General features: G+C 48.5%; 1 protein-coding gene across 1 annotated transcript; it reads right to left on the reverse strand.

The window, feature by feature from the left end:
* Positions 1–22823: 22823 nt before the first annotated feature.
* RERGL (RERG like) lies at positions 22824–38390 on the reverse strand. The gene is made up of 5 exons (XM_029058253.2): positions 38232–38390; positions 34821–34877; positions 31200–31273; positions 25288–25436; positions 22824–23254 (listed from the first exon to the last, which is right to left on the reverse strand). The coding sequence occupies exons 1-5, from the start codon at positions 38281–38283 to the stop codon at positions 22972–22974; spliced, it is 615 nt and encodes a 204-aa protein (XP_028914086.1). The 5' UTR covers positions 38284–38390; the 3' UTR covers positions 22824–22971.
* Between the last annotated feature and the right edge of the window lie 33699 nt (positions 38391–72089).

Here is a 72089-nt window from a genome sequence, read left to right on the forward strand (position 1 = left end):
AACAGGCATCAATATAAATAAATAGAATTATAGATATGTACAATTCTTCATCACACATCTGTTTCCTGGGAACAGTTCAATGGTCCTGACCCTAGGGTATAACAAGACATCTGTCTATGTCTGCCCTAAATTGTTAATGGTATTTGTTGATTATCGTAGTCGTCAAGTGCTTACTAAGTGCCAAGCACTGCACTAGGCGCTGGGATGGATACATCCCAATAGGGTTGGACACAGTCCTTGTCCCGCATAGGGCTCACAGTCTTAATCCCCATTTTACGGAGGCGGTAACTGAGGCATGGAGAACTGAAGTGACTTGCCCAAGGTCACACAGCAGACAAGTGGCTGAGCCGAGATTAGAACGCGTGACCTTCTGACTCCCAGACCCAGGCTCTATCCGCTACACCAAGCCACTTCGCTCAATTAGTAAGACTACTGCCTGTAAGCCCGTCAAACGGCAGGGACCGTCTCTATCTGTTGCCGACTTGTTCATCCCAAGCGCTTAGTACAGTGCTCTGCACATAGTAAGCGCTCAATAAATACTATTGAATACTGCCAATGATTCAATAGTTGCACTTCAGTCGATCGATCAATCCGATTGATTAAGCACTTACTGTGTGCAGAGCACTGTACTAAGCACTTGGGTAGCAAGATTTTAATTAGAATCTTTGAAATTTGGTTTCTAATGTGTTGACACGGCTACAGCCTGAAAGAGCTGGAGACCCTTTGGTTCACAAGTAATAATGATAATAATAATAAGGTTTAAGTATCTACTACGTGTGAAGCGCTCTACTAAGTGCCAGGGTAGGTACAGGATAATCAGGTCGGGTTCAGTCCCTGTCCCACATAGGACTCACAGACTAAGGGAGAGAGAAAACAGGTTTTTCATCCCCATTTTGCAAGTGAGGAAATTGAGGCCCACAGAACTTTAGTGACTTGCCCAAAGTCACACAGCAGGCAGGTGGCAGAGCTGGGAATAATAATGATAAATAATAATGATAATCGAAGCATTTGTTAAGAGGTTACTATGTCACAGGAGAGGCAGCGTGGCTCAGTGGAAAGAGTCCAGGCTTGAGAGCCAGAGGTCATGGGTCGAATCCCCGCTCTGCCACTTGGCAGCTGTGTGACTGTGGGCAAGTTACTTCACTTCTCTGTGCCTCAGTTACCTCATCTGGAAAATGGGGATTAAGACTGTGAGCCTCACGTGGGACAACCTGATGGCCCTGTATCTCCCCCAGCGCTTAGAACAGCGCTCTGCACATAGTAAGCGTTTAACAAATACCAACATCATTATTAATATTACTAAGCGCTGAGGTGGATACAAGCAAATCGGGTTGCACAGAGTCCCTGTCCCACATGGGGCTCACAGACTCAATCCCCATTTTACAAATGAGGCACCTGAATCACAGAGAAGTGAAGTGACTTGACCAAGGTCACACAGCAGCCAAGGGGTGGATCCAGGGATTAGAACTCAGAGCCTCTGCCTCCCATTTACTGAGCTCTTTCTACTAGGCCATGCTGCTTCTCACAGACATTGGCATTTGAGATCAGTCACGTCCAACACTAAGCTAGGACCTCACCCTCCGGCAGCTGAACATTTTGGAAGTTCAGCACCAAGTTACATTTTTCCGAGTGAAACGGGCTCAGCATTTAAGGCATAGAATCACTCTTATGCCACCATCATTAAAACCTCACCCCAGTCTTCTGTAGAATCGAAATTTACGATTTCCCCTCCACGACGATCTCATAGGTGGGTTGATTAACCAGTTTCTCTCTCCCGGAACCATAAATAACTCAAGAGCCAAGAATGGGGATGATTTTAATGGGCTTTCTGGGAAAGGTCGTGACGGGTTCTTTTTTTTTTTCCCTTTTGGATGGGTCTATCCAGGTAGTTGAGAAAACCTTGAGGAAATGTTGCCTTGGCCAGCAAAATGCAACTTGGCTTCAGATACGGGACTCAGAAATTGAAAAACCTATAGATCACACGACGCAAACCTGCAAGCCGATTCGTAAGTTATTTAGCTCAGGTAGGTTTTGAGGGCGTCTTAATTGAAACAGCTGGAGCTAGAGAATGATGTCGGGCCCTCGTGGGGATCTGAAAGGCATTCGGGAAGTATTTTGGGGGTTTTATGGTATTGGGCGCTTATTGCGTATGAAGCGCTGTACTCAGCGTGAAGTACGAGAAGCAGCGTGGATCAGTGGAAAAAACACGGGTTTAGGAGTCAGAGGTCACGGGTTCTAATCCCGGCTCTGCCGCCTGTCAGCTGTGTGACTTTGGGCAAGTCACTTCACTTCTCAGTGCCTCAGTTCCCTCATCTGGAAAATGGGGATTAAGACTGTGAGCCTCGCGTGGGTCAACCTGATTACCCTGTATCTACCCCAGAACTTAGAACAGTGCTCGGCACAAAGTAAGCACTTAACCAATACCACCATTATTCTTCTTATTATATTGTTACTCAGCTCTGGGGTAGGTAGAAGTTGATCATGTTGGACACAGTCTCTGTCCCACGTGGGCTCGCCGTCTAAGTAGGAGGGAGGGGGACTGAACCCCCATTTTACAGATGAGAAAACGGAGGCACAAAGAAATTAAGTGACCTGCCCAAGGTCACACAGCAAACAATTGGCAGAACTGGGATTAGAACCCAGGTCCTCTCAGCATGGAGAATGTGAACTATACAACCAGTCTCAGAATCCCCTTCATGGGGAGGTTTCATTTTCTAGGGCCCAAAGGAGAATAAAATATAGCTGAGGCATGTGATAAAAATAGATCTTAAAATCAATCAATAAGTAGTACTTATTGAACACTTACTGCATGCAGAGAACTATACTAAGCGCTTGAGAAAGTACAAAAAAGTAGGACTGAAAATCTGATCCCTGGCCACAAGGAGCGGACAGTCTAATCTCTCATCCTTCTCAGCAAGCTCTCAATCAATCAATCTTGTCTTGTCCTACGCCGTCGAGTGGGGTCCGACCCGGAATACGTTGGTATTTGTTAAGCGCTTACTCTGTGCCGAGCACTGTTCTAAGCGCTGGGGTAGATACAGGGTAATCAGGTTGCCCCGCGTGAGGCTCACAGTCGTCATCCCCATTTTACAGATGAGGGAACTGAGGCCCAGAGAAGTGAAGTGACTCGCCCAGAGTCACACAGCTGACAGGCGGCAGAGCCGGGATTAGAACCCGTGACCTCTGACTCCCAAGCCCGGGCTCTTTCCACTGACCCACGCTGCTTCTCTAACCCACAGCATAGGTGACCCATAGCGACACCCCGGACACGTCCCGCTCTCCATCTGCCATCGTTCCGGTAGTGGATCCACAGGGTTTTCTTGGGAAGAATCCAGAAATGGTGGACCATGGCTGCCTTCCGCACAGTCAGCTCGAGTCTCCTCCCTGGACTCTCTCCCGGGCCGCCGCTGCCCAGGACGGGGGAGTTTCGACTTGTAGCCTCTGGCCTGCCCCTCGCTAGCCACTGGGCAAGCTAGGAATGGAACGGACAGATTTCTGCTTCACTCTCCCTCCTGTAGTCGAGACGGGTAGAAGCCTGGAAGCTCTGCAGGTGCCACCCTGAGAGGGGCAATCAATCTATCGACGGTATTTATTAAGCATTTATTGTGTGCAGAGAACTGTACAAAGCACTTGGCAGAATAAAATGAAATAGAGTAGGTATTCCTTCATTTATTCATCCATTAAATCGTATTTAATAATAATAATAATAATAATGTTGGTATTTGTTAAACGCTTACTATGTGCAGAACACTGTTCTAAGCACTAGGGTAAACACAGGGGAATCAGGTTGTCCCACGTGGGGCTCACAGTCTTAATCCCCATTTTACAGATGAGGGAAATGAGGCACAGAGAAGTGAAGTGACTTGCCCACAGTCACACAGCTGACAAGTGGCAGAGGTGGGATTCGAACTCATGAGCCCTTTCCACTGCACCACGCTGCTTCTCTATTGAGCGCTTACTGTGTGCAGGGCACTGTACTAAGCACTTGGAAAGTACAATTTGGCAACAAATAGAGACAATCCCTTCCCAACAACGGGATCACAGTCTAGAAGGAGGGAGACATGATCCCTGCCCACAACAATGGCGCAGTGTCTGGAGACCAGGCCTGGGAGTCAGAAGGTCATGGGTTCTAATTCCGGATCCGCCACTTGACTGCTGTGTGACCCTGGGCAAGTCGCTTAAATTCTCTGTGCCTCAGTGACCTCGTCTGGAAAATGGGGATTAAGACTGTGAGCCCCAGGTGGGACAGGGACTGTGTCCATCCTGATTACCTTGTATCTTCCCCAGAGCTTAGAACAGTGCCTGGCACATAGTAAGCGCTTACCAAATACCATCATTATTGTTATTATCATTAAGAAGCTTACAGCTTAATCTCCCAACCTTCCCAGCAGTCTTCCATCAATCAGTGGTATTTCTGGAGTGTTTACGTGGCTCGGTGGAAAGAGCCCGGGCTTCGGAGTCAGAGGTCATGAGTTTGACTCCCGGCTCTGCCACTTGTCAGCTGTGTGACTGTGGGTAAGTCGCTTCACTTCTCTGTGCCTCAGTTCCCTCATCTGTAAAATGGGGATTAACTGTGAGCCTCACGTGGGACGACCTGATGACCCTGTATCTCCCCTAGCGCTAGGAACAGTGCTCTGCACATAGTAAGCGCTTAACAAATACCAACATTATTATTATTATTACTGTGTGCAGAGCACCGTACTAAACACTTGGGAAAATGCGATACGATGGAGTTGGTAGACAAGATCCCTAACCACAAGGAGCTTATTGAAGACTTTTAATAATAATTATTATTATGGTATTTATTCAGAGCTTACTATGTGCCAAGCGCTGTTCTAAGCACTGGTGTAAATACAAAGTAATCATGTTGTCCCACGTGGGGCTCACAGTCTTAATCTCCATTTTACTGATGAGGTAACTGAGGCACAGAGACACTAAGTGACTTGCCCAAGGTCACACAGCAGACAAGTGGCAGAGGCTGAATTAGAACTCACGTCCTCTGAGTCCCAAACTCGTGCTCTTTTCACTAAGCCACACTGCTTCTCGCAGTGTTTATTCTTCCTTTGTAGTGGAACAGTGTGAAAGAACGGTTTGTAGTAAAAAAGAGATGAGTAATTGCCAAAGAAGGTTTTGTAAGTGTTACAGTAGGTTTTGGTTAATACTATATCGTTAATATTTCTATTATTATTATTAATAATAATTGTGGTACTTCTTAAGTGCTTACTACATATCAAGCACTGTACTAAGATCTGAAGAAGTACAAGATGATCAGGTCCCACAAGAAGCTGACAAAGTAGGAGGGAGAACAGACATTGAATCCCCATTTTTCAGATAAGGGAACTATGGCACAGAGATGTGAAGTGACTTGCCTAAGGTCACACAGCAGGGAAGTAACCAAGCCACAATTAGAACCCAGGTCCTCCCACCCCCAGCCCCGGGGTCTTTCCACAAAGCCGCTCTGCTTTTTTATACACTTTTCAATTGAAAGGGGGCTCTTTCATTCGAAACAGTAACTGCTTAGAACAGGGTTTGGCCCACAGTAAGCGCTTAACAAATGCCATCATTATCATTTGGATTCTCCCACGGGCGCCGTAAGTATCGATGATTACTTGATTGATCGACTGGCTGACTGAAATAAAAATAGTTGTCAGGCCTCTTCACTGAAGCGAGGATCTGCTTTGGAGATGCGGAGCCGAGTGTCCGCGTTTGACCATTAACGGGCTGGGAACGGAGTGTACTTTGTTATGAACCTTGTGTGTCTCGTGGGTTCTTACCCTAAATTCTTCATTTTCTCTCTGGTCGGGACCTTTCAGAAACTGCAGGCTCCTAGTGTCCAGAAACAACATTTTCTGGTTTTCAAAATGCAGTCAAGCCTCCCCCGCCCCTCCCGGCTATTTGGGAGACAGTGCGGCGTAAAGGGATGACCAGTGGATCTGTTTATTCGAGGGCCCAAGATCTGGGCCCAGGCCTGCCGCTGGCCTCCGGAAGCAGCGTGGCTCAGTGGCAAGAGCCCGGGCTTCGGAGTCAGAGGTCATGGGTTCGACTCCCGGCTCTGCCGCTTGTCAGCTGTGTGACTGTGGGCGAGTCACTTCACTTCTCTGTACCTCAGTTACCTCATCTGGAAAATTGGGATTAACTGGGAGCCTCACGTGGGACAACCTGATTACCCCGTATCTACCCCAGCGGTTAGAACGGTGCTCTGCACATAGTAAGCGCTTAACAAATACCAACGTTCTTATTATTAACTAGGGAAAGTTACTTGACCTCCGTGTCTGTTTCCTTATCTGTGAACTGTGGATAAGGCAATATGTGAGGCTAAAAATGAGTTCAAAAATGAGATTCCCTCACGTAAGTGCCTTATTGAAGGCCCATCTCCTCCAAGAAGCCTTCCCTGACTAAGCCCTCCTCTCTTCTCCCACTCCCATTTTTATTTATTTTTCTATTTATTCATTTATGTTAATGCCTGACTCTCCCTCTAGACTGTGAGCTCGCTGTGGGCAGGGATGTGACTGTTTGTTGTTATATCATACTCTCCCAAGTGTTTAGTCCAGGGCTTCGCACACAGTAAGCCCTCAATAAATTCGATTGAATGAATGAATGACTGAATGAAAACAGGTAGGAGACCTTTGGGGATGAAAACGGAATACAGAATCAAGGTGATGCCTTCGTTATTATCATTACTTGATATCTGTAAAGTGCTCACAGCGTGCTTAGTCAATCAGTCGATCGTATTTATTGAGAGCTGACTGTGTGCAGAACACTGTTCTAAGCACTTGGGAGGGGACAATACAAGAATGAACTGACACATTCCCTGCCCACAGTGGGCTCACAGTCTAGAAGCGCTAGATACTAACCAATCAGGTTGGACACAGTCCATGTCGAAAGTTGGGCTCACACTCTTAGTCCCCATTTTACAAATGAGATAATCGAGGCACAGACAAGTTAAGAGACTTACCCAAGGTCACAAGGCAGAAATGTTGTGGAGCCGAGGATTACAACCCCGGTCCTTGTGGTTCCCAGGCTCGGGTTCTAGTCTACTAATCCACTCTGCTTCCACATTTCTATTATCCTCAGTTTCATTTTCATTATTATTATCATTATCATTATTATTTCACTGAGCCTGGTGTGTCTTCCGATTAAGGTAAGTGTTTAGGATCTGGAATGGTGGTTGGTGCTCAGGATTTTCCTTGTTGCACACACTCCACTCTACTGTTCCACATCCTAACAGGAATGCTGGAAATTCGAACAACGAGCATCATTTTTGCTTAATTCCCAATGGGAGCTATTCGATCAATCAGTCAATCAATCAAAAGTATTTCCTGAGCACCTCCAGAGCGCAGAACACCATACTAAGTGCTGGGTAGAATTCAATAGATTTAGGCAAGATCCCTGGAGTGAAGGAGGTTGTAATCTAGATTCATTCATTCATTCATTCAATAGTATTTATTGAGCGCTTACTATGTGCAGAGCACTGTACTAAGCACTTGGAATATACAAATCGGTAACAGATACAGTCCCTGCCCTTTGACGGGCTTACGGTCTAGTCGGGGGAGACGGACAGACGAGAACAATGGCAATAAAAAGAATCTAGGACACGAAATTATAAACTGCAAGAAGAAGATAGAAAAAGGGATATGTAGTGATTTAAGCAACGAAGTGATCGAGTGCTACCAGAGAGTCTATCAATCAATCAGTCACAGGTCTTGATTTTAATGATGGTATTTGTTAAGCGTTTACTCTGTACCAAGCACTGTTCTGAGAGCTGAGATGGATACTGCGTTACCAGGTTATCCCATGTGGGGCTCACAGTCTTAATCCCCATTTTACAGATGAGGTCACTGAGGCACAGAGAAGTTCAGAATTGATTGAGCGCTTACTGAGGGCAGAGCACTGTTCTTTAAGTGCTTGGGAGATATAAAATATGACAGTTGGTAGACAAGAAGAGCAACATGGCGTAGTGGAAAGAGCTCGGGGCTGGGAGTCAGAGGTTGTGAATTCTAGTTCCAGCTCTGCCACTCGTCTGCTGGGTGACCTTGCGCCAGTCACTTCAGTTCTCTGTGCCTCAGTTACCTCATCTGTAAAATGGAGATGGAGACTGTGAGCCCCCTGTGGGACAGGGATTGGGTCCTACCTGATTTGCTTGTATCCGCCCCAGCACCCGGTAGAGTGCCTGGCACGCAGTAAGTGCTTAAACAATACCACAACTATTATGATTATTAAGTTCCCTGCCCACAACAGGCTTAAGGTCTAGAGGAAGAGACAGAAATTACCTTTGCCCTTGAGCCCTCACCTCCTCTTCTCCCCTCCCAGACCGATGGACGTAATTCTATATTCTGTTGCCTCCCAGAAGCAGAGTGAGAAGCAATATGGCCTAATGGAAAGGGCCCAGGTTCGAATCCCGTCTCTAATAATGTTGGTATTTGTTAAGCGCTTACTATGTGCCGAGCACCGTTCTAAGCGCTGGGGTAGACATAGGGGAATCAGGTCGTCCCACGTGGGGCTCACGGTCTTAATCCCCATTTTACAGATGAGGGAACTGAGGCCCAGAGAAGTGAAGTGACTCGCCCACAGTCACACAGCCGACAAGTGGCAGAGCTGGGATTCGAACTCATGAGCCCTGACTCCAAAGCCCGTGCTCTTTCCACTGAGCCACGCTGCTTCTCTGCCACTTACTTAGTGAGGGACCTTAGGCAAGTCATTTAACTTCTCTGTGCCTCGGTTCTTTCATCTGTAAAACTGTTGAAGTGCTCGTTAGTGGGGGGTGGGGAGGAATAGATGTTGGGAAGATGGGAAGATGAAATAGTAACCAGGGAAGGCTTACTGGAGGAGGAGGAGGAGGCTTTATTTGTAGATGAGGGGCGTGGCAGGCTGCCAAGCGTGAAGAGGAAGGGAGGAGGTGAGTAAGGGCTCGACGGTTGGAGAGATGACGCGCAGTGAGTGGGTTCGCTGGAGAGGAACAAAGCTTGGGCGCTATTAGAAGTGCACGAACCTTATTTCTAATCAACGCTCAAGAGTCATTTTGCCTCGTTAGGTAGAGCGGCAGACAAATAGAAAGCGCTTTTTCAAGCTGATTGTTGTAGCTGTGCCATAAAGCTTCATTATACACAGGAACAGCAAGAAAATGGGCTGTTAATAATAATTATTGCAAATGTCTCCAATTTAAGATTGTAAAATTTAATAGACTATCACTATTAAAACATGTGCTCCCTGCAATTATAATGGAATGGACCTTTGTTTGATTTTTTTTTCCCTTTCTCTCTGTCTCTCAAACCCTTCCTTCCCTTTCCTCTGATAGGACCCTCCTACCTCTAAATAACGATGATAGTTATGATATGTATTTTACTTCGATCCCAGCAGTTAACAGAGTGCTTGGCACATAGCAAGTACTTAACAAATACCACAGTCATAATTATTATTGTAATCATCATCATCATCCCAAGAACAACAATCTGTTCTCTATATAGTGTCTCTAAAGGAGGAAGAGCAGGTTTTCAATCATCATTTTAAGGAAAAGGAAAGTGAGACCCAGAGTAGTTAAGGAACTTGCCCAAGGTCATTTAGCAGCCAGTGGTAAAGCCGGGATTAAGAGACGGCATGATTCAGTGGACAGAGCACAGGCCTGGGAGTCAGAAGGACCTGGGTTCAAATCCCGGTTCCGCCGCTTGTCTGCTGTGTGATCTTGGGCAATTCGCTTCACTTCTCTGGGCCTCAGTTCCCTCATCTGGAAAATGGGGATTAAGACTGGCGCCCTTTGTGGGGCAGGGACCGTGTCCAACCCACCTACCTTGTATCTACCCCCAGTGCTTGGTTCAGTGCCTGGCACATAGTAAGCGCTTAGCAAATACCACAATTATTATTGTTATCATTATGGATAGAGCACGGGCCTGGGAGTGAGGAGGACCTGGGTTCTAATCCCAGCTCCGCCGTTTGTCAGCTGTGTAACCTCGGGCATGTCGCTTACATTCTCTGTGCCTCAGTTAAGACCGTGTGCGACACGTTGGATTGTGTCCTACCTGATAAGCTTGTATCTACCACAGTGCCTGGCACATAGCAAGAAAACACAGAGAAGCAGCGTGGCTCAGTGGAAAGAGCACGGGCTTGGGAGTCAGAGGGCATGGGTTCGAATTCCGGCTCTGCCACTTGGCAGCTGTGCGACTTTGGGCAAGTCACTTCACTTCTCTGTGCCTCAGTTACCTCATCTGGAAAATGGGGATGAAGACTGTGAGCCTCACGTGGGACAACCTGATTACCCTGTATCTCCTCCAGTGCTTAGAACAGTGCTCTGCACATAGTAAGTGCTTAACAAATACTTAACAAATAAAATTAAAAAATGAAAAAACCTGGTCTCCTTACTCTCAGTTTCGTGGTCTTTCCTCTATACCAAGCTGCCTCCCACTTTTTCTTGGTTTTTTTGTGACAATTAGTCCTCTCTCTGGCGTGGAACTTCCTCCCTTTTCACATATGAGAGGTCAACACTCTCAAAATCAATATCTCAATAGTATTTATTGAGTACTTAGTGTGTGCAGAGCACTGTATTAGCCACTTGGGAGAGTACAATATAACTGAGTAGGTAGTGAATCGGTTGTGTTTATTGAATGCTTACTGTGTTCAGAGCACTGTACCCCAGTGCTTGGGAGTGCGCTTGGGAGATTACAATGTAACAATATAACGGACATATTCCCTGCCCACAGTGAGCTGACAGTCTGGAGAGGGAAACAGACATTAATAGAAATAAATAAATGACAGATATGGACATAAGTGCTGTGGGGCTGGGAGCGGGGAAGAACAGAGGGAGCAAGTCAGGGCGATGCAGAAGGGAGTGGGAGAAGAGGAAAAGAGGGCTTAGTTAAGGAAGGCTTCTTGGAGGAGGTGGGCCTTCAGTAAGACTTTGAAGGGGGGGAGAGTACTTGTCTGCGGGATTTGAGGAGGGAGGGCGTTCCGGGCCAGAGGCAGGACGTGGGCAATAGGTTGGGAGAGATGGGATCTAAGTACAATGAAAAAGTTGCCATTAGAGGAGCAATGTGTGCAGGCCGGGTTGTAGTAGGTAGACACAATCCCTGCCCACAGGGGGCTTACAGTCTAGATGGGAAGGCAGGTATTAATATCCTACCTCCCCAAGGGTGGTCGACTACCAAGAGATGGGACTTGAGGGGCCTTTAGGCCTGGACTCCATTTTGTCCGGCCAAGCCGCCATTTGCTCAAAGCAGACACGTCACACCTCCTCCGCTCCTTTGTATTGTCCCGTCCGGTTGTCTGTCTTATTGGGGAGCTTGGTATTTATCTCAAGGTCTTGAGACAGGGTGGAGTTGTTCCTTTCTACCAAGGTCAGTAATATTTGCTCACCGGCCTCTGACTAAGCCCTCCTTTCTTCTTCTCCCACTCCCTTCTGCCTCGCCCTGAGTTGCTCTTTCTGCTCTTCCCCCCTCCCAGCCCCACACCACTTATGTCCATATCCATCATTTATTTATTTCTACTTATGTCTCACTCCCCCTCTAGACTGTAAGCTCACTGTGGGCAGGGAATGTGTCTTTTCATTTTTGTACTGTATTCTGCCAAATGCTCATTACAGTGCTCTGCACACGGTAAGCACTCGATAAATACGGCTGAGTGAATGAATGAGTCAATAGAATGGGGGAGAGCCAAGCAGGACCCAGCAGTGACTCCTGAGGAGAAATTTACTGAGGCCTATTTTCAAGTACGCATCTTTTACCGTGCTCTTTCATCACGTGTAAAGCCAAAAAGCTGAACCAACTATATAGAAAGAACTTCTGCAGTGCTTGGAGCTGACCTGGTCTTGACTATGGCAGAAAATTCTACCAGTCAACCACCACATCCTACTAGAGCTAGTAGAAATCCACTTAATATTACGAATGATGATAGTGGTATTTAATGATAATCATCATTATTATTACTATGGTCCTTGTCAAGCACTTAGTATGTGTCAAACACTGTTCTAAACCACGAGGTAGATACAAATTAATCAGGTTGGACACAGTTCCTGTCCCCCATGGGACTCAGACTCTTAATCCCCATTCTCCAGATGAGGTAACTGAGGCCCAGAGAAGTGAAGTGATTTGCCGAAGGTCACACGGCAGACACGTGACGAGGGCAGGATTAGAACCCAGGTCCCTCTGACTCCCAAGCCCTTGCGCTATCCACTATCATGCTCTTCGATCAAATGGGAGGCTCAGAAGCCTTGCCAGCTGTATATAAAGAACCTCTGAAGTGCCTGGAGCTGAGCTGACCTTGATTAGGAGAGGAAATTCTCCCTTTCAACCACCACTGTCTATTTGAACTAGTTGAAATAAACTTGTCTCCGGCATAGCCGCTTGAACACAGTGCAGAATCCATGAAGTTTTCTGCCACAGGGCCAAGGAGGGGGTGGCAATGGGGAGAAATTGGGAAAGCCACTAGTCTCCCTCTGCCCATCAACCTCAACCACGGTGTAAGTTTTATGTATTTATTAATTTCTATCAATATCTGTCTCCCGCTCTAGGCTGCGAACTCTTTGTGGGCAGGGAATATGTCAGTTTGTTATTATACCATAATAATGATAATTATGGTGATTGTTAAGGGCTTATTATGTGCCAGCCACTGTACTAAGCGCTGGGGTGGATGCAAGCAACTCAGTTTGGACACAGTCACTGTCTCATGTGGGGCTCACAGTCTCAATCTCCATTTTTCAGATGAGGTAACTGAGGCACAGAGAAATGAAGTAACTTGCCCAAGGTCACACAGCAGATAAACCAAGGGCTTAATATAGTGATTTGGACACAGTAAGAGCTAAATAACCGTGATCGAATGAATAAATGAATTGTGTCAGTCAGTCAATCATATTTATTGAGCGCCTTCTGTGTGCAGAGCACCGTACTAAGCACTTGGGAGAGTCCAATAGAACAATAAACAGACACATTTCCTGCCTGCAACGAGATACAAGAGGGGGAGACAGACATTAAGACAAATAAATACATGATGGATATAGACATAAGTGGTGTGGAGCTGGGAGAGGGGATGAATAAAGGGAGCAAGTCAGGGTGATGCAGAAGGGAGTGGGAGAAAGAGGAAAGGGAGGCCTTAGGGGAGGGGAAGCAGCGGCTTGGGAGCCGGGATGAGGTCTCTGGCTTCAGTAGAGCTGCCCTATGATGTCATTTCATTACATTTGTCCAAGGAATTGCATCATGATGTCATAGAGCATGGAAAGAGCCAGCTGCTTCCTAGGCAGTAAGCTTGTTGTTGGCAGAGAATGTACATGTGTATCGTTGTACGCTCCCAAGAGCTTAGTACAGTACTCTGTACACAGTAAGCATGTAATAAATACCACTGATAATAATAATAACAACTAAGGTGTTTGTTAAGGGCTTACTATGTGTCAGGCACTGGCCTAAGCACTGGGGTGGCTACAGCAAATAGGGTCGGTCATAGTCCCTGTCCCTTAGAGGGCTCACAGTCTTAAGCCCCATTTCAGGTAACTGAGATCCAGAGAAGTCAAATGACTTGCCCAAGAGCACACAGCAGACAAGTGGCGGAGTCGGGATTAGAACCCATGACCCTCTGACTTCCAGGCCCGGGCTCTAGCCAGTCCTCAGTGAAGGTCTGACTGGCTGACTCTAGAGAAAGGGATCTTCGTCACCATCCCTCAATCAATCGGTAGCATTACCGAGCACCCACAACATTCAGAATGTGTTGATCTGCACTGAGGAGAACAAAGTAGATTTTCACTCAATCAATCAATCAATCAGCGGTATCCATTCATTCAGTCGTATTTATTGAGCGCTTACCATGTGCAGAGCACTGTACTAACCGCTTGAACCCTTACTCTGTGGAGACTGTCTCCCTCTCTAGACCGGGCAGGGAAGATAGCCGGTCAATCGTATTCATTGAGCACTTACTGGGCGCAGAGCACTGTACTATGCACTTGGGAGAGTGCGGTATAATAATAATAATGGCATTGTTAAGGACTTACTATGTGGAAAACACTGTTCTAAGCGCTGGGGTTGATGCAAGGTGATCAGGTTGTCCCATATGGGCTCACAGTCTTAATCCTCATTTTACAGATGAGGTAACTGAGGCACAGAGAAGTGACTTGCCCAAAGTCACACAGTTGACAAGCGGCGGAGCCAGGATTAGAACCCATGACCTCTGACACCCAAGCCCGGCCTCTTGCCAGTGAGCCACGCTGCTTCCCCTATGATTCTATAGCACACATTCCCAAACCAAACAAGCTTACAGTCTAATTCTATTGTGTTGTACACGCCCAAACACTTAGTACAGTGCTCTGCACATAGTAAGCGCTCAATAAATAGTATTGATTGATTGATTGCAGAGCACTGGACTGAGTGCTTGGAAGAGTATAGTTCAAGGGAGTTGGTAGACAAATTTTCTGCCCACAAGACCTTATAGTCTACAAAGGGAGACAGAAAGTAAGGCAATTTGCGGCTAGGAGGGTGGAGGAAGAGTGGATGTTTTTTAGAAGTTGGAAGTTTCCAATTTTTAAAATAATTTGCATCTTTCTTGATTCCTCCCTATTGTAGCATACGACTGATAAATGTCTTCAGAATCCCTAATATCTAAATTACAATTATTATGCAGAGGACTACAACAGACAGTTATATGGATTGTTAAATGACTTGGCCTTTTTTGGCAAATGGTAATCATTTTCCTTTATTAGCTGAAGGATTTCATAATTTAAGGAAGATGAGAAACCCATAAGTCACGCTTTCAAATAAGGAACATGGATATTGCAAACATTAAATTCTCCCATAAAAATGTTAAGGCGTCATTAAACCGGGCTCAGATTAATACAATTCCGTCAAGTGTAGATAGATTTCCCCAGTAATAGGCTGAAACAATACCTAGTGAGCTAAGATCTATAAGATTTTACTGCTGCCAATTTATAAACCTGTAAAACTGACAGGTATCTCTCAAAGCATTTTTATTAGCACCCGCCTCAGAGGAAATCAAGGCAAGATTTTTTTTTTTAACTTCTTCTGCTTCCCTGAACTGACGCTAAGCTGGTTGAAATGCGACTGACAGACTTTCTCTTAGAGAGAGGAGTAAGAACCCTGGTTCTGGCGCTAATGGGCTTTTCCGTTTGGAATTGGAATGAGCCGCGTACATCTTCTTCGTAGCATCGACTGCCAAAATCGTAATTATAATGACGATGGTATTTGTTAAGCGCTTACTATGTGCCAAGCCCCGTTCTAAGTGCTGGGGGAGATACAAGCTCATGACGTTGTCCCATGTGGGGTTCACGGTCTTCATCCCCATTTTACAGATAATGTTGGTATTCGTTAAGCGCTTACTATGTGCAGAGGACCGTTCTAAGCGCTGGGGTAGATACAGGGTAGTCAGGTTGTCCCACGTGAGGCTCACAGTTAATCCCCATTTTACAGATGAGGTAACTGAGGCCCAGAGAAGTGAAGCGACTCGCCCACAGTCACCCAGCTGCCAAGCGGCAGAGCCGGGAGTCCAACTCATGATCTCCGACTCCGAAGCCCGGGCTCTTTCCACTGAGGTCACCGAGGCACTGAGAAGTGAAATGACTGGCCCGAAGTCGCACGGCAGACAAGTCGAGGAACCCCCGACCTCTGGGTTCCCAAATCTGTGCTCTGTCCACTAAGCCAGCTGCTTAATAATTTTGGTATTTGTTAAATGCACTACTCCTATCATTATGTGCCAGGCACTGTTCTAAGCTCTGGGGTGGATAAAAGCCACTTGGATTGGACACAGTCCCCATCCCACGTGGGCTCACAGTCTCAATCCCCATTTGATGGTACTGATGCCTGTCTACTTGTTTCGTTTTGTTGTCTGTCTCCCCACCTTCTGGACTGTGAGCCTGTCTTTGGGTAGGGATTGTCTCTATCTGTTCCCAGATTGTACTTTCTAAGCACTTAGTACAGGTGCTCTGCACCCAGCGAACGATCAATAAACATGAATGCATCAATGAATCAATTAATGAATTAATTCATTTTACAGTTGCCCCTAGAAGTGAGGTGACTTGCCCAAGATCACACAGCAGACAAGCGGCGGAGCCGGGATTAGCACCCCTGACCTTAATGTTGGTATTTGTTAAGCGCTTACTATGTGCAGAGTACTGTTCTAAGCGCTGGGGTAGACACAGGGGAATCAGGTCGTCCCACGTGGGGCTCACAGTCTTAATCCCCATTTTACAGATGAGGGAACTGAGGCACAGAGAAGTGAAGTGACTTGCCCACAGTCACACAGCTGACAAATGGCAGAGCTGGGATTCGAACTCATGAGCCCTGAGTCCAAAGCCCGTGCTCTTTCCACTGCGCCACGCTGACCTTCTGACATCCGGGTCTGGGCTCTAGCCACTTCACCACGTTGCTTCCCAGGGGTACTGCTGTTTGAATTCCCCCCTTCAGCGTGGCTCAGTGGAAAGAGCACAGGCTTGGGAGTCAGAGGTCGTGGGTTCTAATCCCGGCTCCGCCACTTGTTGGTATTTGTGAAGCGCTTACTATGTGCAGAGCACTGTTCTAAGCTCTGGGGCAGATACAGGGTAATCACTCTGTCCCACATGAGGCCCACAGATAATCCCCATTTTACAGACGAGGTAAATGAGGCACAGAGAAGTGAAGTGACTCGCCCACAGTCACACAGCTGACAAGCGGCAGAGCCGGGAGTCGAACCCATGACCTCTGGTTCCGAAGCCCACGCCCTTTTCACTGAGCCACACTACTTGTCGGCTGTGAGACCGTGGACAACCCACTTAGCTTCTCTGTGCCTCAGTTCCCTCATTTGTAAAATGGGGATGAAGACTGGGAGCCCCACATGGGACAACCTGATTCCCCTGTGTCTACTCCAGCGCTTAGAACAGTGCCCTGCACGTAGTAAGTGCTTAACAAATACCACCATTATTATTATCTATTCCACCTGGACAGGGAATGTGTCCATTTATGAATCTCTACTTTCCAAGGGCTCCAGGGAGAGGGCACTGAACTCTGTGACTGTGCAATAAATGCAACTGCTTCTTCTATTACTCCTACCGCTACTAGACAAGCAGTGTGGCTTAGTGGAAAGAGCCTGGGCTTGGGAGTCGGAGGACCTGGGTTCTAATCCCAGCTCCCCCAGTTGTCTGCTGTGTGACCTTGGACAACCCACTTGACTTCTCTGGGCCTCAGTTCCCTCATCTGGAAAATATAAAATGCAAAAAATCCGTAAAATGTAATCCCTCGGCTGTAAAATGGGGATGAAGAGTGTGAGCCCCATGTGGGACAACCTGCCTACCTTGTATCTACCCCAGAGCTTGGAAGAGTGCTTGGCACATAGTAAGCGCTTAACAAGTACCATCATTACTATTATTATTCATTCATTCATTCAATCGTAATTATTGAGGCTTTATTGTGTGCAGAGCGCTGTACTTAGGCTTGGAAAGTACAATTAAGTAACAGAGACATCCCTACCCCTCATAGTCTAGAAGTGGGGGGGAGATGACAAAACAAGTAAATAGGCATCATGCATTCATTCAGTAGTATTTATTGAGCGCTTACCATGTGCAGAGCACTGTACTAAGCGCTTGGAATGGACAATTCGGCAAGAGATAGAGACAATCCCTGCTCAACGACGGGCTCACGGTCTAAACGGGGGAGGCAGACAGCCGAACGAAACAGAACAAAACGCATCAATAGCTCTAGATTGTAAACTCATTGTGGGCAGGGAATGTGTCCATTTACTGTGGGATGGTACTCACCACAGGGATTAGTACAGTGCTCTGTACATAGTGAGCACTCAATAGATACATCTGACTGGCTGATACCACTAATAATACTAACTGCCACATGGTAGAGTGGAGAGAGCCCGCCATTCTGCAGGGATCGTCTCTATCTGTTGCCGAATTGTCCATTCCAAGGGCTTAGTACAGCGCTCTGCACATAGTAAGCGCTCAATAAATACGATTGAATCAATGAATGAATGAGAGAACAGGCCTGGGAGTCAGAAGGTCAAAGGTTCCAATCCGGCTCTGGCCCTTCCCTACTCCGTGACCTTGGGCAAGTCACTTCACTTCTCTGGGCCTCAGTGATCTCATCTATAAAATGGGGGCAGAGACTGTGAGTCCCACCTGGGACAGGGACTGTGTCCAACCCGATTTGCTTGTATCCACCCCAGCCCTTAGTACAGTTCCTGGCAGGCAGTAAACGTTTAACAGATACCATCATTATCCAGTGCTTAGAGCAGTGCCAATCATCATTATTATTACTATTGCTACTAATGGTATCGTTGCTTCTATTATTTCTGCTATTATAATTCTATTTATTTATAATGATGCTGCTGGTGCCTGTTCACTTGTTTTGCTGTCTGTCCTTCCCCCCGACCCACGCCTTCTAGACTGCGAGCCCGGTGTGGGCAGGGACTGTCTCTATTTGTTGCTGAATTGTACTTCCCGAGTGTTTAGTACAGTGCTCTGCACACAATAAGTGCTCAATAAATACGATTGAATAAATTGAATGAATGAATGAATCAATGAATGAATCAATGAATGAATACTACTGCTACTATGGCAGAGGGGATAGAGCACAGGCCTGGGAGTCAAAAGATCATGGGTTCTAATCCTGGCTCTGCCACTTTTCTGCTCTGTGACCTTGGGCAACTCACTTCATTCGTTCAATAGTATTTATTGAGCGCTTACTATGTGCAGAGCACTGTACTAAGCACTTGGAATGGACAATTTGGGAACAGATAGAGACAATCCCTGCCCAAAGACGGGCTCACAGTCTAAATGGGGGAGGCAGACGGCAAAGCAAAACAGAACAAAACTCACTTCTCTGGGCCTCCGTTTCCTCATCTGTAAAATGGGGATTAAGATTGTAAACTCTATGTGGGACAGAGACTGTGTCCATCCCAATTTGCTTGTATCCACCCAGCTCTTAATACAGTGCCTGGCACATAGAGCTTAAGAAATATCACCATTATTGTTATTATTACTATTATTTTGAGCATAGACCAGGGAGTCCAAAGACCTAGATTCTAATCCTGACTGTGTCTCTTTTTTATGATAATTATTATTCATTCATTCAATCATATTTATTAAGCGCTTACTGAGTGCAGAGCGCTGTACTAAGCGCTTGGAATGCACATTCAATGTGTCAAACACTTTTCTAAGCCCAGGGATAGGTACAAGGTTAAATTCACCAAGTTAGTGGAATACATAAAGGCATTTTAGACCTTACATAGTACGCGCGTATGGGAATGAAACTGGAATTTCATCCGGAGAGATAGATCCACTGGGCAAGCTTATCTTCATTCACTAATCAAACTCTGAAAAAAAAGGTCAGTCGGTCTAGAGGTAATGGGTCAGGGAGTCAATAGTGTTTATTGAGGGTAATTTACAAAGAGCATGAGCGAGAGGAAGCCTGATCTTGAAGACCACAGAAGAACAAATATAGCAGCTTGAAATAATCAGAATAAATACGCGAATATACGATCGCATGTACACTATATACAAAAGTGCAGAATTTCTCAATACAAAAGTACAAGGAGAGGCAGCTGGATTGTTATGACTTGAAGTGTTGGGAGTTGATCCGGGAAGGCTTCTTGGAGGAGGTGGAATTTCAAGAGTTCTTTAAAGATGGGGAGAACTGTAGTCTGACAGATACGGGCCAACTTTCCAACCAGCCTTTACATGTCAAAAAAAACGCAACTCTGTTTTCCTGCTTAATGCAGTGAGACTGCAGCAAGCCGTTTTACGAGTAGCTGTTTTTGATCCCACGAACAACAGCAGCCAAGAACGAATTCGCGAAGGAACTGCTCTACTCCAGGACAGATGGTTGCGGGGCTGGCCCGCAGGGTGGAGGATGGAGGGAGAAGTGGCCTAAATACTAATGATGATGATAATAATTATGGTATTTGTTAAGTGCTTACTACAGGCCTAGCAAGTACTGTTCTAAGCGCTGGGATAGATACAAGGTTATCAGATTGTCCCACCTGGGGCTCACAGTCTTAATCCACATTTGACAGATGAGGTCACTGAGGCCCAGAGAAGTTCAGCCGCTTGCCCAAGGGGTGACACAGCAGACAGGTGGAGGAGCCGGGATTAGAACCCATGTCCTCTGACACCCATGCTCTTGCCACTAGACGAGCCCGAGAGGATGGTAACTCTGGTACCCGACAAGCCCGTTCTCCCTGTTCTTCGATCTCGTCTCCCTCGCCGTCGACCTCTCGCCCCGGTTCTGTCTCTGGCCTGGACCGTCCTCCCTCCTCTGATCTGAAAGACAAGGACTCTCTCCCCCTTCAAAGCCTCACTGAAGGCCCATCTCCTCCAAGAGGTCTTCCCTGATTAAGTCCCTCTTTCCTCTTCTCCCACTCCCTTCTGCGTCGCCCTGACTTGCTCCCTTTCTTCTTCTTCTCATTATTATTATTATGGTATTTATTATGGTATTTGTTAAGCGCTTACTATGTGCAAAGCACTGTTCTAAGCGCTGGGGTGGATACAAGGTAATCAGGTTGTCCCACGTGGGGCTCACTGTCTTAAAACGCATTTTACAGCTGAGGTAACTGAGGCTCAGAGAGGTGAAGTGACTTGCTCAAAGTCACACAGCCAATAAGTGGCAGAGCGGGGATTAGAACCCATGACCTCTGACTTCCAAGCCCGTGTTCTTTCCACTGAGCCACGCTGCTTCTTCTTTCCCCTATCCCAGCCTCATACCACTTGTGTCCAAGATCTGTCATTTATTTATTTATTTCTATTAATGTCAGTCTTCCCCTCTAGACTGCAAGCTCATTGCAGGCAGGAATGTGTTTGTTTATTGTTGTATTGTCCTCTCCCTAAGCGCTTAGTCCAGTGCTCTTCACACTGTAAGCGCTCAATAAATACGATTGAATGAATGAATGAAAGAATTAACCCCTTAACATAATATCAGTCCAGGTGAATGTGGGCAGGGATTATCTCTATTTGTTGCTTAATTGTATTTCCCAAGCGCTTAGTACAGTGCTCTGCACACGGTAAGCGCTCAATGAATGAATGAATGAATTAATTAATTAATTAATTGATTAATGACCTCCCTGAGGAAGGCAACAGTGAGATTGGAGAATCTGCAAACCCCAGTGGATAGCGCACAGGCCTGGGAGTTGGAAGGACCTGGGTTCTAATTCCACCTCCGCCCCCCCTCATCTGCTGCGTGACCTTGGGCAAGTCACTTCACTTCTCTGTGTCCCGTGCTGGGCATATAATAATAATAATAATGTTGGTATTTGTTAAGCGCTTACTATGGGCAGAGCGCTGTTCTAAGCGCTGGGGTAGGTACAGGGTAATCAGATTGTCCCACGTGAGGCTCACAGTCTTAATCCCCATTTTCCAGATGAGGGAACTGAGGCACTGAGAAGTCAAGTGACTTGCCCAAAGTCACACAGCTGACAGGTGGCGGAGTCGGGATTCGAATCCATGACCCCTGACTCCTTAGCCCTTGCTCTTTCCACTGAGCCACGCGCTTCTCTAGTAAGAGCTTAACAAATACCATTAAAAACTGCTACCGCATTAATCCAATCACTCATCTTATCCCGCCTGGATGACCGCATCAGCCTCCTCGCTGACCTCCCTGCCTCCCGCCTCTCCCCACTCCAGTCCATACTTCACTCCGCTGCCTGGAACATTTTGCTACAAAAACGTTCAGGAGACGTCAAACCAGACCTCAAAAAACTCCAGTGGTGGCCCATCCACCTCCACATCAAACAAAAAACTCCTCACTAGTGGTTTCAAAACTGTCCATCCCCTTGACCCCTCTTACCTCACCTCCCTTCTCTCCTTCTCCATCCCAGCCCGCACACTCCGCTCCTTTATTGCTAACCTTCTCACTGGGACCTCCATCTCGCCGCCAACCCCTTGCCCACATCCTGAGTCAGAAGGACCTGTGTTGTAATTCCGGCTCCGCCTTCGTCTGCTGTGTGACTTTAGGCAAGTCTCTTCACTTCTCCGAGCCTCAGTTCCCTCACCTCTAAACTGGAGATGAAGACTGAGCCGCACAAGGGACCGTGTCCCAAGAGATTATCTCATATTGTTCAAAGTGACTATAATAATGTTGGTATTCGTTAAGCGCTTACTATGTGCAGAGCACCGTTCTGAGCGCTGGGGGAGATACAAGGTAATCAGGTTGTCCCGCATGAGGCTCACAGTTAATCCCCATTTGACCGATGAGGCACAGAGAAGTTAAGTGATCTGCCCACAGTCACACAGCTGACGAGTGGCGGAGCCGGGATGATCGCTACTCCCTACTTAGGATGGTATCTGGACAGTTTCCAGTCCTCTCCCAGTCTCGGCTACGGGAGGGAGAGCGAAGCAGAGCCCTGTCCATTCCATTCCTAGCTTGGCCAGTGGCTAGCGAGCGGCAGGCCGTCGGCTACAAGTCAAAACTCCCCCGTGCTGGGCAGCGGCGGCCTGGGAGAGAGTCCAGATGGAGACTCACCTTTATCGCACGGAAGCAGACAATGGTAAATGATTTCTGGATTTTTCCCAAGAAAACCCTGTGGATCCACTACCAGAACTATTGCAGGTGGAGAGTGGGGCCTTCTGGAAGAGATGTCCATGGAGTTGCTATGAGACAGAGAGACAGCATAGACAAAAAATAATAATAATAATAATATTTTTAAGTGCTCACTATGTGCCAGGCACTCTTCTTAGCACTGGGGTAGATACCAGATAATTGGGTTGGACCCTGTCCCTGTCCCACACAGGGCTCACAGTCTTAATCCCCATTTTTCAGATGAGGAAACAGAGAAGTGACTAGTCCATGGTCACAAAGCAGACGAGTGGCAGAGGCGCGATTAGAACGCACGACCTTCTAACTCCCAGACCCGTGTTCTATCCACTAGGCCATGCTGCTTCCCTAGTACGCGCCTGGCTCATAGTAAGCGCTTAAGAAATTCCAGAAAAAAAGAAAAAGTCAGGATACCGGGGGACCCTCACTGTAGTCAAAAGCGTTCGGAACGCCACGGAATGGGCCGGATGCAGTCGCCCGCCGTCTACACGGACTTCCTCCTCTTCCCGAAGACGTTGTTGATGAGTTTGGCCACGGACTTGGAGCCGCTGGGCCTCCGCTTGTCCCGGCCCTTGCAGGTGGCGAGGACGTCCCTGATGACCTTGGTGAAGAGGAGCTGGACCTCCTGGGCCTGGTCCGCGGCCGACAGCTCGCAGAACTGACACCTGGTGTCCCGCGCCAGCTTCCGGCCTTCCTCTCGGTCCACCGCCCTGGCGTGGCACAGGTCCTGCTTGTTGCCCACTAAGTGCACCGTTGTCTCCACAGCCCTGAAATACAAAAACACCAATCTTCACCTCAACCAACCTAAGCATCCTCCTCAGCTATGCCCCCTTTCCCGCAGCTCCTCCTCCCTCCCTTCCGCTTCCCTCAGCACTGTGCTCATTTGTGTATATTTTTATTGCCCTATTTATTTTGTCAATGAGGTGTCCATCCCCTTGACTCTATTTATCGTGATTATGTGGTTTCTGTCCGTCTGTCTCCACCGATTAGAGTGTAAACCCGTCACTGGGCAGGGATTGTCTCTATCTGTGGCCGAATTGCACATTCCAAGCACTTAGTACAGTGCTTTGCACATAGTAAGGGCTCAATAAATGCGAATGAATGAATGAATAATGGATGGATGGATGGATGGATGGATGGATGGATGGATGGATGGATGGATGGATGAATACTCTTCCCAGCACCGAATAGAGTACTCTACTCTCAGTCAGTACTCAATAAATAACATCGATTGATTGGGGTAGATACTTATTTGGAGGAGTAGCATGGCTTAGTGGATAGAGCCGGGGTCTGGGAGTCAGAGGACTTGGGTTCTAACCATGGCTCCGGAACATGTCTGCTGTGTGACCTTGGGCCAGTCACTTAATATCTCTGTAAAATGGGGATGAAGACTGTGAGCCCCACGTGGGTCAACCTGATTAGCTTGTATCTACCCCAGTGCTTGGAACAGTGCTTGGCACATAGTAAGCGCTTAACAAATACCACAGTTATTATTATTATCTGTAAAATGGGGATGAAGACTCTGAGTCCCATGTGGGAAAGGGACTGTGTCCAACCTGATCAACTTTTATCTAGCCCCGTGCTCAGAACAGTGCTTGGCACATAGTAAGCGCTTAATAAGTACCATAATTATTAAGGGTCTGATTCACCCTCTGAGTTTAAGCTCACTGTGGGCAGGGAATGATGTGTCTACCGACTTTGTTATATTATACTCTCCCCAGTAAGCCTTCGATAAATAAGATTGACTGATTGGTAGATACAAGGGCATCGGGTCGGACACGGTCCCTGTCCCCTACGAGGTTGCCGGGCTTAGGCGAGGGGAGACTACGCAATGAATTCCCAATTCCAGATAAGGAAACTGAGGCCAAGAACAATCGTGACTTGTCCCTTTCATCTGACAGGGAATCATGTCATTTGAAAGGCCAGTAGCCACAGAGAGCCTAAATTGTAGGATCATCTGGAAGCCTGAATTCTGCTGCTGCTGCTGGGCTCAACGGTGTCTCTTCCCGGGGAGGGAAGCGAGGTGGGGAATAATAATAAATAATAATGATGGTATTTGTTAAGCGCTTAATATGTGCCAACCGCTGGTCTAAGCACTGGAGTAGATGCAAGGTCATCAGCTCGTCCCACGTGGGGCTGCCGGCCTTAATCCCCGTTTTACAGATGAGGTAACTGAGGCCCTGAGAAACAAAGTGACTTGCCCAAAGTCACCCAGCTGATAAGTGGCAGAGCTGGGATTAGAACCCTTGACCTCTGACTCCCAAGCCTGTTCTCTTTCCACTAAGCCACGAGAAGCAGCACGGCCCGGTGGCTAGAGCACAGGCTTGGGAGTCAGAAGGACCTGGGTTCAAATTCTGGATCCACCGCTCATCTGCTGTGTGACCTGGGGCGAGTCACTTCACTTCTCTGTCCCTCAGTTCCCTCATTTGGAAAATGGGGATTAAAACTGGGAGCCCTTGTGGGACAGGGACTGAGTCCAACCCGATTTGCTTGAATCCACTGCTTAGTACAATCCCTGGCACTCCCAATAAGTGCTGAAAAAATACCACAGTTATTATTATTATTATTTTTCTCTGTTCCTTAGTTGCCTCATCTGGAAAATGGGGATTAAGACTCTGAGCCCCACATGGGACAGCCCCACATGGGACAGGCTAACCCGATTAGCTGATTAGCTTGTTAGCTTGTTAGCTAGTTGCTGATTAGCTAAACCTCAGGGTTTAGTACAGTGCCTGGTATTTAGTAAGCGCCTAACAGATGCCATAAAAAAAACAAGAAAAATAAAAAAGCCAGATCCCCTCACCTCCTGCAATGGCCTCCATGAGAGTCTCGGATCCGGTAGAGGAGAGCCTTGGCAAAGGCAAACGATGATTTGTCGCTGATGTCATACACGACGATGAAGCCGTCCGCCCAGAGGTGCTCGTTGGCCAGGGGCAACTTCCCTCTCTGGAGCTGTAAGGGAAGAAATGGTTCAGAGAACAAATCGTAGTAATTAGAAGAATATCTGTGACATTCTTTAAGCGCTTATTATGTATTAGGCGCAGCATGGCTTAGTGGAAAGATTACAGGCTTGGGAGCCAGAGGTTATGGATTCTAATCCAATTCTGCTACTTAGCTGTGTGACTGTGGGCAAGTCACTTCACTTCTCTGTGCCTCAGTTCCCTCATCTGTAAAATGGGTATTAAGACATGTGGGGCAACCTGAATACCTTGTATCTACCCTAGTGCTTAGAACAGTGCTAGATACATAATAAGTGGTTAACAAATACCATTATTATTATTATTATTATTTAGGCTAATTGGGTTGGACATAGTCCCTATCCCACAGAGTTTTAAATATAATAATAATAATAATACTTGTGGTATTTGCTCAGCACTTACTCTGCTCCAGGCACTGTACTGAGGTCTGGGGTGGATGCAAGCAAATCGGGTGGGACACAGTCCTCGTTCTACATGATAATAATAATAATTTTGTTTTTTGTCAAGCGCTCACTACGTGCCAGGCACTGAACCGAGCACTGGGTTGGATACAAGCAAATTGGGTTGGACACAGTCCCTGTCCCAAATAATAATAACAATAATAACAACATTAATAATTATATAAAAACAACTGTGGTATTTGTTTAGTTTTCACTACGTGCCAGACTCTGTACGAGTGCTGCGTTGGCTACGGGCAAATCGGTTGGGACACGGTCCCTGTCCTAGAAGGCGTTCATAATCTTAATCTCAATTTTACAGATGAGAGGAACTGAGATACAGAGAAGTGACCTGCCCAAGGTCACACAGCAGATGAGTGGTGAAGGGGACATTAGAACCCAGGTCCTTCTGATTCCCAGGCCTGGGCTCTATCCACTAGGCCGTGCTGCTTCTCTAGCAAAGCCCAGAGACCACAGTCGTCGGAAGCGGCGTGGTTTAGTGGAAAGAGCTCGGGCTTGGGAATCAGAGGTCTTGGGTTCTAATCCCGGCTCCACTGCTTGTCGGCCGTGTGACCTCGGGCAAGCCACTTAACTTCTCTGTGCCTCAGTTACCTCATCTGAAAATGGGGATGAAGACCGGGAGCCCTACGTGGAACAACCTGATTACCTTTTATCTACCCCCGCTCTTAGAACAGTGCTCGGCACATAGTAAGCTCTTAACAGATACCAACATTATAATTATCATTACTAAAACACTAGCCATATTCGTACACCATTTCCATTGACCCCAGCCCCACGTGGAACAACCTGATTACCTTTTATCTACCCCAGCTCTTAGAACAGTGCTCGGCACATAGTAAGCGCTTAACAAATGCCATTATTATTATTATTCTGTGCCTTTCCAACTCCTCGGGCGAGTTGTCTACACGAGCTTCTTCCACATCCTCTTCTCCAATCCTCTCCCTGACATCCTGCCCTCTGGCTTCCATCCGTCACTCCAAGGAATCTGCCCACTCTAAGGTGACCGATCATCTCCTTCTTCCCAAATCCATCGGCTTCGACTCCATCATCATCCCCCTCCACCTTTCAGAGGCCTTTGGCACTGTGGACCACCCCCTTCTCCTGGAAAGCTCATCGATCAATCGATCCAAGATACGTATATATGAGCGTGGCTCAGTGACAAGAGCCCGGGCTCGGGAGTCAGAGATCGTAGGTTCTAATCCCGGCTCTGTGACTTGGGGCAAGTCTTTTCACTTCTCTGTGTCCTCTGTAAAATGGGGATTAAGACCGTGAGCCCCATGTGGGACAACCTGATTACCTTGTATCTCTACCATTGTTTAGAATAGTGCTTGGCACGTAGAAAGTGCTAACAAGGACCAGTATTATTATTATTATTATTATTTCACACTTACTGTGTGTTAGCCCTCTTCTAAATGGGTGGGTAGACATGTTCCCTGCCCACAGCAAGCTCACACTCTAGAGGAGGCATTTAATCTTGCCATCACTGACGCTGTCCTCTCCTGGTTCTCCTCTTACTTCTCTGGCCGCTCATTCTCAGTGTCCTCGGCGGGCTCCTCCTCTGCCCCTCACGGTGGGGGTCCCTCAAGGTTCAGTTCTGGGTCCCCTTCTCTCCTCCATCTACACTCACTCCCTTGGGGAACCCGTTCGCTCACACAGCTTCGACTACACCTCTATGCGGATGATTCCCAAATCTCCATCTCCAGCCCTGATCTCTCTCCCTGTCTGCAGTCTCGCATTTCCACTTGCGTTCGGGACATCTCCACTTGGATGACCCGCTGACACCTCCAATGTTAAATGTCTAAAAGAAGATTCCTCATCTTTCCACCCAAAGCCATGTCCTCCCCATGACTTTCCCGTCGCTGTGGACAACACCACCATCCTCCCTGTCTCCCAAATCCATAACTTTGGCATCATCCTCAACTCATCTCCGTCTGTCACTAAATAAAGCTTATGGTTTCTATGATGATAATAATAATAATAATACTTGTCAGGTATAAGACCTTGGGGAAGTCACTTCACTTCTCTGGGCCTCAATTCCCTCATCTGCAAAATGGGGATTGAGACTGTGAACCCCACATGGGACAGGGACTATAACTCGATTTGCTTGTAACCACCCCGGCGCTTAGTACAGTGCCTGGCACATAGCACTTAACAATTGACATTGCTATTATTATTATTACTAATATTATATTAGGAAGCATAATGAGAATCAACGTAGCTTAGTGGAAAGAGCACGGGCCTGGGAGTCAGAGGTTGTGTATGACTTTGGGCAAGTCACTTCACTTCTCTGTGCCTCAGTTACCTCATCTGCAAGATGGGGATGAAGACAGAGAGGCACACGGGACAACCACAGAGCTTGGCACATAGTAAGTGCTTAACAAAAACCATTAAAAAAAATAAAATTAATTATCATTAATAACGATGGTATTTGTTAAGCGCTCACTTAGTGCCAGGCACTGTAGTAAGCGCTGGATCTTCACATCTCCAGAATCTGCACCTGCTACGCGGGCCAAATTGCCACCACCCGAGCCGAGCACTAATCTACCACCTCTGCAGCTGCTCGAGCGTCCTCGCCGACCTCCCGTCCTCCTGCCTCTCCCCTCTCCAGTCCATACTTCACTCTGCTGCCCGGATCCTTTTCCTAAAAGAATGTTCAGTTCTCATCTCCCCTTTCCTCAAAAACCTCCAGCAGTTGCCCATCCACCTCCACGACAAACAGAAACTCCTCACCCTCGGCTTTAAAGCCGTCCATCCCCTTGCCGCCTCCTACCTCACCTCACTCCTCTCCGACTCCGACCCAGACGGCCCACTTCGCTCCTCTAATGCCAACCTTCTCCCTGGCCTCCATTTTGTCCATCTCATCACCCACCCCGGATCACGTCCTCCCTCCGGCCTCGAACTCCCTCCCCCTTCACATCCACAGACCATCGCAGCGTGGCTCAGTGGAAAGAGCGCGGGCTTTGGAGTCAGAGGTCATGAGTTCGAATCGCAGCTCTGCCGCTTGTCAGCTGTGTGACTGTGGGCGAGTCACTTCACTTCTCTGGGCCTCAGTTCCCTCATCTGTAAAATGGGGACTAAGACTGTGAGGCCCACGTGGGACAACCTGATTCCCCTGTGTCTACCTCAGCGCTTAGAACAGTGCTCTGCACAGAGTAAGCGCTTAACAAATGCCGACATTATTATTATCGCTCTCCTCGCCTTCAAAACCATCTTAAAACCACATCCGATCCGAGAGAACTTCCCCAACAAGAGTCCTCATTTTTCAAATTTGCCTTCCCTTCTGCAGCATCTTTAATAATCATAATGTTGGTATTTGTTAAGCGCTTACTCTGTGCCGAGCCCTGTTCTAAGCGCTGGGGTAGATACAAGGTCATCAGGTTGTCCCATGTGAGGCTCACGGTTAATCCCCATTTTCCAGATGAGGTCACTGAGGCACCGAGAAGTGAAGCGACTTGCCCACAGTCACACAGCTGCCAAGTGGCAGAGCCGGGATTCGAACCCTTGACCTCTGACTCCAAAGCCCGTGCTCTTTCCACTGAGCCACGCTGCTTTAAGCACTTACTCTTCACTCCACCCCGCATCGCATCTGTATGTTCATTCATCTAATCGAATTTATTGAGCATTTATCGGGTGCAGAGCACTGTGCCATGCTCTGACATTTTCCCTATCTGTAATGAATGTTTATTTCCCACTCTAGCATGTAAGCTTTTTTCGTGTGCGTGCCTTTGGTTTTTGATGTTTTTGATGGTATTTATGAAGCGCTTACTACGTGTCGAACACTGTTCTAAACGCTGGATTAGGTACAAGTTCATTAAGACGGATTCAGTCCCTGTCCCACATGGGGCTCACAGTCTAAGGAGGAGAGAAAACACATATTTAATCACCATTTTTCAGGTGTGGACAGGGAACGTGCCTACCTTCACTGGGGTACTGTGCTCTCCCAAGCGCTTAATACAGTGCTCTACAGGAAGTAAGCGCTTAATAATTACTATTGATGGTGATGATGAAGATAATGATAATCTTGAGAGACATGAAGTGTGTGCAACTTGCTGATCTTGTAACTAACCCATCACTTGCCACAGAGTAAGCGCTGAACAAATCCCATAAAAAAAGTCACTTCACTTCTCTGTGCCTCAGTTGCCTAATCTGTAAAATGGGAATGAAGACAGTAAATTCCATGTGGGACACGAAATGTGTCCAACCTCATTACCTTGATTCCATATGAGCGCTTAAAACAGTGCTTGGCACATAGTAAGTGATTAACAAATACCTTAAAAAACAAAAAAAAAAACAAGGAGGGAGGAAATAGATGTAATTGGCCAGTGGATAGAGTGTGACCCGGGAGTCGGAAGGACCTGAGTTCTAATCCTGGCTCGGCCACTTGTCTGCTGTGTGACCTTGGGCAAGTCACTTCCATTTATTCAATTGTATTTATTGAGAGCTTACTGTGTGCAGAGCACTGTACTAAATGCTTGCTTCACTTCTCTGGGCCTCAGTTCCCTAATCTGTCAAATGGGGATGAAGACTGTGAGCCCCAGGTGGGACAACCTGATTACCTTGTATCTACCCCAGCGCTTAGAACAGTGCTGGGCACAAAGTAAGGGCTTAACCAATATAGACCTAAAATTCTGTGTAATTCTGCGTATATATCTATAATTCTATTTATTTTGATGCTATTCATTTGTTCAATAGTATTTATTGAGCGCTTACTATGTGCAGAGCACTGTACTAAACGCTTGGAATGTACAAATCGGTCACAAATAGAGACGGTCCCTGCCCATTGACGGGCGCTCAGTCTAACTGGGGGCGGGATGCCTGTCTACTTGTTTTGTTTCGTAGTCTGGCTCTCCCTTTTAGACTGCGAGCCCGTCGTTGGGTAGGGATCGTCTCTATCTGTGGCCGAATTGTACATTCCAAGTGCTCAGTCCGGTGCTCTGCACACAGTAAGCGCTCAGTAAATACGATCGAATGAATGAATGAACAAATACCCTAATTGTTTTTATCATTCACTTCCCTGGGCCTCAGTGACCTCATCCGGAAATAAGGATCGAGACGGTGAGCCTCACTTGGGACAGGGACTGTGTCCCACCTGATTTGCTTCTAAACACCCCGGCGCTTAGTACGGTCCACGGCACATAGTCAGCTCTTAAGAAATACCACAGTTATTACTTATTGAGCGCTTGCTGCGGGCGGAGCACCGTACTGAGTGGCTGGGAGAGTCTAATATAGCGGACGAGGAGGTTCCACTCTGGAGGGGGGGGTGGATTTAGGGTACTGACCTGGGATCCGGCATCATAAATCTCCAGCTGGAGCTGCTGCCCGTCTAGACACAAGTTCTTGCTGTACACGGATTCTGGGAAGACAGAGAAAGAACTTCTGCCAAACTAACTCATCAACCAAACTGGCTCTCTCCCCCGCTTTGAAGCCTTACTGGGAGCTCACCTCCTCCAGGAGGCCTTCCCCGACTGAGCCCCCCTTTTCCTCTGCTCCTCCTCCCCTCCCCATCGCCTTAATTCCCTCCCTCTGCTCTACCCCCCCCCCCCGCCCCGCCCCGCAGCACTTGCGTATATTTGTACATATTTATTATTCTACACAGAAGCAGCGTGGCTCAGTGGAAAGAGCACGGGCTTTGGAGTCCGAGGTCGTGGGTCCGAATCCCGGCCCGGCCACTTGTCAGCTGGGTGACTTCGGGCAAGTCGCTTCTCGGTGTCTCATGGGGATTAAGACCGTGAGCCCCCCGTGGGACAACCTGATTCCCCCGAGTCTACCCCAGCGCTTAGAACAGTGCCCGGCACATAGTGAGCGCTTAACAAATACCAACATTATTATTATTATTCTATTCATTAATGATGTGCATATTTGTATAATTCTATTTCTATTGATGCTATGGATGCCTGTTGACTTGTTTTTCTGTCTGTCTCCCCCGTTCTAGACTGTGAACCTGTTGTGGGCAGGGATGGTCTCCCTTTGTTGCTGAATTGTACTTTCCAAGGGCTTAGTACAGTGTTCTGCACCTAGTAAGCGCTCAATAAGTCCGATTGAATGAATGAACAAACGCTCTCAAGGCCCCGTCTCAGCTGTCACAGACAAACAAAAGCACTCACACACACACTCCCATACTCAAGGCCCATCCTCTAATTTGATTCTATTCATTGCCGTCGTTCTCGTCTGTCCGTCTCCCCCGATTAGACCGTAAACCCCGTCAAAAGGCAAGGACCGTCTCTATCTGTTACCGATTTGTCCATTCCAAGCGCTTAGTACAGTGCTCTGCACATAGTAAGCGCTCAATAAATACTATCGAATGAATGAATTTCTCGACCCAACAGGTCCAGTGTCAGCTCAGACACGGAGAAGCAGCGCGGCTCAGTGGAAAGAGCACGGGCTTTGGAGTCCGCGGTCATGGGTTCGAATCCCGGCTCGGCCACTTGTCAGCGGTGTGACTGTGGGCGAGTCACTTCACTTCTCTGGGCCTCAGTTACCTCATCTGTAAAATGGGGATTAAGACTGTGAGCCCCACGTGGGACAACCTGATTCCCCTATGTCTACCCCAGCGCTTAGAACAGTGATCGGCACATAGTAAGCGCTTAACAAATGCCAACATTATTATTATTATTAACCTGATTTCCCTGTATCTCCCCCAGCGCTTAGAACAGTGCTCTGCACATAGTAAGCGCTTAACAAATACCAACATTATTATTAAGTCACTTAACTTCTCTGTACCTCAGTTACCTCATCTGTAAAATGGGGATTAAGACTGTGAGCCTCACGTGGGACAGTCTGATTCCCCTGTGTCTATCCCAGCGCTTAGAACAGTGCTCTGCACATAGTAAGCGCTTAACAAATACCCCATTATTATCCACACAGACCCCCACACAATCACTCGCCCACACCCACACACACGCAAGGTCCGGCCCTCTCCCCCTACCCTGGCTGAGTCCCGACGAAGATCCGTCCAGCCATGAAGGAAAAGCCTCAGCCAGAGGAACAGCGGGAGAAAGAGCAGGAAAATTCCTCCCATAAGGAAAAATCATCATTATGGTATTTGGGAAGCGCTTACTATGTGCCAGGCACTGGACCGGGCGCTGGGCAATGCGCTAAGCACTGGACTGTACTAAGCGCTTGGGAGAGGACAGTATAACGATAAGAAAAACACATTCCCTGCCCACAGAGAGCTTCAAGTCTAGCGGGGAGAGCGACGTGAAGAGAAATAAGGAAATGATGGATATGGATATAAGCGCTGTGGTGAGAAGGGAAATGTATCGGGAGGGGAAGGAAGAGTAAGTTTCCTCTCTGTTCTTAATAATGATAATGAATAATAATAATGTTGGTATTTGTTAAGCGCTTACCATGTGCAGAGCACCGTTCTAAGCGCTGGAGGAGATACAGGGTCATCAGGTTGTCCCACGGGGGGCTCGCAGTCTTAATCCTCATTTTACAGATGAGGTCACTGAGGCGCAGAGAAGTGAAGTGACTTGCCCACAGTCACACAGCTGACAAGTGGCAGAGCCGGGATATATTTGTTAAGCACTTACTATGTAGCAGGCGCTGCGCCGAGAGAAGCAGCATGGCTTTAGTGGAAAGAGCCCTAGTTTGGGAGTCAGAGGATGTGGGTTCATTCATTCATTCAATAGTATTTATTGAGCGCTTACTATGTGCAGAGCACTGTACTAAGCGCTTGGGATGAACAAGTCGGCAACAGATAGAGACGGTCCCTGCCGTTTGACGGGCTTACGGTCTGATCGGGGGAGACGGACAGACGAGAACGATGGCACTAAACAGCGTCGAGGGGAAGAACTTCTCGTAAAAACCGATGGCAACTAAATAGAATCGAGGCGATGTACAATTCATTAACAAAATTAATAGGGTAACGAAAATATATACAGTCGAGCGGACGAGTACGGTGCCGTGGGGATGGGAAGGGAGAGGTGGAGGAGCAGAGGGAAAAGGGGAAAATGAGGCTTAAGCTGCGGAGAGGTAAAGGGGGGATGGCGGAGGGAGTAGAGGGGGAAGAGGAGCTCGGTCTGGGAAGGCCTCTCGGAGGAGGTGAGTTTTAAGTAGGGTTTCGAAGAGGGGAAGAGAATGAGTTTGGCGGAGGTGAGGAGGGAGGGCGTTCCGGGACCGCGGGAGGACGCGACCCGGGGGTCGACGGCGGGATGGGCGAGACCGAGGGACGGTGGTTCTAATCCCACCTCTGCCACTTCTCTGCCGTGTGACCTTGGGCAAGTCACTTAACTTCTCTGGGCCTCAGTGCCCTCATCTGTAAAATGGGGACTTAAAACCTGTTGTCCATCCCCTTAATAAGAAGTGCGGTATTTGTTAAGCGCTTGATATGTGTCAGGAACTGTACTAAGCACTCCCTTAATACCCTGAGCCCCGTGTAGAACGGAGACGGTGAGATTACCGGGTACTACTAATGATAATAACGATGGTGTTTGTTGAGCTCTTACTACGTGCCAAGCACTGTTCTAAACAGAAGGGTAAATACGAGAAGCAGCATGGGTCAGTGCAAGGAGCCTGGGCTTGGGAGTCAGAGGTCATGAGTTCGAATCCCAGCTCTGCCACCTGTCAGCTGTGTGACTGTGGGCAAGTCACTTCACTTCTCTGGGCCTCAGTTACCTCATCTGTAAATGGGGGATTAACTGTGAGCCTCCCGTGGGACAACCTGATGACCCAGTATCTCCCCCAGCGCTTAGAACAGTGCTCCTCTGCACATAGTAAGCGCTCAACAAATACCAACATTATTATTACGAGGTATTCGGGTTGTCCCACGGGGAGCTCGCCGGCACCCGGCACCCGGGCCAGCCCTCAGTCCAGCGCTCAGCACATAGTGAGCGCGGAGCCGACGGAGGGGAGGTGGGAGATGGGGGGAGAGGGCGTGGTCCGGCGTGGGGGAAGCTTACCGATGTTGGAGGAGTATTCGCCAATGAATCTCTGGGTCAGGAAGCGCACCGTGAGGGCTGTGAAACACAGACAGACATTCAGACAGTTCTGGTATTTGTTAAGCGCTTACTATGTGCCACACACTCTAATAAGCACCGGAGTGGAATCAAGCCAATAAGGTTGGACCCAATCCCTGTCATTCGTTCAAAAGTATTTACTGAGCACTTATGGGGCTCACGCTCTCTATCCCCATTTTACCTGACGAGGTAACAGAGGCACAGAGAATAATGCTAATGGTAGTTATTAAGAGCTTATCATGCGCCAGGCACTGTAGTAAGCACTGGGGTGGATGCAAGCAAATAATGATAATGTTGGTATTTGTTAAGCGCTTACTACGTGCAGAGCACTGTTCTAAGCGCTGGGGCAGATACGGGGTCATCAGGTTGTCCCACGTGAGGCTCACTGTCTCAATCCCCATTTTGCAGATGAGGGAACTGAGGCCTAGAGAAGTGACTTGTCCAAGGTCACACAGCTGACCAGTGGCCGAGTCAGGATTAGAACCCTGTCACGGGTGTTTAAGCTAGTCTTTGGAAGCTGAAGCTACCCAATCATACGCATCCACTTCCCTTTATTTCTTTCATCGTTATGATTATTGCATTTGTCAAGTACTTACAATCAAGCAACCCGACAGTGGTATTTATTGAATGCCTCCCATGAGCAGAGCAGTGTTCTAAGCACTTGGGAGAGGACAATGTAGCAATTTAATGGACATCTCTACGCAGATGACACGCGGATCTCTCCTGTCCCCGTCCTCTCCCCCTCCCTTCGGGCTCGCATCTCCTCCCGCCTCCGGGACGTCTCCACCTGGATGTCGGCCCGCCGCCTAAAACTCAACGTGAGCGAGACTGAGCTCCTCATCTTCCCTCCCGAACCCGGTCCTCTCCCTGACTTCCCTATCACCGTGGATGGCACGACCGTCCTTCCCGTCTCTCGGACCCACGATCTCAGTGTCGTCTTTGACTCGTCCCTCTCGTTCACCCCACACATCCTATCCATCACCGAGACCTGCCGGTCTCACCTTTACTGTATCGCCAAGATCCGCCCTTTCCTCTCCACCCAAACGGCTACCTTACTGCTACGGGCTCTCGTAATATCCCGGCTAGATTACCGTGTCGGCCTTCTCTCCGATCTCCTTTCCTCCCATCTCTTCCCGCTCCGGTCTATTCTTCACTCCGCCGCCCGGCTCATCTTCCCGCAGAAACGATCTGGGCCTGTCACTCCCCTTCTTAAACACCTCCAGTGGTTGCCTATCGACCTCCGCTCCAAACAAAAACTCCTCACTCTAGGCTTCGAGGCTCTCCATCACCTCGCCCCTTCCTACCTCTCCTCCCTTCTCTCTTTCTACCGCCCACCCCGCACCCTCCGCTCCTCCGCCGCCCACCTCCTCGCCGTCCCTCGGTCTCGCCCGTCCCGCCGTCGACCCCCGGGCCGCGCCCTCCCGTGGTCCCGGAACGCCCTCCCTCCTCACCTCGGCCAAACTAATTCTCTTCCCTCTTCAAAACCCTACTTACAATTCACCTCCTCCGAGAGGCCTTCCCACACTGAGCTCCCCTTCTCCCCCTACTCCCTCTACCGCCCCCCCTTCACCTCTCTGCAGCTTAACCCTCTTTTCCCCCCATCTCCCTCCGCTCCTCCCCCTCTCCCTTCCCATCCCCTCGGCACCGTACCCGTCCTCTCGACCGTATATATTTTCATCACCCTATTTATTTTGTTAATGAGATGCACATCGCCTCGATTCTATTTAGTCGCCATTGTTTTTACGAGATGTTCTTCCCCTCGACTCTATTTATCGCCATCGTTCTCCCCCGATTAGACCGTGCGCCCGTCAAACGGCAGGGACCGTCTCTATCTGTTGCCGACTTGTTCATTGCAAGCGCTTAGTCCAGTGCTCTGCACATAGTAAGCGCTCAATAAATACTACTGAATGAATGAATGAATGAATGAACATTCCTTTCCCTCAACGAGCTTCCAGTCTAGAGCTGGTAGAACCCAACCCCTATTCCACGTGGGACTCAGTCTCAGGTGGTGAGAAAACCCATTTTGCAGATGAGGAAATGGGCCCAGAGAAGTTAAGGGACTTGGCCAAGGCCACACAGCAGGTAGGGGGTGGAGCTGGGATTAGAACCCAGGTCCCCTGAATCCTAGTCCCGTGCATTTGGCCCCCATGGAAGGCCGACCTGGTTCTCCAAGCTCTTGTCAAAGGCCCTGTAATAATAATAATAATGATAATGTTGGTATTTGTAAGGCGCTTACTATGTGCAGAACACTGTTCTAAGCACTGGGGTAGATACAGGGTCATCAGGTCGTCCCACGTGAGGCTCACGGTTAATCCCCATTTTCCAGATGAGGTAACCGAGGCACAGAGAAGTGAAGTGACTTGCCCACAGTCACACAGCTGACAAGTGGCAGAGCTGAGAGTCGAACCCATGACCTCTGACTCTGAAGCCCAGGATCTTTTCCACATCTGGGGAAGAATGCTAGGAAGCAGCACGGTACAGCCGATAGAGGCCGGGCCTGGGAGTCAGAAGGTTGTGGGTTCTAATCCAGTTCGGCCATCTGTCTGCTGTGTAACCTTGGGCAACTCACTTCATTCCTCTGCGCCTCAGTGATCTCATCTGGAAAATGAGGATGGAGACTGCGAGCCCCACGTTTGACAGCGACTGTGTCCAACCCGATTGGCTTGTATCCACCCCAGTGCTTAGTCCAGTGCTTAGTTAGAGAAGCAGTGTGGCTCGGTGGAAAGAGCCCAGGCTTGGGAGTCAGAGGTCATGGGTTCTAATCCCGGCTCTGCCACTTGGCAGCTGGGTGACTGTGGGCAAGTCACTTAACTTCTCTGGGCCTCAGTCACCTCATCTGTAAAATGAGGATGAAGACCGTGAACCCCACGTGGGACAACCTGATTCCCCTGTGCCTACCCCAGCGCTTAGAACAGTGCTCTGCGCATAGTAAGCGCTTAACAAATACCAACATTCATTCATTCATTCCAGCGACCGTCACATAGCGAGTGCTTAACAAATACCATCGTCACTATTATTATTAATATTATCATTATTGATAAAAGCAGCCTGGCCTAGTGGATAGAAGCCAGACCCGGGAGTCATAAGGACCCGGTTTCTCATCCCAGCTCTAACCCTTGTCTGCTGCGTGACCTTGGTTGAGTCCCTTCACTTCTCTGTGCCTCGGTTCCCTCCTCTGCAAAATGGGGATGGAGATGAGAGGCCCAGGTGGGACAGGGACGGTGTCCATCCCAATCACCTTGTATCCATCCCAGCGCTTAGTACAGTGCCTGCCGCATAATAGGCCCTTCCCAAATGGTCGCAGGCCCGGCAATCCCCGGAGCGGGGGTCTCCGCGGTCGGTCGGAGGACTCACCGGTCTTGCCGGCCCCGGGCCTTCCCAGGACGGCCAGCTTAACGTGGCTCATCCTGGAGGGAGGATGGGGACTCCTGGGTCCTGCGGCGATGCCGGTGGGGAGAGCGAGTGAAGTCTCTCTCTCGCACACACAGACACACACAGAGATGCAACCGGGGGGACCGATGAGGTCCGAGGAGCAGCGGCGGCTATTTTAGCGGTGCCAGGCCGGGGGCTGGACTGACCTCTCCTCTCCGTCCCTCCCACGGCAGCTGGTTGGGCGTTCCCAGACAGCCGGACGCTCGGGGCCGGACCTCCCTCCACCCCGGGGACCCTCGCCTTCCTCCCCGGCGCCTCGTCTCCCGGGGTCAGGGATCGGACCTTACGGCAGAATTATTATTATGATGATGACGGTGGCATTTGTTAACCGCTTAGTGGCAAGAGTCCCGACTCGGGAATTAGAGGTCTTGGGTTCTAATCCCAGCTCCGCCACTTAGGCTGACTTTGGGCAAGTCACTTAACTTCTCCGGGCCTCTTAACTTCTCCGGGCCTCACCTCATCTGTAACATGGGGATGAAGACGGTGAGCCCCACGTGGGACATGCCGATTACCTTGTTTTTACCCTAGCGCCTAGATCAGTGCTTGGCACATAGTGAGCACCTAACAAATACCATCATTATTATGTCCCAGGAGTCGTACGGAGTGCTGGGGCGGATACAAGCAACGCGGGTCGAACACGGTCCCTGTCCCCTGCGGGACACACAGTCTCGATCCCCATTTGACAGATGAGGGAACTGAGGCCCAGAGAAGTGAAGTGATTTTCCCGAGGTCACACAGCAGAGGAGTCATGGAGCCAGGATTAGAACCCATGATCTTCTGACTCTCAGGCCCGGGCTCTAGCCGCTAGGCTATGCCGTGGGACAGATGGACAGATGGTCTACGGCATCGGCTTCTTGCCACAGAGCCACTCTTCCTCCCACCAGCAGGGCTATCCTTTGTGCGCTTACTCTGTGCAGAGCACTCAGTCCGTCCATCAAGGCTACTCACTGAGTGCTTACTGCGCGCAGAGCAATCAATCAATCCATCCATTCAGAAGCCGCATGGCCTAGTAGCTAGAACACAGTCCTGGGAGTCAGAAGGTCATGGGTTCTAATCCCGGCTCCGCTCCCAGTCCACTGTGTGAACTGGGGCAATTCACTTCACTTCTCTGTGCCTCAGTTATCTCATCTGTAAATGGTTATTGAAACTGCGAGCCCCATATGGGACAGGGACTGGATCCAAACTGAGTTGCTTGCATTCACCCCAGGCTTAGTACAGTGCCTGGCACATAGTAAGAACTTAACAAATACCATAATTATTATCATTATCCATCAAGGCTATTTATTGAATGCCTACCGTGTGTAGAGAATCAATCTATCAGTGTTATTTTAAGTGCTTACTATATGCAAAACTATATGAAGGAGGGGTGGATGTTATTGTTCTTGTCTGTCCATCTCCCCCGATTAATTAATTAATTAATGTTGATATTTGTTAAGCGCTTACTATGCGCAGAGCACTGTTCTAAGAGCTGGGGAGATACAGGGTAATCAGGTCGTCCCACGTGAGGCTCACAGTTAATCCCCATTTTACAGATGAGGGAACTGAGGCCCAGAGAAGTGAAGCGACTTACCCACAGTCACACAGCTGACGGGTAGCAGAGCCGGGATTCAAACCCATGACCTCTGACTCCGAAGCCCAGGCTCTTTCCACCGAGCCACGCTACTTCCAGCGTGATTAAACTGTAAGCCCGTCAAAGGGCAGGGACTGTCTCTATCTGTTATCGATCTATACATTCCAAGCGCTTAGTACAGTGCTCTCCACATAGTAAGCGTTCACTCAATACTGTTGAATGAATGAATCACTCAATCATTCATTCATTCAATAATATTGATTGAACGCTTATTATGTGGAGAGCACTGTACTGAGCGTTTGGGAGAGTACAGTAGAACAATAATCCGAATCATAATAATTCTGGTATTTGTTCAGCTATGTGCCAGCCAAAAAAACTAAGCTCTAGATGGATAAAGCAAATTGGGTTGCACATAGTCCCTGTGCCACTTTGGGCTCACAGTCTCAATTCCGATTTACAGATGAGGTAACTGAGGCTCGGAGAAGGGAAATGATTTGCCCAAGGTCCCACAGCAGACAAGTAGCGGAGCTGGGATCCAAACCCATGACATTCTGACTCCCAGGCCCAGGCTCTATCCACTATGCCGTGCTGCTTCTTATAACAGACACGTTCCCTGCCCACGATGAGCTGACAGTCTAGAGATGGGGTGATAGACATTAATCTAAATAAATGACAGCGATGGATATAAGTGGTGAGGGGCTGGGAGGAAGGAAGAGTAAAGGGAGCAAGTCAGGGTGATGCAGAAGGGAGTGGGAGAAGAGGAAAGGAGAGCTTAGTCTGGGAAGGCCTCTTGGAGGAGGTGGGCCTTCAATAAGGCTTTGAAGTTGCGGGGAATAGTTGTTCCTGGGAGGATTTGGGGAAGGAGGGAGTTCCAGGCTATAGGCAGGATGTGGGCCAGGGGTAGGAGACGAGATAGACGAGATGGAGGCCCAGTGAGAAGGTCGGCATTAGAAGAGCGGAATGTGCAGGCTGGGTTCTAGCAGGAGAGTAGCAAGGTGTGGTAGCAAGGTGAGGCAGGAGAGGTCAAGACGGTGGACGCCTTTAAAGCCGACGGTGAGGAGTTTTTGTCGGCTGCAGAGGTGGATGGGCAACCACTGGAGTTTCTGGAGGAATGGACAGTCTAGAGAGGGAGGCAGATCTTGAAATATATAAATAAATGACAGATATAGACTCAAGTGCTGTGGAGCTGAGGGAGGGAGGTAAATAAAGGGAACAAGTCAGGGCGAGACAGAAGAGCGTGGGAAAAGAGAGGAAACGAAGGCTTAGTTAGGGAAAGCCTCTTGGAGATGTGGCTTCGAAGGAGGGGAAAGTGATTTGTCAGATAGGAAGGGCGAAGGAGTTCCAGGCCAGAGGCAGGATGAGGTGAGAGACGGGCTGCGAGTTAGATGAGGTGGAGGTACAGGGAGAAGGTTGGCATTAGAGGGGCAAAATGTGTGGGCTGGGTTAGAGTAGGAGAGCAGAGAGGTGAGGTGGGAAGGGGCAAGAGGATTGAGGGCTTCAAAGCCGATCGTGAGGAGTTTCCGTTTGACACCAAGGTGGATGGGCAACCACTGGAGGTTTTGAGGAACGGGAAAACACGGTCCGAACGTTTCTGTAGAAAAATGATCCGGCAGCAGAGTGAAGTATGGACTGGAGACAGGAGGCAGGGAGGTCAGTGAGGATGCTGAGATGGTAATCAAGGCAGGGTAAGATAAGTGATTGGATTAACAGGGTTGCAGAGGAAAGGGCAGATTTTACCAATGTCATAAAGGTTGAATCGATAGGATTTATTGATTGATTGGATAGGTGGGTTGAGTGAGAGAGAGGAGTCAAGGATAACTCCTGTGTTACAGCTTTTGAGACAACAAAGGGTGGAATGGTGGTGCCGTCTGCAGTGATGAGAAAGTCAGCAGGAGGACGGGGTTGGGTGGAAAGATAAGGAGATCAGCTTGCCTAAAAACCTTCATTCTGCGATTTATATTGAGAACCTTTAGAACCACCCAGCTCAGGCGAAAAAGAGTCAGGGGAAATCTTCCCTGAATTTTCTGCCGAACCAAGGATTTAAATCTGAGACATACAAACTACTCCCAGTGACTCGGAGGAGATTTTGGGGAAACCAAACAAAGAATGACCCCACGGCACTTTGTGGACTTCGACAGGAGAGTCAGAAGAGGATTTTCAAGCATTCTCCCTGCCACACTTGGGCATATATCTGTGATGAATTAATTCATATCAGTGTCTGTCTTCCCCTCTAAACCCTAAGCTCTTTGTGGGCAAGGAGCATATCCACCAATTCTGTTAAACTGTACTTTCCTACTCGAATGGTATGGTACTCGTTGTGGGCAGGAATTGTCGCCCTTCATTGCTGTATTGTACTTTCCAAGCGCTTAGTTCAGTGTTCTGCACTCAGTAAGTGCTCAAGAAAGACATTTGAAAGAATGAAGGAATACTCTGAACACAGTAAGCACTTAAAAATACCACTGATGGATTGATGGACTGGGGGAGATATTGTGAGCCCATTGGTGGGTAGGGATTGTCTCTATCTGTTACCGAATTGTACTTCCCAAGCGCTTAGTACAGTGCTCTACACCCAACAAGCTCTCAATAAATACGATTGAATGAATGAATGAATGAATGAATGAATTCATATTAACGTTTGTCTCCGCCTCTAGACCACGAGCATGTTGTGGACAGGGAACGTGTCTACCAACTGTATTATATTGGACTCTCTCAGACACTTAGTACAGTGATAAATAATGATAATGATGGTATTTGTTAAGCGCTTTCTAGGTGCCAAGCACTGTTCTAAGCACTGGGGAAGATACAAGGTAATCAGGTTGTCCCATGTGGGGCTCACAGTCTTAATCTCCATTTTACAGATGAGGGAACTGAGGCCCAGAGAAGTGAAGTGACTTGCACAAAGTCATACAGCTGACAAGTGGCGGAGTTGGAATTAGAACCCATGACCTCCGACTCCCAAGCCCGGGCTCTTTCCACTGAGCCACGCTGATCTGCCCACAGCAAGTGCTCAGCGAAAAAGATTGACTGACTGAGGACAAAACTTGCAAAAAAGAGATGAGCAAGCTGGAGAAAAGAGAGGCATGAGTCATTTTCCTTTGTGCTTTCCCTCGGTTTTATTTTAAAAGCGGGGACACGTCTCTTTGGAATTTACAGTGTCTTCAGGAAAGATGCTTCCATCTTAACTTTTCATCTGCTCTGCCCTCCCCATGAACTCTCCTCCTCTTTGAGTCAGCACAGTGGAGATTGGAAACAGCCCAGGACAAAAAAAAGTTTGTGTCTGGATTGGAATCTCTGCTTTCTAAGCAGTTAGAGAGAGAATGCAAAGGAGTAATAATAGTTGTAATTGCCTGTAGGAAGAGTCGTAGCGGTGCAGCCTAATGGAAAGTCCCCGGGCCTGAGAGGCAGAAGACCCGGGTTCTAATCCTGACTCCATCAGGAGCCCGGTGGGTGACCTTGGGCTAGTCGATTCACTTTTCTGTGCCCCGGTTACCTCATCTGTAGAATGGGAATTCAATATCTGTTCCCCCTTCTACTTAGACTGTCAGCCCACATGCAGGACAGGGACTCTACAGATCTGATTACCTTGTACCTTTTCCCGCTTAGAATAGCGCTCGAAAAATAGTAAGCCCTTTACAGATACCACATTTATTTCTTGATTGCCCAGTAATAGACACTATGCTAGGCTTCTGGAAAGTTCAAAAATACTCCCCTGTCCTCAGAGAGCTTATGCTCTAGTGATGAGTTGTCACTCTAGTGATGTTTGATGAAATGTTGGATCTTCTCCGTGATCGGAAAATACTTCTGGCTAAATGCCTTGCTTGTCTTCCTAGCCCAGCGTAGCTCAGTGGAAAGAGCACGGGCTGGGGAGTCAGAGGTCATGGGTTTGAATCCTGCCTCCGCCGTTTGTCCACTGTATGACTTTGGGCAAGTCACTTAGCTTCTCTGTGCCTCAGTTACCTCATCTGCAAAATGGGGATTAAGACTGTGAGCCCGACATGGGACAACCTGATGACCTTGTATCCTCCCCAGCACTTAGAACAGTGGTTCGCACATAGCAAGCGCTTAACAAACGCCATCATTATTGTTATTATTATTATTATTGCCCTATGCTTTCGAGTCATCTCCAAACCCTAGTGAAGCCATGGACACATCACTCCCAGAATGCCCCGCTGTTCATCTGCAATCGTTCCGGTGGTGGATCCAGAGAGTTTTCTTTGGAAAAAATATGGAAGTGGTTTACCATCGCCTCCTTCCGCGCAGTCAACTTGAATCTCTGCCTTGGACTCTCTCCCGGCCCGCCGCTGCCCGGCACGGGGGAGTTTTGGCTTGTAGCCGATGGCCTGCCACTCTCTAGCCACTGGCCAAGCTAGGACTGGAATGGACAGGCCTTGGCTTGACTCTCTCTCCCATAGTCGAGACTGGAAGAGGACTGGAAACTCTCCAGGTGCGACCCGGAGAGGGGAACTAAAATGCCTTAGAAGATAATGATTGTGGTATTTTTTAAGTGCTTATTATGTACCAAGAATTGTTCTAAGTGCTGGGGTAAGTACAAGCTCATTGGGTCCCTTATGTGCCTCGCTGTCTTAATAAGAGGGACGATAGGTATTGATAATGATAATAATGCTGGTATTTTCTAAGCGCTTACTATGTGCAGAGCACTGTTCTAAGCGCTGGGGTAGATACAAGGTCATCAGGTTGGTCCACATGGGCCTCACAGTCTTCATCCCCATTTTCCAGATGAGGTAACTGAGGCACAGAGAAGTTGAGTGACTTGTCCACAGTCACACAGCTGACAAGTGGTAGAGCTGGGATTCGAACCCATGACCTCTGACTCCCAAGCCCGGACTCTTTCCATTGAGCCACGCTACGTTAAGCACTTGTTAAGCATCGTTCTAAGCGCTGGAGTAGACACAAGGTAATCAGGTTGGACCCAATCCCTGTCCCATATGGGACTCACAGTCCTAATCCCCACGTTCCAGATGAGGTAACTGAAGCCAAACGAAGTGAAAAGACTTGCCCAAGGTCACACAGCAGACAAGCGGCAGAGACAGGATTAGAACTCAGGTCCTTCTGACTCCCCGGTCCATTCTCTATCCCCCAGATCAAGTTGAATCTCTATTTTGCAGATGAGAGAACTGAGGCACAGAGGAGAGAAGCGACTTGCCCAAGGACACACAGTAGACAAGTGGCAGAACTGGGATCAGCGCTTAGTGCAGTATCTGGCATATAGAAAGTACTTAAGTACCATCATTATTATTATTATTATTATTATTATCTCACATGGGCTCTGACATTTTCCATGCTCTTTCCAGGCACTAGGTCATGCTGCTTCAAAATATTTATTCATTCGTATTTATTGAGTGCTTATCGTGTGCAGAGCACTGTACTAAGCGCTTAACCGTCTCCATTCAACGTATCCTTCTCCCCTCTTCTAGACTGTGAGCTCGTTGTAGGCAGGGATTGTCTCTTGTTATTGCTGAATTGTACTTTCCCAAGCTCTTAGTATGGTGCTCCGCACACAGTCAGCACTCAGTAAGTACAGTTGAATGAATCGTGAGAAAATAATAATAATAATTGCATTTATTGAGCACTTACTATGTGCCAATTACTGTTCTAAGTGCTGGGGGGATACAAGGTCATCAGGTTGTCCCACGTGGGGCTCACAGGCTTCATCCCCATTTTACAGATGAGGTAACTGAGGCACAGAGAAGTGAGTGACTTGCCCAAGGTCACACAGCGGACCAGTGGTGGAGCCGGGATTAGAACCCAAGTCCTTCTTACTCTCAGGTCTGGGCTATATCCACTATGTCACACTGCTTCTCTTGGACTTATGTTCTCTTAAATCATTTATTTTGACAGTGTTACGAATACTTTTATTTTTGTCTTCTTGATAAGAGCGTCTATATAATTAGAGTTCTGTTGTATTGCACTCTTCTAAGCACTTCAAACAGTGCTCTGCATACAGTAAGCCCTCAATAATAATAATAATAATAATAATAATGATAATGTTGGTATTTGTTAAGTGCTTATTATGTGCAGAGCACTGTTCTAAGCGCTGGGGTGGATACAGGGGAATCAGGTTGTCCCACGTGAAGCTCACAGTCAATCCCCATTTTACAGATGAGGTAACTGAGGCACAGAGAAGTGAAGTGACTTGTCCACAGTCACACAGCGGACAAGTGACGGAGCCGGGAGTCGAACCCATGACCCCTGACTCTGAAGCCCAGACTCTTTCCACTGAGCCATGCTGCTTCCCAATAAATACCTTTGATAATGATAAGATAATTAGCACGTGTATTGGACTGCTTTCTGGTATCCAATATTGCTCAATATCGCTTCATTATTCAATACATCCCAAGTTTCTACTCCACCCCAGGGGAGTGTTCAATAAATCCTCTTACTATTATCGCTACTATTATTACTTTAGGTGCTCAATAAACACTACTGATTGATTGATCAGATCTTCAGCTTCCTGAGAGAAGCAGAGAAGCAGCATAGTTTACTAGATAGACCGCGGCCCCGGGAGTCAGAAGGACCTGGGTTCTAATCCCGTCTCCGCCACATGTCCTCTGTGTGACCCTGGGCAAGTCATTTAACTTCTCCGGTCCTCAGTTACCTCAACCGTAAAATGGGGGTTAACTGGGTGAGCCCCACGTGGCACAAGGACTGCGTCCAACCTGATTAACTGGGATCTACCCCAGGGTTTAGAATGGAGCTTGGCATGTAGTAAACACTTAACAAGTATCATTATTATCATTATTATTATTATTTTCATTGTTATTATTCTCCCCACTGGGCTTAGTATAGTAGAAGCAGCGTGGCTCAGCGGAAAGAGCCTGGGCTTAGGAGTCAGAGGTCATGGGTTCGAATTCCGGCTCTTCCACTGTGGGCAAGTCACTTCACTTCTCTGTGCCTCAGTTACCTCATCTGGAAAATGGGGATTAACTGTGAGTCCCACGTGGGACAACCTGATGACCCTGTATCTCCCCCAGCGCTTAGACCAGTGCTCTGCACATAGTAAGTGCTTAACAAATACCAACATTATTATTATTATTGTAGTGGTTTGTTCACTTTAGGTTCTCTCTAAGCCCTGTTAGTTGGTATAAAGCTTGCACTAGTGGAAGGAAATTCCAAAGATTTACTGCTTCAGTGATTTTAGTCCTCTTTTTTTTCAATGAATTTGCCTGCACACTTTGGAAGGAATTGGATGACACCCTATTGCCTTGTCCACCCTCTGCACAAATCGACAATTCACTGCAATGACGTGTGCATTTCAAATCCAGGATGGGAAATGGAGAAGTGGAAAATTTTGGTAGAACCAAGAGGGGAGGAAATGCTGAGATGGGAGGGTCTTTTAGATTGTAAAATCCTCCACTAGATCGCACGTGTCAGACCACCAAATGAGTGCTTATTACAGTGCTCTGCATACCGCAAGTGCTCAAGAAATACGATGGATTGATGGCTAGACGATAAGTTTCTTGAGGGCAGAGACCTTAGTCTTCCAAGTGTTTAGTACAATTCTGCGCTCACAGTGGAATGTAAACTCCTTAAATCTAGAGATTTTTGTACAGGAGGTTTGTACAGAGCTCTGCACAAAGTAAGTGCTCAACACATCCCACTGATCGAGTGATTGATTGATCGAGTTTTGGCCTACTGTGGTATTTGTGGAGCGCTTACTATGTGCCAGGCACTGGGCTAAGTGCAGAGGTAGATACAAGTTTATCAGGTTGGACACAGTCCCTGTCCCACAGGGGGCTACACAGTCTCAATCCCCATTTTACGGATGAGGGAACTGAGGTAAAGAGAAGTAAAGTGACTTGCCCAAGGTCACACAGCAGACAGATGGCGGAGATAGGATTAGAACCCTTGACCTTCTGACCAACCTAGGCCCTTATTCCGTCCACCGTGCCATGCTGAGACTTCACCTTGCCTGCTTTGGACTAGAGATGTCGATTTCAGCTCACATTATCATTCATTCATTCATTCAATAGTATTTATTGAGCGCTTACTATGTGCAGAGCGCTGTACTAAGCGTTTGGAATGTACAAATCGGTAACAGATACAGTCCCTGCCCTTTGACGGGCGCACAGTTTAATCGACGGGCTTAGGGCAGAGAGGGTCTGAAACTGCTCAGACCTTTTTCTTAAAAAATGTGGGTATCTGTCTTTCTCCCCCATGAGATTGCAAGGCCCCTGAAGGCAGGGAATATGCAGTTTTCTTCTGCCCTACTCTCCCTGAATACAGAGGAAATGTTTTAAAGACAACTTACTGCAATGATGTGATTGCCAACCCCCCAGAAAAGCACCTGTCTCCCCCCTCCAACTTAGACCGTGAGTCCCAAGAGGGTCAGGGACTGTGTCCGACCTGATGACGACGACGCTATTTGTAAAGCGCTTACTATGTATCAAGCACTGTTCTAAGCATCGGGGTAGATACAGCCTAATTGGGTTGGCCACAGTCCCTGTCCCACGTGGGCCTCACGGTCTTCATTCCCATTTTACAGAGGAGATAACTGAGGCCCAGAGAAGTGAAGCGACTTTCCCAGGTCACACAGCAGGCAAGCGGCCGAGCCGGGATGAGAACCAAGGTCCTTCTGTCTCCCAGTCCCGGGATCTATATCCTAGACCTTGCTGCTTCTAACTTCTATCTACATGGCATAGTGGATAGGGCACAGGCCTGGGAGTCAGAAGATCATGGATTCTAATCCTAACTCTGCCAATTTTCTGCTGTGTGACCTTAGGAAAGTCACTTCACTTCTCTGGGCCTCGGTTCCCTCATCTGTAAAATGGGGATTGAGACTATGAGCCGCACACGGGACAGGGGACTATGTCCAACCTGATTTCTTGTATTCACCCCAGTGCTTAGTACGATGCCTGGCAAATAGTAAGCACTTATCAAATACCATTATTATCATTATGCTCCAGTGCCTGTATGTGCCCCAGTGCTTAAAACCGTGCTAGGCACATAGTAAGGGTTTAACAAATACCACCATTCTAGAACAGGATAATAGAGAATAGATAATAGAGAAAGCACAGAAAAACGATGACTCCCTGGTTGAAAACTGGAAGTTAATTGCTAAGGTCAAACCAGAGTGGCCCACCGCATTCAAGAAGGGAATATCTTCTTTAAAGCTGAAGTATTGTAAGGAAAAGGAGATACGGGAGAAAACAGTAATTAAAGCATTAATCATGGCAACACCAAAAGGGATAATGGGTTTTTCATGGCATGTGTTAAGCGCTTACTATGTGCCAAACACTTTTCCTAGTGTTGGGGTAGGTACAAACTAATCAGCTGGACACAGTTCCTGCCCCACCTCTTCATCCCCATTTTACAGATGAGGGAGCTGAGGCCCAGAGAAGTGAATGAGTTTTGGTCTATTGTGATATTTGTTAAGCGCTTACTATGTGCCAGACACCGTACAGAGGTCGATACACGTTTTTCAGGTTGGACTCAGTCCCTGTCCCACCTGGGGCTCATAGTCTCAATCCTCATTTTACAGATGAGAGAACTGAGGCCCAGAGAAGTGAAGGGACTTGCCCAGGGTCACACAGCAGACAAGTGGCAGGGCTTCACTCTAAACTTCAAGGCTGTCCATCCCCTCGCCCCTTCCTACCTCTCCTCCCTTCTCTCTTTCTACCGGCCGCCCCGCACGTTCCGTTCCTCCGCCGCCCACCTCCTCACCGTCCCCCGTTCTCGCCCGTCCCGCCGTCGACCCCCGGGCCGCGTCCTCCCGCGGTCCCGGAACGCCCTCCCTCCTCACCTCCGCCAAACTCATTCTCTTCCCCTCTCCAAAACCCTACTTAAAGCTCACCTCCTCCTAGAGGCCTTCCCACACGGAGCTCCCCTTTTCCCTCTGCTCTCTCTACACCCCCCTTCACCTCTCCGCAGCTAAACCCTCTTCTCCTCCCTTTCCCTCTGCTCCTCCCCCTTCCCGTCCCATCCCCTCGGCACTGTATATCTTCATCACCCTATTTATTTTGTTAATGAGATGTGCATCACCTCGATTCTATTGATTTGCTCTTGTTTTAATGAGATGTTCTTCCCCTCGATTCTATGGACTGCCATCGTTCTCGTCTGTCCGTCTCCCCCGATTAGACTGTAAGCCCCTCAAAGGGCAGGGACCGTCTCTATCTGTTACCGATTTGTCCATTCCAAGCGCTTAGCACAGTGCTCTGCGCATAGTAAGTGCTCAATAAATACTACTGAATGAATGAAAGGGCTTGGATTAGAACCCAGGTCCTTTATGATGCCCGGGCCTGGGCTCTATCGACTAAGCCACGCTGTTTCTCGGCGGTACTAGGTGATTTCTGTGGGAGTGTTTGGTGCTCGCTGGAGGGTTCTGGGACGTCAGCCCTGGGCCGCAGTCACTGTGCTCGTCAGCGGGACCTGGGCTTGGTCAAATCCCTTCACCCCTGCCCTAGTGAAAACAGCATGAACAGTTACCAGAGAGCATGGGTGGCGCTGAGCAAGCCACTGGCACTAGAACCTACTCCTCCACCCTGGCTCTCCATTCTGACCGCTCAGACCGAGCTTCCTTCTCTTCTTCCGGGGGCCAACTTCATCAGTGGACTTTGGATAGCACCTTTCCCCGAAGTGTCTCAGGGGTGACCTGAACACAGTTCATTCATTTGCAGATTATCGTGGACTTTTTTTAGTACTCGGCCAGGGATCTTCAAAACTTCCCCTCAATTAGCCCTGCCTAGGACTGACTTTGGCCTCCATTTTCCCCTCTAATTAGACTTAATTCATCTACGACTTGAGGAACCCAGAGGGAGTTGTCGGAAGTGAGTTATTAGCCTCAGATTCAGTGCTGTTCTCTGCAAATTCTGTTCCCCTGGTGAACCATTTATCTCGATAACCTACTCCCTGTCCCTGGATCTTGTCTATCTCACCCCCACCCTCTCGCCCACGTCCTTCCACTGGCCTGAAACGCCTTCCCTCTTCCTATCCGGACAGAGAGTTACTCTCCCCTCCTTCAAAGCCTTATTAGAGGCACGTCTCTTCCAAGAGGACTTAATTAATCGATTAATAATACTCGTATTTAATTTTAGTCAGGACTTCTCTGATTAAGCCCCCATTTCCACTTCTCCCACTCCCTCCTGCATCACCCTGACTTGTTCCCTTTATAATAATGATAATATTCACCACCTCCTCCCAGATCCACAGCACTTATATAAATATCTGTAATGTATTTGTATATATCGTCATCTGTCTCCCGCTCTAGACTTTATGTTTGTGTTGGTCAGGAAATGTCTGATGTAATGTGCTGTATTCTCCCAAATGCTCAGTACAGTGCCCTGCACACAGCAGAGAAGTAGTATGGCATAGTTGGATTAAGCACGGGCCTGGGAGTCAGAAGGACATGTATTCTTTATTCTTCCTCCATCCCAGCTCCACAGCCCTTATAATAATGTTGGTATTTTTTAAGCGCTTACTATGTGCAGAGCCCTGTTCTAAGCGCTGGGGGAGATACAGGGTCATCAGGTTGTCCCACGCGAGGCTCACAGTCTCCATCCCCATTTTACAGATGAGCTAACGGAGGCGCAGAGAAGTGAGGTGACTTGCTCACGGTCACGCAGCTGACAAGTGGCAGAGCCGGGATTCGAACCCATGACCTCTGAATCCCAAGCCCGGGCTCTTTCCAGTGTGCCACGACATGTCCGTAATTTATTTAGTTATATTAACATCTGTCTCCCTCTCTACAGTGTCAGCTCGCTGTGGACGGGGAATGTGTCTGATAGTGTTGCGTTGTATCCTCCCAAGCGCTTAGTACAGTGCCCGGTACTCACTAGAGAAGGACTACGGTGTAGTGGATCGAGCCTGGATCAAGTCAGAAGGCCATGGGTTCTAATCCCACCTCTGCTCCTTGTCTGATGTTTGACATTGGGCAAATCACTTCGCTTCTCTGTGTCTCAGTTACCTCATCTGTAAAATGAGACTTAAGACTGTGGGCCCCGTGTGGGACAGGGACGGTGTCCAACCTGATTGCCTCGTATCTCCCCCGTTTAATAATGTTGGTATTTGTTAAGCGCTTACCACGTGCAGAGCACTGTTCTAAGCGCTGCGGTAGACATAGGGTAATCAGGTTGTCCCACGTGAGACTCACAGTTAATCCCCATTTTACAGATGAGGTAACTGAGGCACAGAGAAGTGAAGTGACTTGCCCACAGTCACACAGCCGACAAGTGGCAGAGTCGGGTTAGACTGTGAGTTCCTTATTGGGCAGGGATTGTCTCTATCTGTTGCCGAACTGTACATTCCAAGCGCTTAGTACAGTGCTCTGCACATAGTAAGCTCTCAATAAATACTATTCAATGAATGAATGGAGCTTAGAACTAGCATTTAATAAATACCTTTATTACTGTGGTTGTTCTTATAATAAGCGCTCAGTAAATAGGATTGATTAATTGATCGATTTGAGACGGTGGAAGAAAAAAGCTGGACCTGGGTTTCCTTCTTCTCCAACCCACACGTCCGCTTCTCCTATTTAACTTAGAATCAGTTTCCCGGCTCCCTCCACGCCGCTCCACCGTCTCAGCAAATATCGGCCTTCCACAGTGCAGAGAGACACACAGGCAAAGGCGAATCCATTTCAGAGTCGGCGAAGGTAGAGATTGTCCAGTAGAGATGACGAGATGGTGTGCGCGTCCACATGGGCGACCGGGTGAGGTCGGGGAGGGGCAGGAGGTCGGTGGGGTTGTGGACTGAAAGAAACGCACGGCAAAAGTATCCTTAGGAATATTCGCTTGGATTTCCAAGTCCCCGAGGATCGATGGAAGGATGGAGAAAGAGAGAAGGAATGTGAGATAGGGATCAAAATGGTTGAGAAAGTTGGCGGAGGTAGACGACCGTGACTACTAATAGGAGTGTTTCTATTTATTGTTTCTATTTATTGCCACTGTTCTTGTTCGTCCGTCTCCCCCGATCAGACCGTGAGCCCGTCCAAGGGCAGGGACCGTCTCTATCTGTTACCGATTTGTCCATTCCAAGCGCTCAGTACAGTGCTCTGCACCTAGTAAGCGCTCAAGAAATACTATTGAATGAATGAATGAGTGGGCGGTAGAGGCAGATGATATGGGCTTCAGAGGAAGGGAAAGAGAGGAATGGGGGAGGTGGAATGGTGCAAAAGCAGCTCTGGGGCACGAGAATAATAATGATAATAATGATGGCATTTGTTAAGCGTTTACTGTGTGCAAAGCACTGTTCTAAGCGCTGAAGAGGGTACAAGGTGATCAGGTTGTCCCATGTGGGCTCACAGTCTTAATCCCCATTTTACAGATGGGGTAACTGAGGCACAGAGAAGTGAAGTGACTTGCCCAAAGTCACACAGCTGACAAATGGCTGAGCATTGAACCCATGACCTCTGACTCCCAAGCCCATGCTCTTTCCACTGAGCCACGCTGAGAAGGAAGCCGACACCTCCTCCGTTATTATTCATAATAATAATAACAACAATAATGATGGTATTCGTTAAGTGCTTACTATGTGCCAAGCACTGTTCTAAGAGCTGGGGTAGATAGAAGGTAATCAGGGTGTCCCATGTGGGGTTCACAATCTTAGTTACCTTGTATCTACCCCAGCACTTAGAACAGTGCTAGGCACATAGTAAGCACTTAACAAATATCATTATTATTATTATTATTATTATTTAATATATATGATTATATTTTCATATAATAATCCCCATTTGGTAACTGAGGCACAGAGAAGTTAAGTGACTTGCCTTAGGTCACACAGCAGACATGTGTGGAGCCAGAATTAGAACCCAGGTCCTCTGACACCCAAGCTTGTGTTCTTGCCACTAGACCATACTGCTTCTCTAATATTTATTAAGCACTTACTATGTGCCGAGCACTGTCCTAAGCGCTAGGATAGATACAAGGTAATCAGATTGTCCCACGTGGGGCTCGCAGATTTAATCCCCATTTTACAGATGAGGGAATTGAGACACAGAGAAGTGACGTGAACTGACCATAGTCATACAGCTGATAAGTGGCGGAGCCGGGATTAGAACCCAAGACCTCTGACTCCCAAGCCCCGGCTCTCTCCGAGCCTGGGGAAGTGGGAGATGAAGAGGCCCCCACTGGAGAGAGCAGCAGGGGGGACCATGTCGTCTGCGGAGAGCCAGGTTTCAGTGATGGAGAGGAGGAGGAGAGAGGGAAAGGGACAGGTCTAGGATAATAATAATAGTGGTATTTGTTAAGTACTTACTATGTGCAAAGCACCGTTCTAAGCGCTCGGGGGCTACAAGGTGATCAGGTTGTCCCACCTGGGGCTCACAGTCTTAATCCCCATTTTACAGATGAGGTCACTGAGGCCCAGAGAAGTTAAGCGACTTGCCCAAAGTCACACAGCTGACAAGTGGCGGAGTTGGAATTCGAACCCATGACCTCTGACTCCCAAGCCCGGCCTCTTTCCAAAGGGAAGCTTCCCCACGATGGAGCGGGGGTCCCACAGGCCTCTCTTGGCTGAGTCTGTGGTGAGGGGAAGGGGGGTGGGGACGGTGTGAGGGGTAGGGAGGGGCTGGATGCTTAGTACAGTGCCTGTCACCTAGTAAACGCTTAACAAATGTCATCATTATTATCAATGACAATGTTGGTATTTGTTAAGCGCTCACTATGTGCAGAGCACTGTTCTAAGTGCTGGGGTAGACACAAGGGAATCAGATCGTCCCACGTGGGGCTCACAGTCTTAATCCCCATTTTACAGATGAGGGAACCGAGGCACCGAGAAGTTAAGTGACTTGTCCAGAGTCACACATCTGACAAGTGGCAGAGCTGGGATTCGAACCCATGATCTCTGACTCCAAAGCCCATGCTCTTTCCACTGAGCCACGCCGCTTCTCATTATTATTAAGCGAGGGAGTTGACGGGGGCCGGCTTAGGGGGAGAGGGTCGGGGGAGTCCTCAGAAGGGGTCTGAGGGGACAGAGAAAGGCGGTCTGGAGCTTCAAAGCCGATGGTGAGGAGTCTCTGTTCCATGCAGAGGTGGGTGGGCAACCCCCGGAGGTTCTTGAGGAGCGGGGAGACACGGAAGAAATGTTTCTGTAGATAAATGATCCGGGCAGCGAGTGAAGTATGGTCGGGAGCGGGGAGAGGCCGGAGGCAGGGAGGTCAGAGAGGAGGCTGATGCAGCGATCAAGGCGGGCTGGGATAAGCGCTCGGTCTCAAGTCGTAGCCGTTTGGATGGAGCGGAAAGGGTGGATTTTAATAATAATAATGATAATAATGTTGGTATTTGTTAAGCGCTTACTATGTGCCGAGCACCGTTCTAAGCGCCGCGGTAGATGCAGGGTGATCAGTTTGTCCCACGTGAGGCTCACAGTTAATCCCCATTTGACAGATGGGGTAACTGAGGCACAGAGAAGTTAAACGACTTGCCCACAGTCACACAGCTGCCAAGTGGCAGAGCCGGCATTCGAACTCATGACCTCTGTCTCCCAAGCCCGTGCCCTTTCCACGGAGCCACGCTGCTTCTCTAGTCTTTTAGTCACGTTGTGAAGGTCGGCCTGACAGGATTTGGCGACAGATCAAATGGATGGGTGGAATGAGAGAGGTGAGCCCGGGATAACATCTTGTGAGAAGGGGGAGGACGGTGGTGTCGTCTACAGGGGTGGGAGAGTGAACGGGAGGACAAGGTCTGGGTAGCGATTCTCCCGGCACTTTGTTGGACACGCCGGCCGAGGAGCAGAGAAAAGCAAAAAGAAATCACGGCATCCAGAGAACGTGGCTGCTTGGGTCAACTGAAGGAAGTGCTATCTTGGGATTCTCATGGGAAGATTTCAGTTCTCAGCTGAAACGGCTCTGGGAAGATCTTGAGTGCAAAAGAAACTGAGGCAAGGATTCACTCAGATAAACAAACCGCCGGCCTCTCCCTAAAACCAGCAGCCGCGCCCCACCAGACGAGTGGGGACACTGATTCAACAGCAAAACATGCAGGGAAGGTCCTTCGGGCATTCTCTGAAATGACACAGTGATAACAATAATAGCAATCATAATAATAATTGGGGTATTTGTTAAGCACTTACTATGTGCCAGGCACTGCGCTAAGCCCTGGGGTGGATACAAGCAGATCGGGTCAGACGCAGTTCCTGTCCCAGGTGGAGCTCACAGCCTCAATCCCCATTTCACAGTTGAGGTAACTGAGGTGCAGAGAAGTGAAGTGACTTTTCCAAGGTCACACAGCAGACAAGTAGCAGATCCAGGATTATTAGAGCCCAGGTGCTTCTGACTCCCAGGCCAGGGGTCTAACCACTAGGCCATAAACAACACCCTCTAGACTGACTGTAAGCTCGTTGGGGCCAGGGAATTTCACCGTTTATTGTTGCATTGTCCTTCCCCAAGCTCTTAGTACACTGCTCTGCACACAGTAAGCGCTCATTAAATTTGACTAAATGAATGAACACAGATCGCATTCCCTAAGGTGACCAATTTCCTGCGTCAGCCTTACTAGGCTGATAGGGGAGTGATTAATTACGATGCTCATTAAGAGCTTACTCTTGGCCAAGCACTGTGTGTAGCGTTCTGAAGAAGACAAGAAAATAACGATAATGATAATAATGGTATTTGTTAAGTGCTTACTGTGTGCCAAGTGCTGAGGTAGATACAAGTAATCAGGATATCCCACGTGGGGCTCACAGTCTTAATCCCCATTTTACAGATCAGGTCACCGAAGCACAGAGAAGTTAAGGGGCTTGCCCAACATCACACAGCAGACAAATGGTGGGCCGGGATTAGAACCCAAGTCTTCTGACTTCCATTAAGCCATGCTGCTTTTCTAATTAATGATCATGAGATTTGTTAAGCACTTACTATATGCCAGGCACCGGGGTGGGTACAAGCAAATTGGGTTGGACGCAGTCCCTGTCCCACACGGGGCTCACAGTCTCAATCCCCATTTTCCAGATAAGGGAACTGAGGCCCAGAGAAGTGAAGTGACTTGCTCAAAGTCACACAGCAGACAAGTGGCAGAGTTGGGTTTAGAACCCATGACCTTTCGACTCCCAGGCCCGGGCTCTATCCACTACGCCATGGAGATAATTATATCGGACCGAAGAGAGAATGTCGGAAGAACTTGAAGAGGACAAGGAGAATTTGGGGACAATCTCCAATTTATGGCAAAATGAGAGGCAGAGTAATCTAGCAGAACTGGAAGTCAGAGAATCTGGGTTCTAATTCCACTTCAGCCGTCTGTCTGCTCTTTGACCTTGGGCAAGTCGCTTCACTTCTCTGGGCCTCAGTGTTCTCCTCTGTAAAATGGAGATTTAGACCATGAGCCCTCTATGGAACAGGGACTGCCTCTAAACTTATTTCGTATCCAACCCAGTGCTTAGTACAGTGGCCGGAGCATAGTCAGCACTTAACAAATACCACAAAAATAATAATAATAATAATGTTGATATTTGTCAAGCGCTTACTATGTGCAGAGCACTGTTCTAAGCCCTGGGGTATACAGGGTAATCAGGTTGTCCCACATGAGGCTCACAGTCTTAATCCCCGTTTTACAGATGAATGAGGTAACTGAGGCACAGAGAGGTGAAGTGACTTGCCCACAGTCACACAGTTGACAAGTGGCAGATATGGGATTCGAACCCATGACCTCTGACTCCCAAGCCCGGGCTCTTGCCATGAGGCCATGGCAGTGGTAAACCACTTTGGTATCTTTGCCAAGAAAACTACGGATACACATACCGGAACAACCTTATGACAGAAGATGGGGCGTTCTGAAGAGGATGTGTCCACGGAGTCGCGATGGGTCAGAAACAACTGGACGGCATTTGAAGAGGAATCGCTAAGTAGATACTCTAAGCAAATCCCATTGAAATTTTTTAATGTTATTTGTTAAGCTCTTACTATGTGCCAGACACTCTATGAAGCACTGAGGTAGATACAAGGCTGTCAGGTTGAACACAGTCCCTGTCCCACTTGGGGCTCCCGGGCTTAATTCTCATTTTCCAGATGAGGGAACTGAGGCCCAGAGAAGCAAATTGTCTTGCTCCAGGTCACACAGCAGACAAGGGGCGGAGCCAGGATTGGAACCCAGGTCCTTCTGACTCCCTGGCCTGGACTCTATCCATTAAACTGAGCAACTGTTTCCAAGTAAATTTGGACGTTAGAGTTGGCAAAGGATGTCCCTGTTAAAATAATAGGATGCATTTTCTTTAAATGTGCCCTGCTGTGCATTTCCAAGTGCTTCGTAATAATAATAATTATGATATTTGTTAAGAGCTTATTACGTGCCAAGCACTGTTCTAAGCGCTTTGTATCCAGTGACTACTCAATGACCAACCAATCAGTCAATCACTGGTGTTTAGTGAGTGTTCAGTGCTGGCAGAGCTCTGTACTAACCGCTTAAATAAATATCTCTACAACAACATTCAAGTCATCCTTTTCATCATGGATCTCGATCAGGACTAAATTCCATGGAGGAGAAAGCTTTCTTTGCTTAGCTTGCAAACCCCACTGAGGCCAAAGAAACCCTGATTCCTACAGTAATGGGCTTTCAAGATAAGATATATGGACATCAAGTATATTTAACTCAAGAGTTTAAAGAGTTCTTAATTTAACAAAGGGAAAGCACAAACAGTTCTGTGAATATCCAGTTTAGACCTGGAGGCTGAGAAAGGTCAACTCCGTTCTAAAAAAACCCTAAGGGCTCCGAATTTTCTGTCCTCTTCAGTGCGATGTTGAATTTTTCGGGACTAGCCCTTTAGGAATTAAAGTTAGTGCATCCCTGGGTCAGAGAGTAGCAATCTAAACGCATAAATCTAATCACAATTATTTTTGTGGCCCCTTTACCACTTATTTTTAATTTTGTTTTTCTCTGAGGAAATTTATTTTGAAGTAAAATTAGCGCCTCTCCCTCCCACGACACCCCAAATAAGAAAAAAAAAGTCTCCTTTGGAAATAAATATTGACCCTGAGGGACTTCTTAGTAGTTGTGTTTGAATTGTCAGGTTGCCATTTCTCAGAATGTTTACCTGAACTTTTCCAAAATAAACTGTGTGATTGCTTAGTCTTAAATTGAAGAAAAGCAAACATTTCATGGCTCTAAGGGTTCCAATTCTAAGTAGAATGGGCCCCAAAAAAGAAAAGGGGAAATAAATTTTAGTTGCATTAAAAATCTTGGGGTGGACAAAAATAAAAATTGTTTTTCGGTAAACACGAGGTGATGTAAAAGCTTTCGAGGTAAATTGAGCTCTGCCCAGTGAAAAGAGCTTTGGCCAGGGAGCCAGAGGACCTGGGTTCTAACCCAGCTCTGCCACTGACCTGCTGTGGTGACCTTGGTCAAGTCATTTCACCACCCTGGGTTGGGACCTGGGGGTTTCTCATCTTAGGCTGGGAGCCTCACGCGGAACAGAGTTTGCTCTGATAATCTATTTTTTATGGTATTTCATTCAATAGTATTTATTGAGCGCTTACTATGTGCAGAGCACTGGACTAAGCGCTTGGAATGAACAAGTCGGCAACAGATAGAGACGGTCCCTGCCGTTTGACGGGCTTACGGTCTGATCGGGGGAGACGGACGGACGAGAACCATGGCAATAAATAGAGGTGAGGGGAAGAACATCTCGTAAAAACCGATGGCAACTAAATAGAATCGAGGCGATGTACATCTCATTAACAAAATAAATAGGGTGATAAAAATATATACGGTTGAGTGGACGAGTACGGTGCTGAGGCGAGGGGAAGGGAGGGGGGAGGAGCAGAGGGAGATGGGGGGAAAGAGGGTTAAGCTGCAGAGAGGTGAAGGGGGGCAGTAGAGGGAGTAGAGGGAGAAGGGGAGCTCAGTCTGGGAAGGCCTCTTGGAGGAGGTGAGTTTTAAGTAAGGTTTTGAAGAGGGGAAGACAATCAGTTCGGCGGAGGTGAGGAGGGAGGGCGTTCCGGGACCGCGGGAGGACGCGGCCCGGGGGTCGACGGCGGGACGGGCGAGACCGAGGGACGGCGAGGAGGTGGGCGGCGGAGGAGCGGAGCGTGCGGGGTGGGCGGTAGAAAGAGATAAGGGAGGAGAGGTGGGAAGGGGCGAGGTGATGGAGAGCCTCAAAGCCTAGAGTGAGGAGTTTTTGTTTGGAGCGGAGGTCGATAGGCAACCACTGGAGTTGTTTAAGAAGGGGAGTGACACGCCCAGATCGTTTCTGCGGGAAGATGAACCGGGCAGTGGAGTGAAGAATAGACCGGAGCGGGGCGAGAGAGGAGGAAGGGAGATCGGAGAGAAGGCCGATAGAGTAGTCTAGCCGGGATATAACGAGAGCCCGTAACGGTAAGGTAGCCGTCTGGGTGGAGAGGAAAGGGCGGATCTCGGCGATATCGTAGAGGTGAAACCGGCAGGTCTCGGTAACGGATAGGATGCGTGGGGTGAACGAGAGAGACGAGTCAAGGACGACACCGAGATCGCGGGCCCGAGAGACGGGAAGGATGGTCGTGCCATCGACGGTGATAGAGAAGTCGGGGAGAGGACCGGGTTCGGGAGGGAAGATGAGGAGCTCAGTCTCGCTCACGTTGAGTTTTAGGCGGCGGGCCGACATCCAGGTGGAGACGTCCCGGAGGCGGGAGGAGATGCGAGCCCGAAGGGAGGGGGAGAGGACGGGGGCGGAGATGTAGATCCGCGTGTCATCTGCGTAGAGATGGTAGTCGAAGCCGTGAGAGCGGATGAGTTCACCGAGGGAGTGAGTGTAAATGGAGAACAGAAGAGGGCCGAGAACTGAACCTTGAGGAACTCCAACGGTTAAAGGATGGGAGGGGGAGGAGGCTCCGGCGAAGGAGACCGAGAATGACCGGCTGGAGAGGTGAGAGGAGAACCGGGAGAGGACGGAGTCCGTGAAGCCGAGGTGAGATGAGGTATGGAGGAGGAGGGGATGGTCGACGGTGTCAAAGGCAGCGGAGAGGTCAAGGAGGATCAGAATGGAGTAGGAGCCATCGGATCTGGCAAGAAGGAGGTCACGGGTGACCTTAGAGAGAGCGGTCTCGGTAGAGCGGAGGGGACGGAAGCCAGATCGGAGGGGGTCCGGGAGAGAATGGGAGTTAAGGAATTCTGAGCGGCGATTGTAGACGACTCGTTCTAGGATTTTGGAAAGGAAGGGTAGTAGGGAGATAGGGCGATAACTGGAGGGGGAAGTGGGGATAGAGACAGTCCCTGCCCTTTGAGGGGTTTACGGTCTAATCTGGGGAGATGGGCAGACGAGAGCAATGGTAATAAATAGAGTCAAGGGGAAGAACATCTCATAAAAACAATGGCAACTAAACAGAATCAGAGTGATGTAGATCTCACTAAACAAAATAAACAAAATAAATAGGGTGATGAAGATATAGACAGTCCAGCGGAGGAGTACAGTGCCAAGGGGGTGGGATGGGAGAAGGGGAGGAGGAGAGGGAGAGGGGGGAGAAGAGGGTTTAGCTGCGGAGAGGTGAAGCGGGGGGTAGATGGAGCAGAGGGAAAAAGAGGGGAGCTCAGTTGGGAAGGCCTCTTGGAGGAGGTGAGTTTTAAGTAGGGATTTGAAGCAGGGAAGAGAATTAGATTGTCTGAGGTGAAGAGGGAGGGCATTCTGGGACCGCGGGGCTCATGGGGCTCATGTCCCACATGGGGCTCACAGTCTTAATCACCGTTTTACAGATGAGGGAACTGAGGCCCAGAAAAATGAAATGACTTGTCCAGGATCCCATAGCAGTCAACTGGAGGAGTCGGTATTAGAAGCCAAATCCTTCCAACTCCCAGGCTGGTGCTCTATCTACTAGACCACACCGCTTCTCATTTCACCTCTCTGGGCCCCAGTTTTCTAATCTGTAAAATGTGAATGAGACCTACTCTTCTACCATCTTAGCCTGGGAATCTCGTGTGGAACAGGGTCTGGTCTGATTTTTTTTCTAGTATTTGTTAAGTGCTTACTACGTCAGGGACTGTACTATTTACAGAAGGCACGTCTCCTCCAAGAGGCCTGCCCTGACTAAATCCTCATTCCTACTCCCTTCTGTGCCACCTTGACTTGCTCCCTTTCTTCATCGCCGCCCCCCAAACCCACACCACTCATGTCCATAAATGCCATTTATTTATGTATATTAAAGTCTGTCCCCCCCTCTAGACTGCAAGCTCGTTGCGGGCAGGGAATGTGTCTATTTATTTTCACTCTGTACCCTCCCGAGCACTTATTTCAGGGCTCTGCACCTCGTAAGCGCTCAATGACTACGACTGACTGACTGATTGATGATGATGACGTGGTATTTGTCAAGCCCTTTCCATTCATTCATTCATTCGTATTTATTGAGCGCTTACTATGTACTAAGCGCTTGGAATGTACAATTTGGCAACAAATAGAGACAATCATTCATTCAGTGGTATTTATTGAGCGCTTACTATGTGCAGAGCACTGTACTAAGCGCTTGGAATGGACAAATCGGTAACAGAGACAGTCCCTGCCCTTTGACGGACTTACGGTCTAATCGATCCCTGCCCACTTGGGCTTACAGTCTAACTGGGGGAGACAGACAGGCAAAAATAAGACAACTTAATCGCAATAAATAGAATCGAGGGGATGTACACCTCATTAACAAAATAAATAGGGTAATAAAATAAATAGGGTAATAAAAATATATACAAATGAGCACAGTGCTGAGGGGAGGGGAAGGGAGAGGGGGAGGAGCAGAGGGAAAGGGGGGAAAGGGGGACTTAGCTCAGGGGAGGTGAAGGGGTGGGTAGAGAGGCAGCAGAGGGAGCAGAGGGAAAAGCGGAAGGTCAGTGTGAGAAGGCCTCCCGGAGGAGGTGAGGTCTCAGTAGGGCTTTGAAGAGGGGAAGAGAGTGAGTTTGGCGGAGGTGAGGAGGGAGGGCGTTCCGGGACAGTGGGAGGACGTGGGCCAGGGGTCGACGGCGAGACAGGCGAGAACGGGGGATGGTGAGGAGGTGGGTGGCAGAGGAGCGGAGACTACGGGGTGGGCAGTAGAAAGAGAGAAGGGAGGAGAGGTAGAAGGGGGCAAGTTGGTGAAGAGCCTTGAAACCCAGAGTGAGAAGTTTTTGTTTCGTGCGGAGGTTGAGATTTTAAGGAGGGGAGTGACATGCCCAGACCATTTCTGCAGGAAGATGAGCCGGGCAGCGGAGTGAAGTATAGACTGGAGCGGGGAGAGAGAGGAGGAAGGGAGATCGGAGAGAAGGCTGACACAGTAATCCAGCCGGGATGTAACGAGACCCTGTAGCAGTAAGGTACCCGTTTGGGTGGAGAGGAAAGGGCGGATCTTGGCGATATTGTAAAGGTGAGACCGGCAGGCGTTGGTGACGGATCGGATGTGTGGGGTGAACGAGAGAGCCGAGTTGAGGATGACGCCGAGGTTGCAGACTTGAGAGACGGGAAGGATGGTCGTACCATCCACGGTGATAGGGAATTCAGTCAAAGGACAGGGCTTAGGAGGGAAGATAAGGAGCTCAGTTTTGGACATGTAGAGTTTTAGGTGGCGGGCAGACATCCAGGTGGAGACGTCCTGAAAACAGGAGGAGATACGAGCCTGAAGAGAGGGGGAGAGAAGAGAGGAGGAGATGTAGATTTGAAAAACAGAAAAAGAGCATTTGTTAAGCGCTTACTATGTGCCAAGCACTGTTCTAAGCGCTGGGGTAGAGACAGGGAAATCAGGTTGTCCCAAGTGGGGCTCACAGTCTTAATCCCCATTTTACACTTGAGGTAACTGAGGCACAGAGAAGTTAAGTGACTCACCGAAGGTCACACAGTAGACAAGTGGTGGAGCCGGTATTAGAACCCACGACCTCTGACTCCCAAGTCCTTGCTCTTTCCACTAAGCCACACTGCTTCTCTATGTGCCAGACACTTGTATCCCCTGTACTCTGGGGAGGATACAAGCAAATCGAGTTGGACACAGTCCCCGTCCCACATGGGGCGCACAGTCTCATTGCCCATTTTACAGATGAGGTAACTGAGGCCTAGAGAAGTGAAGTGACTCGCCCAAGATCACACCACAGGCCAGTGGTGGAGCCGGGATTAGAACTCACGATCTTCTGACTCCCAAGCAAAGGCTCTCCCCACGACACCCTGACCGACCTGGTGGGTTTGGAGAGAGAACTGTCTTCCCTTGTCGGTTTTGTTTGATCTGAACTGACCTCAGTCCCGTGAGGATGTCTAAACTGTGACGATCGGCTTTGAGACGTTCAGTCCCCTCACTCCTTCCTCTCTCCCCGTGCTGCTCTCCTACTATAATCCAGCCCACACATTTCACTCCAAAATAATGATGGGACTTGTTTAGCACTTACTGTGTGCCAAGCACTGTACTAAGCACTGGTGAATATATACAGTTAATCAGGTCGGACACAGAACCTGTCCCGCATAGGACTCACACTCTTAATCCCAGTTTTACAGTTGAGGTCGCTGAGGCCAGAGAAGTAAAGTGCCTCGCCCAAGGTCACACAGCAGACATGTGGCAGAGCTGGAATTAGAACCCAGGTCCTCTGACTTCCAGGCCCGGGTTCCTTTTACGTCAATCTAATCTCTGTACCTCGGTCTCATCTATCTCACCGTCAACCCCTCACCCACGTCTTCCTTCTGGCCTGGAACATCTTCATTCATTTATTCATTTATTTAGAGGTTACGGGTTCGGATCCCGCATCTGCCACTTGTCAACTGTGTGACCGTGGGCGTCACTTAACTTCTCTGTGCCTCAGTTACCTCAACTGTAAAATGGGGACGAAGACCGTGAGCCTCACGTGGGACAACCTGATCACCCTGTGTCTACCCAGCATTTAGAACAGTGCTCTGCGCATAGTAAGCGCTGAACAAATACCAACATTATTATTTATTCATTCAATTGAATTTATGGAGCACCTACTGTGGCCAAGCACTGTACTAAGTGCTTTGGAGAGTATGACAAAACAATAAGCAGATTCCTCTCCCTTTAAGTCAGGCAGACTAATAATGATGATGGAATTTGTTAAGCGCTTACTGTGTGCAGAGCACTGTTCTAAGCACTAGGTAGATACAGGGTAATCATATTGTCCCACATGGGGTTCACATTTTTTAATCCCCATTTTTACAAATGAGGTAACTGAGGCACAGAGAAGTGAAGTGACTTGCCCAAGGTCACACAGCAGACAAGTGGCGGAGCCGGCATTAGAACCCACGACCTCTGACTCCCAAGCCCATGCTCTTTCCGCTAAGCCACACTGTCACCCTGCCCACCTTCAAAGCCCTAAGACGTCACATCTCCTCTAGGAGAACTTTCTCAATTAATCTCTCATCCCTTCACCGCTTCCCCTGACCACCCGGCTACCCCTTCCGTAATTCCAGATCACGTAAGGACTTGGCTATCCATACGCCTCTGAAACGCTTACTTACATACAGATCTTTAATAATAATAACGTTGGTATTTGTTAAGCGCTTACTATGTGCAGAGCACCGTCCTAAGCGCTGGGGGAGTTACAGGGTCATCAGGTCGTCCCCCGTGAGGCTCACAGTTAATCCCCATTTTCCAGATGAGGGAACTGAGGCCCAGAGAAGCGAAGTGACTCGCCCACAGTCACACAGCTGACAAGTGGCAGAGCCGGGAGTCGAACTCATGACCTCTGACTCTGAAGCCCAGGCTCTTTTCCACTGAGCCACGCTGCATCCCGTTCCACTTTACGTTACATTCCACTGCTTTCTCCTCCCCTCTCAGGATTGCACCTGGAGAGTTTCCACTCCCTACCGGTCTCGACTAAGGGAGGGAGAGCGAAGCCGAGGCCCGTCCGTTCCGTTCCTAGCTTGGCCAGTGGCTGGCGAGCGGCCGGCCGTCGGCTACAACTCAAAACTCCCCCGTGTTGGGCGGCGGCAGCCTGGGAGAGAGTCCAGGGCGGCGACTCGAGTTTACCGCGCACAAGGCTGCAGTGGTAAACCGCTTCCAGATTTTTCCCAAGAAAACTCTGTGGATCTACTACTGGAACAATTGCAGATGGAAATCGGGGCGCTCTGAGAGAGATGAGTCAGAGCGCTGTACTAAGCACTTAGGAGGGTACATTATAATAATAATGGTGGTATTTGTTAAGCGCTTACTATGTGCCAAGCACCGTTCTAAGCGCTGGGGTAGATACAAGGTAATCAGGTTGCCCCATATGGGACTGACAGTCTTCATCCCCATTTTACAGATGAGGGAACTGAGGCACAGAGAAGTGAAGTGACTTGCCCAAGGTCACCCAGCAGACAAGTGGCGGAGTCGGGATTAGAACCCATGACCGCGTTGGCGGTCACGGAGAATCATAGAGTTGGCGGGCACAATCCCCGCCCATAAAGGAGCTTAAAGTCCATTTATTCATTCAGTCCTCTTTATTCAGAGCTTACGGTGTGCAGAGCACTGTACTAAGCTCTTGGGAGAGGACGATACAGCAATAAACAGTCATATTCCCTGCCGCGATGGGCTTACAGTCTAGAGTGGGGGAGACAGACATCAATACAAATAAATAAAATTACAGATAGGGACGTAAGTGCTGTGGGGATCTAAAAGTCTAGAGAATTAAAGGACTTACTACGGGGCTCAATAAGTGCTCAATAAATACCGTCAGCAGCAGAAGTATTTATTCAGCCAATACTGTGGGCCCAATAATAATAATAATGTTGGTATCTGTTAAGCGCTTACTACGTGCAGAGCACTGTTCTAAGCGCTGGGGGAGATACAGGGTCATCAGGTCGTCCCACGTGGGGCTCACAGTCTTAATCCCCATTTTACAGATGAGGGAACTGAGGCCCAGAGAAGTTAAGTGACTCGCCCACAGTCACAATGCTGCCAAGTGGCAGGGCCGAGAGTCGAACCCATGACCTCTGACTCTGAAGCCCAGGCTCGTTCCACTGAGCCACGCCACGTAGCAAGTTCCTAGGAGAGAAGGCCAAAAGGATGGTCTGCATTCTTTGCTTAAAAATTAGTCATTACACAAAACTATGGGACATGAAGCCAATCTGTAAAGCGTAATTATTCCCGCGAAACCATAGGTGGAAACCTTTGGAGTTTACATTGACATGGGAAGTCTTATCAATCAACATTTTTTTTTTTCCCAAAGAACAGGACTGGAATCATATTGATTGTGATATATGTTCAACGCTTACTACCTTCCAGGCACTGTACTAAGCGTTGGGGCGGATACAAGCAAATCGGGTTGGACACAGTCCCTGTCCCACTTGGGGCTCGCAATCTCAATCCTCATTTTACAGATGAGGGAACTGAGGCCCAGAGAAGTGAAGTGACTTTGTCAGGGCCACACAGCAGACAAGTGACAGAGCTGGAATTAGAACCCGGGTCCTTCTGACTCCCAGGCCCGGGCTCTATCCGCTACACCATGCTACTTCCCTTTTAATAATAATAATAATGTTGGTAGTTGTTAAGCGCTTACTATGTGCCGAGCACTGTTCTAAGCTCTGGGGGAGTTACGGAGTAATCGGGTTGTCCCACGTGAGGCTCACAGTCTTAATCCCCATTTTGCAGATGAGGGAACTGAGGCACAGAGAAGTTAAATGACTTGCCCAAAGTCCCACAAGTGACAGGTGGCGGAGCCAGGATTAGAACCCGTGACCGCTTCTGGGAGAGAAGGTATTCTATTTCAGAGGCGAGGGAGTCATAGCAGCGTGGCTCAGTGGAAAGAGCCCGGGCTTGGGAGTCAGAGGTCACGGGTTCGAATCCCGGCTCCACCACTTAATGTTGGTATTAGTTAAGCGCTTACTATGTGCCGAGCACCGTTCTAAGCGCTGGGGTAGACATAGGGGAATCAGGTCGTCCCAAGTGGGGCTCACAGTCTTCATCCCCATTTTACAGATGAGGGAACTGAGGCCCAGAGAAGTTAAGTGACTCGCCCACAGTCACACAGCCGACAAGTGGCAGAGCTGGGATTCGAACTCATGAGTCCTGACTCCAAAGCCCGTGCTCTTTCCACTGAGCCACGCTGCTTCTCTTGTCAGCTGTGTGACTGTGGGCAAGTCACTTAACTTCTCTGGGCCTCAGTTACCTCATCTGTAAAAAGGGATTGAAGACTGTGAACCTCACGTGGGACAACCTGATGACCCTGTGTCTCCCCCAGCGCTTAGAACAGTGCTCTGCATATAGTAAGCGCTTAACAAATACCAACACTATTATTATCATTATTGCTAAATCTTCTGTTAATGAAATGTACATCGCCTTGATTCTATTTAGTCGCCGTTGTTTTTACGAGATGTTCTTCCCCTCGACTCTATTCATCGCCATCGTTCTCGTCCGTCCGTCTCCCCCGATCAGACCGTGAGCCCGTCAAACGGCAGGGACCGTCTCCATTGCCGACTTGTTCATTCCAAGCGCTCAGTACAGTGCTCTGCACATAGTAAGCGCTCAATAAATACTATTGAATGAAAGAATGAATGAATAAATCCTGGGAAAAGAGACCAGTTCGAATCCAGAGACGCCGCGGGGACGTTTTGCAAACCTCCCCCTCCTTCCTCCCTTTCCCATCCTCTGACAACATCGTCAATTCTCTCCTTCATTCTTCTTCCCCTTTTATATCGTTCATTATAAACGTTACACTTTACCCCCGGTATTGTTCACACTCTACAAGGTTTTTATCACGCCGATAAAAGCAATCTACTTGACGCCCAGCTGGCCCCTAGGATAATCTAATTGCTTTTGTGATGTGTCTCCGACAACCCATGCCTGGCTCAGACCGGCTGAGCTTTTTCGTGAAAGTAAATTGAATCACTCACAGATGGACTTGTTTTATAACATGGGTTTGAAGAGTCTCAGCTCATTTGCGGCGGATGTATGACGTTCGGCGGAATTGCAACTAGGGCTTTCACTTCTTTTTAGAGTGAATCACCCCGTTCTCGGTGAGAAGCGGGGTGGCCTAGTGGAGACAGCTCAAGCCTGGGAGACAGAAGAAAGTGGGTTCTAATTCCCGCTCTGCCCCCGGTCTGCTGTGTGATCTTGGGCAAGTAGCTTCACTTCTCTGTGCCTCTTTTCCCTCATCTGGAAAATGGGCATTAAAACTGTGAGCCCCATGTGAGCCCCATGTCAGGCCGATTCGATTGCGTCCATCCCAGCGCTTCATACAGTGCCTAGCACGTAATAAGTGCTTAACAAATGCCACAATCATTATTATTATTATTAGTATGGGGGAGAGTCACCTTCTTAGGAATACTGCAGCCTTAAAATATGCTCATCCAATTTGTATGTCTCCAATTATCATTTCAGTCGTGGCCTGGTTGATGGAGCACGGGCGGCCCTGGGAGTCAGAAGGACCTGGGTTCTGATCCCGGCTCCGTCACTTGTCTGCCGTGTGACCTTGGCTAAGTGCTTTCGCTTCTCTCTGCCTCAGTTCCCTCATCTGTAAAATGGTGGCTAAGCCTGTGAGCCTCATGTGGAACGTGGACTGCATCCAACCTGATTAGCTCAGATCTTCCCCAGTGCTTAGGACAGTGCCTGGCACACAGTAAGAGCTTGTCTTGTCTTATGCCGTCAAGTTGTCTCCAATTCATAGCAGTGTCATGGACACATCTCTCCCAGAACACCCAGTCTCCATCTGCAACCATTATGGTCGAGGATCCACGGAATTTTCTCTGGAAAAATCTGGAATTCGTTGAACATCGCCTCCTTCCATGCAGTAAACTTGAGTCTCTGCCCTCGACTCTCTCCCATGTCGCCGCTGCCCAGCACGGGGGAGTTTTGGCTTGTAGCCGACGGCCTGCCCCTCGCTAGCCACTGGCCAAGCTAATAATAATAATAATAACGTTGGTATTTGTTAAGCGCTTACTATGTGCCGAGCACTGTTCTAAGCGCTGGGGTAGACATAGGGGAATCAGGTTGTCCCACGTGGGGCTCACGGTCTTAATCCCCACTGTACAGATGAGGAAACTGAGGCCCAGAGAAGTTAAGTGACTTGCCCACAGTCACACAGCCGACAAGTGGCAGAGCTGGGATTCGAACTCATAAGCCCTGACTCCAAAGCCTGTGCTCTTTCCACTGAGCCATGCTGCTTCTCAAGGAATGGAATGGACAGGCCTCTGCTCCGCTCTCCCTCCCGTAGTCGAGATGGATGGAATACCGGAAACTCTCCAGGTGCGACCCTGAGAAGGGGCTTAAATAATATCATAAAAAGGAGAAAGACACTAATCAAAACTTCTTAAACACAGTTCCGTGACAGAATGGAGAATTTCGCACTGCAACACGGTCACTGGGTGAAATCCTTCAAGACCCTAGCTCCTTTCTGTGACTACCCTCGCCCTTGGATTTGCACCCTTTATTCATCCTATCTTCACCCTCACATCACGTATGTCCATATCAACACATTCCCTGCCCACCACCAGCTTACAGTCTAGAGGTGGGGAGATGAACATTAATATAAATAAATGAATTAGACGTATACATGAGTGCTGTGGGGTGGGGAAAGGGGGGAAGAGCAAAGAGAGTGAGTCGGGGTGACGCAGAAGGGAGTGGGAGCTGAGGAAAAGTGGGGCTAAGTCTGGGAAGGCCTCTGGGAGGAAGTGTGTCTTTGTACGCTCCAAGCGCTTAGTACAGTGCTCTGCACCTAGTAAGTGCTCAATAAATACTATTGAATGAATAGTAATGTTCTATGTGCTGGGAGAGATACAAGACCAATGGGTTGGACACAGTCCCCCGTCCCACGTGGGGCTCACAGTCGATGAGAAGCAGCGTGGCTACGAGAAGCAGCGTGGCTCAGTGGAAAGAGCTCGGGATTTGGAGTCAGAGATCATGGGTTTGAATCCCGGCTCGGCCACTTGTCAGCTGTGTGACTTTGGGCGAGTCACTTCACTTCTCGGTGCCTCAGTGACCTCATCTGTAAAATGGGGATGAAGACCGTGAGCCCCACGTGGGACAACCTGATTCCCCTGTGTCTACCCCAGCGCTTAGAACAGTGCTCGGCACCTAGTAAGCGCTTAACAAATACCAACATTATTATTATTCCAGATGAGGTAACTGAGGCCCAGAGAAGTGAAGTAACTTGCCTAAGGTCCCACAGCAGACAAGTGGTGGAGCCGGGATCAGAACTCAGGTTCTTCTGACGCCCAAGCCTGGGCCCTAGCCACTAGACCACACTGCTTCTCTGTGACGAAAACACGTTCCAGCAGCTCTCCCCGCACTGCGTCTTCCAACAAGCACTAAATCAGTCGGCCCTATTGAGTCACTCATAGGCCCTCCCCTTTTCCCTAATAATAATAATAATAATAATGATACTAATTATGGTATCTGTTAAGCGCTTACTATGTGCCAGGCACTGCCCTAAGTGCTAAATACAAGCAAATCCGGTTGGACACAGTCCCTGCCCCACGTGATGCTCACAGTCTCGGTCCTCATTTATCAGATGAGGGAACTTAGGTCCAGAGAAGTGAAGTGCCTTGCCCAAGGTCTCACAGCAGACAAGTGTCCCCGATTAGACTGAAAGGGCAGGGCGCTTAGTACAGTGCTCTGCACATAGCAAGCGCTCAATAACTACTATTGAATGAATGAATGAACACATGGCAGAACCAAGATTAATAATAATAATTACGGTATTTGTTAAGCGCTTACTGTGAGCCAGGCGCTATTCTAAGCGCTGGGGCAGATACAGGATAACGGGGTTGGACACAGTCCCTGTCCCACAAGTTACCCAGTCTTAATCCCTATTTTACAGATGAAATAACTGAGGCCCAGAGAGGTAAAGTGACTTCCCTAAGGTCACACAGCAGACGAGTGGCAGAGTCAGGATTAGAACCCACGACCTTCTGACTGCCAGGGCCGGGATCTATCCACTGCACCACGTTGCTTCTACCGGAGCCGGCGATGAAGCTGAATAGACGGAGTTCTGCATCCCACCTCTAGAAAGACCAGGCACTGGGCGGCTCCTGCGGGGATACGATTAGAAAGAGACTACCCGAGAGAGAGGCTATCAAAGAGTCGTAAAAGATATTGAAATTTAGATCGATATCACCGTGAATACCTGCGAGCTATTACGTCTCAGCTCGGTTTACTTTAAGTGATGGAGGTAGGCGATTTTCCTCAAATGGGCTTAAAGTTATAGCTCCGTTGTCAGCAATATCGGCGTCCTTCGCATCTGGTTCTCTCTGGAAGCATTTTATTTCAGAGGCAGGGAAGCGGGATTCGGAAGGCAACTGGCAGAAGCCGGTAAACATTTCCTTTCCCTAACGGGACTATCCTACCACCCGAGATGTTTTCATTATTTAAACAACATCCATGTTGAGAAGAAAATAGCCCGCGGTATCATTAATTCAAGTAATAGCAGAGA

This window comes from Ornithorhynchus anatinus, chromosome 2, assembly GCF_004115215.2.
Source record: "Ornithorhynchus anatinus isolate Pmale09 chromosome 2, mOrnAna1.pri.v4, whole genome shotgun sequence".
Lineage (NCBI taxonomy): Eukaryota > Metazoa > Chordata > Mammalia > Monotremata > Ornithorhynchidae > Ornithorhynchus > Ornithorhynchus anatinus.

Excerpts from the sequence above, each read along its gene's own strand:
- RERGL (XM_029058253.2), bottom strand. The coding sequence starts at position 38,283 with ATGAGCCACGTTAAGCTGGCCGTCCTGGGAAGGCCCGGGGCCGGCAAG. Across the intron at positions 31,274-34,820 it reads CGAATACTCCTCCAACATCG|AATCCGTGTACAGCAAGAAC; the intron begins GTAAGCTTCCCC and ends CTGTCTTCCCAG. Across the intron at positions 23,255-25,287 it reads CATGGAGGCCATTGCAGGAG|GGCTGTGGAGACAACGGTGC; the intron begins GTGAGGGGATCT and ends TTTGTATTTCAG.